This window comes from Drosophila ananassae (assembly GCF_017639315.1).
Source record: "Drosophila ananassae strain 14024-0371.13 chromosome 4 unlocalized genomic scaffold, ASM1763931v2 tig00000061, whole genome shotgun sequence".
NCBI lineage: Eukaryota > Metazoa > Arthropoda > Insecta > Diptera > Drosophilidae > Drosophila > Drosophila ananassae.
The window spans coordinates 2,900,212-2,972,300 of NW_025319038.1; the positions used below are offsets into that span (position 1 = coordinate 2,900,212).

General features: G+C 43.4%; 1 protein-coding gene and 1 long non-coding RNA gene across 3 annotated transcripts; both read right to left on the reverse strand.

Moving 5' to 3' along the window:
• Nucleotides 1-44,985: 44,985 nt before the first annotated feature.
• Nucleotides 44,986-46,005, reverse strand: LOC116656353. The gene is made up of 2 exons (XR_004311314.2): nucleotides 45,313-46,005; nucleotides 44,986-45,249 (listed from the first exon to the last, which is right to left on the reverse strand). It is a non-coding gene; the product is annotated as an uncharacterized LOC116656353 (long non-coding RNA).
• A 21,542-nt stretch (nucleotides 46,006-67,547) lies between these two features.
• On the reverse strand, nucleotides 67,548-68,996 carry LOC6506057 (adapter molecule Crk). Of its 2 annotated transcripts, XM_001966610.4 has the most exons (6): nucleotides 68,755-68,991; nucleotides 68,525-68,647; nucleotides 68,247-68,451; nucleotides 68,043-68,171; nucleotides 67,908-67,994; nucleotides 67,548-67,850 (listed from the first exon to the last, which is right to left on the reverse strand). In XM_001966610.4, the coding sequence occupies exons 1-6, from the start codon at nucleotides 68,784-68,786 to the stop codon at nucleotides 67,590-67,592; spliced, it is 837 nt and encodes a 278-aa protein (XP_001966646.2). In that variant the 5' UTR covers nucleotides 68,787-68,991; the 3' UTR covers nucleotides 67,548-67,589. The 2 variants fall into 2 exon arrangements, with proteins under 2 accessions (XP_001966646.2, XP_032311685.1); XM_032455794.2 differs by lacking the exons at nucleotides 67,548-67,850; nucleotides 67,908-67,994; nucleotides 68,043-68,171 and having other exon boundaries at nucleotides 68,407-68,446; nucleotides 68,755-68,996.
• Nucleotides 68,997-72,089: the final 3,093 nt, after the last annotated feature.

The following is a 72,089-nucleotide window of genomic DNA, read 5'->3' on the forward strand; positions in this document are numbered from 1 at the left end:
GCTATTGAGAGCTTAAAAACTCCGTTGGATAATTTACTACATCATCGGAATTGGTTATAGAATCAAAGGATCTATATGCCACCATATTGCTAGGAATTTTTGATTGAATGGTTAAATTCACTGCAGCAAGAATTGCTCATTGACTTAATTAAGCATAATTCTCATATTTCTCACTAATGTTAATAGACACCAGTATTATTGTCCACCGCTTGCATTAATGTCTCGTATCCTTGTTTTTGCGGTTTATTCAGAAACGGTAGGTTATTTCAATTCCTGCAATGTATCAGCTCTCGATTTAATTCTTGGTTGATTGCATCGGGCATTGATCAATTCGACGCAATTATTCCTACTTCAATCAGTAGCTTGTTTGCTATAGTCAAGTATTGATCCTCAATCAGAATCAATTCTTTATTGTAGATTTCATCGGTTATTTGGATGTCTGGATTTTTCGTTCGAATGCGCAAGCGATGCAAGATATCTTCACATGTCATATGTCGTCTTTGTATTTGTTCCATAATTGATTTGGTAGTGAAGGAAAACATGTGGTGATGATAATTGGGAACAGAGTTCGTATTTGATACGCATTTGATGAAACAACTGAATTCGCAAGTGTTGGATTTCAATGAGAATCGTTCTCCGGCTAACCCAATAGTGGCAATTTAAGCGCAGAATGTGCAGTACGATCGCCATCTAGAGGAGTCGCCGCAATTCTAGATGATGCTTACGCCAAAGCTATATCACATCTTGTGGCCAAAATCAATGAAATAACAAACGTTTTCCCGGTTCCTCCAGGTGCGTCCACGAAGAATCGACACCAGTATTATTGTCCACCGCTTGCATTATGTCTCGGTTGAAATTGAATAATAATTTCCACAGTACACGTAATTGATTTGATGGTTTCCAATTAAAATTTTTCCAACTTTTTTTTTACAATTTCACAGTGAACACAATATCGGTTTGTCACCAAAAATTAACTGACCACAGAATAATGATAGTTGTCAAACAATGTATCACGTAGTTATAGCGTCAGGAAGGAAACCTATTATAGACGTATATAGTATATATTGCAGCACCGTTGTTTTCTGACATCGTTATAGCACAGCGAGTTTTGGTTTCGCACACACGACAACCTAATTGCAACTGCCTGCGTCGTCCTTATTCCTCTCTATGCTTACCACCGAACCACACCCGGCGACAGCAACACTACGCTCTGCTGAAACGACGCTTTTTAAAGCGACAACACACACACACAACCATTCACAGCGCAATTAGTGACTTGTGCAATATTCCTATAATGATGAAATTAAGCATCTGGTGAATTTCCCACGACAGCATACCCATACACTCATACCAACTTCCACACACTCTTAGTGTGCGCCGACAGGGCTATCCTGACTATTACACGACATCGTGCAATTTTTCCAAAAGTGATTTGGTACCATTCAATCAACTTATAACAGTTTATTCAAATATAACTTCTCATTTCTCATCTAATGTTATAATATTTATTACAAATTACATCTTCATATTTCTGTGTCTTTTTTTTTAACTAATACGAATTCTTTTCTTTGACATAGCTCATTTTTACATAATCATTAACTATTCAGTTTTTACATTATATTATCCAATGCGCCACAAGCCATGATCAAAACAATTGTTTGCACTTGTGCTTACATTATTATTACAAATTTCATTATTAGCCCTTAAGGCACGTGTACTGTCTCTTGCAACAGTTTCTCTTTACATGATATCATTACTGTCTCTTTCAACAGTTTATCTTTACATGATATCACTACTGTCTCTTTCAACGGTGTCTTTTTCATTGCTGTTTCTTACAACAGTGTCTTTTTCATTACTGTTTTTTTCAATAGTTTCTGTTTCAATTTCACTATTTAAATCCTTGTCCATCTGGTATTTTTCTTATGTCATCATGAGCATATTTATATTTTCTATTATTTGTCAAAGACCTTAACATATATCTATCCTCCTCTAACAACTCAGTCATTTGAAAAAGCCCACTAATTTTTGGACTTAACTTTGTTTGATGCCTCTCTTAATTTTTTAACAAATCTCCAACCTTGCTATGCATTCAACAACTTTTGCCTTGTTTTTATCAAATTGCCCCTTGTTATATGCTGCTGCAGCTAAAATATTTTGACCTGCTCGTGCTCTCACTTCTGTCAAGTCGACCTCTTCCCCCATATCGCAGTGTGGAATCAATCCCAACGGGCGGGCAACTTTACCGATAAACAATTCTAAAGGGCTTGCCTTTGTCACTCGACTAACCGTACCGTTCAAACCTAATTGAACTTCTTCTAAGGCATCTTGCCAAATGCATGATGGACTCATGGATCTGATTTATTACGATCGCGGAACAATTGGTAAAGATCGAGTTCAACCATTTCGCTGAATTTTTCGATATAATATTCCTACACTCAACTCGTAAGTTTTAGCAATATCCGCAGCAAGAGAATTTTCTTTCAATTTATTTACAATATTAACAATTTCAGAATCTTGTCGCTGTTGGGCCAAAAGCCAATTGTCCAATATTTCTGCCAAATTAACTCGTTTTTCTGGATTCATAGGAATGATACCGCGATTCAGCAGGAGAACCAGCCTTACTAAAATATTCAATGACATGAGGCTTGTTGTTGATTTTGTGTAACAAGATGACACCGTATCCCTTAGAACTTGCATCGGTATGCAACTCAATAGGATGGTGAGGTTTACTAAGACTGGCTTTTGTGTAAACTCATAAATAACTTTCTGTCTAATTTCTATTTTCTAGCGGACTGCGGCTCAACTGCAAGGGTATATCAACTTCGGCTAGTTTTTTTTATAGCTTTTAATCCATGATTTGGCCCAAAAACAGTGGTGGCTGTAATTTAAGTAAAGCAGAGTTTTATTTATGTGCATTATATGCTCAATGGGGGCATATGCATAAAAAGATTTCTACTCGTAAAATTGTGCATTTGTAAGTCTTCTCATTAAGACATGAGACACTGAAACACAAAGCAGAATACAAATCAAAATTTGCCCTAAAGCAACAAAGTTCGAGGTTGGCCGAGTGGAGAGCGTCGTGGTTCCTAACACGGGGGTCCTGGGTTCGAGTCCTAGTGGATTCAATGTTTATGTGTTACTTTTTAAGCCCTTTTTTATTTGGATTTTATTTTTAAATAAATAAACTAAAATCTGAAAAGACATACTCCATATTTTTTAGGGTATTGACCAAATATATGCAGACTCCAAAAAGCAAAGTTGCCAATCAAATACACACACATGTATAAGTAAATGCAACCTTCACAGGAGGCTGCACAAAATGGGTAGCTGCACTTACAGGACTATATCTTGAGTTAATGGATTTTTCCAGATATGAGCGATATATTAAAAGTTGCGTCATCTCAAAAGCTATCTCCACGTGCAATATAAAAAGGATCAAACGAGCAAATTTTAAAAAATAATTTTTTTCCTTAAAAAAAAAGTTTATTTTCAGTGTATTTTTTTTTGTGTACTATATAGACGTTTGGTCTCAAATAAAGTAAAATATATATTTAAAAAACCCTTTCAACGGTGTAAAGCTCTTTTTAATATATTTTTTAATTATAAAGTTATGAATTTTTTAATTAACAAAGTTTTTTTTATTTTTTTGACGTAAGCTTGAGGTATTTCAAATTGTAGAACAATAGTATGCTCATATTTTTTTCAGGATTGTTAAGAAAAAAATAGTGCAAACAGACAAACCGACAAACCGACGCAAACTGGCATCATTTTGAAGAAGAAGAAAAAATCGAATTTTTCGAATAACTTCTGAATAAAATGTCGGATCGGGTCGATTGAGGTACCAATACCAGTATTTAGCTCTAGAATGCGAATATATAAAAATATTCGATCTGGGGACTAAAAGGTGTCCAGCAGCCCCACTTTAGTGATTAAAATTTATTTTGCTTTCACCCTAATTTCTCCCAAACCAAATAACTTATGGAATATGTTTCGACAAAAATTATCTAATTGAAACAATATTGGTTTCAATTAGGTTGGTATACAATTTTTCGATTGGTATATAATTCATTTATATCGGTTGCCTACAGAAAATTTTTAATTTTTCGGCTATATATAGAGTTTCCTCGCGCACGCCAAGGCATGCAGGTCGTCGCCTCGTGGACTTCCTTCCACAGTGAAGGGTATATAAACTTCGGCTCCGCCCGAAATTAGCTTTCCTTTCTTGTTTTTGTTAAATTGTTTAAGTTTTAAGGGATGGGCAATGATAAGAATAAATTTTTTTGTTTATATATTGAGACTATGGGCCTTTTGGTTCTTTAATTTTGTCGAAACGATTCTACAATTAAATTTCAATCACATTTTTATGTTTTCATTCGAGGGCTTAGCTATAGAGACTCAAAACAATGCATTTGTTTATCATTTCGCTGGCAAGAGACGAGGCGGGGGAACGCATACATATGCAAGATGTGCTAGTGTGCAGCAGCTCTACAATAAGCTCCCCAAAGCGCATGCGCTACAAATACTAGTAAAGCGCATGCGAACGGGGGAGAAATAAACAAAAACAGAACTGCTGATAAACCCACCACTGCTTCTCAGATTTGGAATATAAATTATTTTACATAGCTTCGCCTTTGGCTGCTTAGCTCAACATCCTCCCCCTGTTGAAGGCTGGATCTTCAACAGAATCTTTGAGAGGCAACAGACACAACCTTGACACCGCAAGCTTAGTCGTTCCAACCGCTGTCTTAAGTATGGCTACACGTTTCACTCCGTCACGCTCAGGAACCAGCCCCAGTATCCTGGCCAAAGACCACCTAATTGGGGTAGATTCTCACCCTTTACCAGGACTATGTCACCAACAGAAATTACAGGGTCAGGGGTGCGCCATTTGGAACGCTGCTGCAACAGCGTGAGATACTCCTCCGTCCAACGCGCCCAGAAAACATGCTGCAAGAAAAAGACTCTCTGCCACCCATCCAGACGATTGAAGTCGTCTAGACTCTGGCACAAGAGGTCTAGAATTAATGATTAAGGCTTTGCGGCACAACAAAGTCCTCAATTCCTCAAATCCAAGAATTGCGGGACCAACTGCCTGATATAGGTGGTGTTTCGCCGTCTTTAGTGCTGCTTCCCACAGACCGCCAAAATGGAAAAAAATCGAGCAGAGAAGCCTGACGATCCTGGCTGAAGAATCTTCGCTTTAATTTCATTAGCTCATTCTTGGCACCCAAAAAATTTGGTGGCATTATCCGACCATATATGTCTGGGATAACGTCGCGTACAAATAAACCGAAGTGACGGGAGCCTCTGGAAAGAATGATCGGTTGACGTCCATCAAAATCTAGCGCAGAGTTCCGCAATCGCCCGTCACACTAAGCAAACCAGCATCATCCACAAAAGGAACGTCGGAAAAAATTGTAAATGTAGGCGAACACTCTCTGTAGGCCGGGAAACCAGTTGACAAATTTTGACATTGGGGGAATATCCCTGGGTGGAGCCGTAGCCAATAAGGTTACGCCAATAAGGTAAGGCAAAGTTTGATGGTTGCCTTTTCGGCCACAATAAATTTTCTCGGTACCGCTTCTGTAATAGGATCTTTGCCCTGGTGACGACAGGACCTACCAAGCCCATCGAGTCATAAAACCGAGCGACGGAAGATACTAAAGATCTCCTGGTTGGTTTGGCGATGGGGTAAAGAGCTACAAAGGAAAATCGCTTCAGTCTTTGTTGAGGCACCAGATATGAGGTCGTCCACATAAAAGTCCTGAAGGACAACACGAGGGCCAACGGGAAAACCGGCACCTTCGCCCTTAGCCAGCTGGTGTATTGAGCGAACACATAGAAAAAACGCTGGCTTTGTGCTATAAGTCACGGTGTCGAGCTTAAAAACCTTCACGTCATCATGGATAGAATCTCTTCAGAGGATGCACTGCAGCAAACTATCATCAGGAAAGACCCTTACGCAGCACCTTGCAAATGTCTCTAGTCAAACCTACAAGGTGATACCGAAACCGAAGCATGGTATGAAAAAGCTTAGGTTGAATCACGGGGCCGGACATCAGGACATCATTGAGGGAATAACCAGAGGATGTAGCAGCCGAACCATCGAACACAACTCTCAGCTTAGTAGTGGAACTGTCTTCCTTCAGGACGCAGTAATGGGGAAGGAAATACTTTATAAGCAAACTTAATAAGCACCTGATTCAAGACGGACGTGGTGCATGACGAAGTGGGCCTCGCAATCTAGCTCCTCCCTAGTAGCTTGAACGATAGGCGCAGTGCAGGCATCCAATTCCCAGAATTGGTGGAAAAGATAATCGATGCGATCGTCAAAAGGGTTTGCGGACTCAGCAAAAATTATCTTACATGAGGCGGCCAAAGGAGCTTTTCCTGGGATGCCACCTCCTCCAGAAACTACCCATCCAAAACGTTTCTTCTGCACCAGAGGCAGACCGTCTCCTAGCTGGATTTGACCGACTGAGAGCAGATCAAAACAGAGGCTTGCTCCAATCAGAAGATCCACACGCTGAGCTCTGTGGAAGTTCGGAACATCTAGAACCACATTGGCGGGAACCTTCCAGTTGGACACATCTATGTTCAGGCCAGGTTGACGCGTTATGATGTGAGACGCCACAACTGCCTCAATTTACACAGAATACGTGGGATAGGCGTGACTTCAGGCACACGTTAACCGATGCTCCATCCGTAGTAAATTCAGTGTCTCCAAGGCCAGTCACTGCTACAGAGCATTTGGACCGATGAAGCTGAAGTTGGCTGGCCAGCCGTGATGTGATAAGATGAGCTTGTGAGCCGGAGTTAAGTAGAGCTCGACAAGGAAAAAAAGCTCCTGATCTGCCACGGACGAGCACTTCTTCAGCGCATTGATCCTGGGTAAAAAGAGTATCAGTAGGAGGAACCTGAGAGGTCGCAACGACAACTTCATTGCTCGGATTCAAACCGGAAGCGGGAACGGAAGTGGCGCTAGATGATTGGTCGCATGGATGCAAAGCGCATGATGTCGGCGATTGCAAGTTGGGCAGCGGGAGGATGAGCATCCGCGGGCTAAGTGCTCAGACTTGAGGCACACAAAGCAGAGGGCAAGGTGAAGAACCTTGGGCAAGAAGGCACAGCGTGTGTCAGGATGCCGCACAGGGCACACGAAGCATGAAAGTCTGATATGTTTAACGTGAGCGCCCCCTTGGGCGTGGGATATGAAACTATGCGATCGGGCACACGAAGCAGGCGGAGCATTTAGGAGCATTCAGGATCAGTTGTTAAATGGCCTACGTCGCCCCGCCTGATTCGCTGACAAATGCGGAGCTAAGTCCACCGTCTCCAGGGTACGGTGGCCTTAGCTCCGCCTTTGTTCCAGAAACCGAGCCATAGATTCCCAAGTTGGCAGGCTATCCATCAGTGTTTCCTGCCAGCGAGTCTTCCCACTTGGCTTTGTGGCAGGGTCCAGTTTTTGGAAAATTATCTGGATGAGGCGGCACCCTTGAATTTCGGCCGACGTCCTGCAACCGTCGGTTGCTGAAATGGTTGCGCAAAAGATCAAGGGCAACATCATAGTTAGCGTCGGTAATCTCAAGCGCCCTCACACTTTCAGGGCTGAGTCCCGCAAACGGGAAATGATCCACCTGAGCTTCTCCATCTTGGTCACGTTCGGGTGATTGTCAATGGTTGTCTAAATAAGACGCAAAAATCAGGCCACTCGGCATAGCCGCCGCTAAATGTTGGCATTGGGAACGGGGGCAATGAGGGAGCAGGCCTGTATGGAGCGGTTGAATTCCCAGCAGACCCTTTTGAAGCAGAGCGGTTGAATTCCCAGCAGACGTTTCTCCATACTCGAGGGTCACAATAGTAGAATCGTTGGTCGCAGCCTTGACTTTCCGATGCAGGACCTCCATTTCCTGGCATGTTACCTCTGCGCGTCTCCGCAGCATCCTTTCACGGCTTGACGCAGCAGATGCATTAGTTTCAGCTCCCGATTTCATTGTGCAATTAAAATAAAATACAACTTTGTGACAACAAAAACAACGGTGCTTTAGTGGCACTTTTAATGCTGATCATGATAATTAACCGGGATGAAATCGCGTCGGGGTCACCAAAATGTTGAGCTATTAATATTTTTTAATAGCGGCCAAAAAAAATAAACGATTCCATAATTCAATTTCAATGTTTTTATTCGAGGGTTCAATCTAGCCAAACTCACAACCGCTCAATCAAAGCTTAGCAATAGAGACTCCAAACAATGCATTTGTTTATCATTTCGCTGGCAAGATGCGAAGCGGGATTTGCTAATGCAAGATTTGCTAATGTGCAGCAGCTCTACAAAAATCTTCCCAAAGTGCATGCGCTACAAAAACCAGTAAAGCGCATGCGAACGGGGAGAAATAAACAAAAACAGAACTGCTGATAAACAATTTTTATTTACCTATCCAAAAATTACCAAAACTAAAAACTTTAATATTTTAAAAACGAAAAGTTTTTCAAAATTCTAAAAGATGACCATTGGTGGTCCATTGCGTTTATTCAAAAAGTCGTTTGTGCAATTTGTTTAACAATGTTCAACTTTAAATAATTTCCAAACGGTAGGTAGTCATTTGAAAATATTGATGGTCATTGTTTATCTATTAGAAAACGTTTAAAGCATTTTTTTTTTGAAATTTATTTTTACCTGTGCAAAAAATGACCAAAACTAAACACTTAACCAAACACTTAACTTTCAAAAACTAAAAGTTTTTCCGAAAATCTAAAAAATTTTAATTTTTGAATGTTTTCCAAATGGGAGGTGGTCATTTCAAAATGTTGATTATATATACGCGTCTAAAGTGTTAAAAGCAATTGAGAGTATATACATAGAAAGTAATTTGATAATCGGTATCTCAGCGAGTTTTAGTCCGATCGACATGAAACTTTCACAGGACTTTCCTGAGATAATGTTCTATAAAAAATTTTTTTGTGCGCATTGCGTTTTTTTTAATTTCCTATTGATGACTTTAAACCGATGTTTACTTATATTTATTTATATTCATAAAAAAATATATCATATCATATAATTCATATATTCGTATCGCTTCGCGTGTGCAGTGGTATATTTGGAGATAAAATAATATATTTAGTAATTTTTTTCCAAGCATAACTCTGCGCTGCTTTTTCATCTTTTTCTGTGTTGCCCCTATTGTCGCTCAATTTTTATCTGTCGCTCTCTATTATTTTCTTTTTTCGTTTCATTGTTAAAGTGGTTCAAGGTACTTAAATATTGAAATAAAAATAATTTAATAAATAAATAATAATAAATAATCATGGAATATAAACTTGTCTGTGCGATTAAGTTTTGTAATAAGACAATCTCAGCGTCCCAGCCTACCATCCACTGCTGGCTTTGTGACAACGTAGTACACAGTAAGTGTGACAGGTTCACGGCCTAAGTTTTGGATGCCATTTAACGTAGATCTGATCTCCACTTTTTCTGTGACTGTTGTCGTGCTATTCAGGATGAAATGAGATCGTTCATAAGGCATACTAGTTCTAGTAACTGCAACACCAAAACACCAAATTACAGGTGATCCCAACATCGAACACGTCTAACACCTCTGAGATTGATATCTCTGCTTACATCAAAGCCATAACAAAAGTCGAGAAAAGTGACGGATATTTCTAAATTTAAATATTTGTTCTGTCAGTTTTGGCCAGTTAACATTTTCGACAAAGAACATCAGCCAAGTTCGGTGAAGAAAAAAATGTCCAAACCTGTGGGCAAACAACTAACTTCTTAAGTACATCTTACCTATCAGAATACTAGAGGGTTTCGTAGAAAACTTCCCAAACTTTATTCTGGTAGTTCTTCCTTTGCATCCCACATTATAGTCTACACAGAAACTTGGTAAAAGCCGGAGATCTTAAGCTCCGAAGATTTTCAAGTAAGTAAATTACTTTAAGACGTGATGGAACACTGCGAAGGGGGGGAAGAGTGTTAATTTCTTTTGACTCCAAATTCTCTTTTGAAGAGGTAAAATCAAAGAAGTAATTCCAATCGAAACTAAAACTTCAATTGACCATTCCATTTCATAAAGTTCGATTCTTTCATATGGCTGACTTACGAAACTGAATAAATTAATTTTGATATGAAGATATAAAGATTGCCTTACATAAATTTTATTATCAAATATATGGTAACTGCTAGATCCTATTTTTTAATTTTAGTTGGTACACATACATTTCAAAAATGATATGTACTAGAAACAATGATGTCATCGCCATTACACGGCCTACATAATTCAATATATGGTAAAATTTGATCGATTTCTTCTCTTAGGTGTACCGCGGAAACTGTTGGTGATAGAACCTATGTTTGTTTTGGACTTTGATTCAGGGGAGCCTAAAGGTTATGGAGCAGGTAAAATTATGCGTGGAGGAAAAAAAAAGTTGGACATTGTCGGCCTGTGTAATTAGAATTCTCTAAATTTAATTTTTTCAAAGTCTTCCGTGTCGGGCGTTCCTGCCACTACTTTCAACGCGGTCCCTAGGAAGTCTAAGCTTCTTGCTACCCAATGATGGATGCTCAACGAGTCGAGCAGGTCGCGAAGATTGGCGACATCAACAACCAAGAGTTTCTACATGTGAGACTGAGGAAAAATGTCGGTCATCCCATTAGTTTCTTCTATGACGCGACTAAATTCCGAGAGATTCGCTGAGTGTTTTACAAACGCGAATTCCTCCCATACTAGAATTCGGCCATCAACGATGGGAATGTATTTGGCTTTAGAATAGTCCGTGACGCGTGCCGATGTTGCAGCCAAAAGGAATGTCAGGGATATGGTTGTGAACCTGTAATTTGGATGTTATGTTGAAAATTTTGTTGAAATTGGGTAGCCCACCACTAAAGCGTGATTAAAATAGTAATGGAAGCAAAAAACTTATGCCAAGTGGCTAGGAAAAAAGGACAATAAAAAATAAAAAAATTATCAGGCGAGCGATAATACAGTCACGCTCGGCCTACCTAAGGTTGCCTTTGTGAACCACCGTCCGCTTTATGAGGACTGTGGTCCCCATGTCCGCTTCAACGGTTTTTTCTTCACATAACGGTGTGAGTTTGTTTCCTAGGCGTTTGTTGGACTTCACTAGGACTTTTTCGCTAACCTCGAAAACTCTATTTTGTCGGGACACGTTTTCCCTGTTCAGGAGCTTGTCCTGGGTGAGTTTTATCTTATCTTGTTTTTCGTATTGTGGCTCATTTTATTGAGTCTGAACCACGTCGGTTGGCTCTTTATCGAATGGATAGATTTGTTGTATCTGGTTGTAGCCAGTAGGATCAGCTCTACGGTATTGCTAATGCCTTTGTCGATTTTAAGGCATCTAGCAAGCTCTACCAGAGTGCTATGGAAGCGTTCCACTTGTCCGTTTGAGACACTGTGGAGGGGCGGAGCATTTGTAATGCTACCGCTGAAATGGTTTTCCAGCTTGGCCACGATGGTGTGCGAGTTTAACGATGGTTTGTTTCGCAATATATAACCTTTGCCTTAGGGAAAATGCTTATCAACTGTAGTGGCGCTGGTTTGAGGTCCTCTATAGCTCTAAAAGGAAACCGGTTGGACGACGGCAAATTTCGAGAATTTGTCGATGCCCGTAAGGAAATACTTTTTATCCATGGAGAAGATGTCTATGTGCAGCATTTCTCCTACATGAGATGGAATGGCGTTTCGCCAAGCTTCTGTTTCTTTGGATGTCTGTATTTAGCCTTGGCGCAAGTCCTGCAATAATCGACTATTTCGTTCGCCATTTTGGTAATTTTCGGGAAGTAGTACTCGGAGAGTACCTGTTTCACATTTTCTTGGGCAGATCTGGCAGCTCCGTTACTCGGTTTTGCAGTGCCAAAATTTGATGGCAGGAAATTGCCGAATCAATTTGACCTGTACCATTGCTAGCGTGTGCAAATCGCAATGAATGGCGTTTACGCCTTTAGGAACTGTTATGTTCGCGAACTCCTTCAGCAATGACTCATGGCAAGTGAAATCAATGTTATGCCGTCTCTTGTTCCCAAAGAGAACGAAGCTGCGTTTTGACGAAAAGTGTGGGTGTGGGTTAGCGACAGCTCACTGTGAATTGTGGCCGCGCTTGAAAATTCCTCTTCCTCTTCTGCAACGTTGAGTGGTTTTCTTTGTCAGGCATGTAACAGACTTTGGCACCACACTCGTCGTTGCTTTCTTTCCATCTTTTAATTATTGTCTTCGGATTAGAATCCGACACCGCGTAGGTCAGCGGTTGGTGGTCAGTGTAGACATTTATATCTTTGACCCCATATAAGTAGTGACGCAGCTTTTCTAGTACCCAAACTATGGCTAACAGCTCCCTTTCGTTGGTAGCGTAGTTAACCTCTCTGTCCTTTAAGGTGCTAGAGATCATAGTAATGGGTCGTCCCTTTTGGGAAAGCACTGCGCCAATGCCGTATGTTGAGGCATCTGTCGTTAGATCAAATGCCTTTTTATAATCGGGGTATCTGAGGATGACATTCTCAGAGGCCAGAATGTTACGGAGCTTTTCGAAGGCTACTCGTTGTGGCTCGGTAAACTGTACCTGGATGCTTCTTTATCTGTACCTGCTGACATTTCCATGTTCCCCTCTAAGATGCTCCCCTCGGATACGGGTAGGGTCTGGCATAAATATCATAAATCAACTGTCCTGATTGTGGCCACCACTGACATGTTGTAAGGTAATGTCTTATGTAGCTTTCAGTCGCTTAGCATTTTTGAAAATGCTTTTCTGACTGAAGGAGCAGTCCACTTCAGTAAAATCAATGATGACGTCAAAAGAGGACAAATCTGGTAAGATAAAGAACGTAGCCTTAAAGTTGAATAGGGATACGAAGCATTTTTTCGTGATTGTGGTAACACCATGGATAGAATGTACCGAAAATGGCGAATCTACTGGGCGGACGCCTTTCAACCCTTCATATGGACGGATGAAATTTTTTGACGCGCCCGTGTCTATTAAGAGCTTCATTTCTAGCCCCGCTACTCTTCGTCTGATAACGGGTAGCAGCGTCTTTCCCCTAAAAAATTAATGACGTCCGAATCATATTCTTTAATGGCCTCGTCGTCGATTTCTTAAGTCGCGTCTGAAGCTGCAGCGGTATATTTCACCCCGGATTCGCCTGCGCCCTGCACGACGTGGTTAATCCTCTGCCTTTTGTATGGCCCCGATCGATCGGACTCGGCCGGTTTCCTGTTTTGGTATGTCGGGGCTTAAGCATTTTGGACAGTGATGAGTCAATGTCTATGGGTTCGGGGGTACCTCCACTGTGTGGGGCAGAGTGCACATGCGCGTTGTGTTGCTTGGTGTAGTATGGATTTTTGCCATTGCTTGTCTGGGCATTTGCCAGCTCAGGTGCCTGTCGGTGTTCTTGCGCCTTTGGATATTGTTTTTTATCCTTGTACTCCTGGCTTCTGGCAAACGGAGCCGCGAAGGAGTACCTCTCGTGGTTAAATTCTACCCCTTGTGCCAAAGCGAGGGCTGAAGGCATATCTTTCGGCTTGCCGAAAAGAGGACATCCGTAAGGCTACGATTAAGTCCCGAGATAAATATTCGAAGTGCGTCGTCACGGAATTTGTCACACAAAACCTTTGCCCCCGAGGCTTCGTACGACATGGTGGCTTTGTTGGTGAGCAAGGTCAGTTTTTTCTCGACCTCGTCATAGAATTGAAGGAGGGTCATATTTCCCTGCCTGAGGGTACCCATATCCTGCTCGATTACGTGAATCTGACGCTTATCACTGTACGGAAAGTCGAGTCGATTTATATTCATCACAGTGCCAAACGAGGATTGCACGGCATCGGCAGGGCCCCTTATTTTACTCTTAATAATGATAATTGCCTGATAATGTCGCGAGCTATTTACGTAGTTCCTAAAAATATAATATGCGGCTACTGCCAGGAAACGTATGCGTCCTGCGCTCCCGTAAATTCGGGCTGGCACTTGACGGCATCTAGGGGCTCGTCACATTTGACGTTTTCCCTAATTTCTATAGGTTCATAGGCTTCGATTTTGGGAGCTTCCGCTTGCGGGAGCGATTTGTACTGCGTTGACCTGTTCGGTCAGATGTTGTATAGCCAGGCGAAGTTCGTTTTCCCTACGTTGGCTCTCGATACTGGCTTCTTGAACGGCATGTTGAACGGCCGCCTGTATAGTGGCTGTCATTTGTTCCATGCTGAAAGCCATTTTCGCGTGTATGAGTGCTCTAGCGTTTGCGCTTTTTGGGGTGGAAAATCTGGCCGGTCTTTCGGTCTCGGACTCAGAATCACTGGAGAATTGTCTTGCGCTTTTATATCGTTATCGACATTGCAGCTGAATTAAATGCATCCAATTATATGAATTATTTTTGATTGGAAATTGGAAGGGATTGCGAATGTGAAGCTGTAGCTATGTATAAAACCGCCCAAAAATAAAAAAATGCATACCCGAATTGCATGCCCACAGAGGCAATTGGGAGGGTGAGGGGGTCGCGGGGGCTGAGCCGTCGTTTTAGTTATGTCTGCGGGCTCGTCGAACTGCACAATTGCTTTGCCAAGTAGAGGCAAGGTGAGGGGTACGCGGGGACTGAGCCTCCGCTATGACACAAAGAGAAAAATAAAAATAACAAAGTGACACACACTGCATGCGCGGCCGTATCGTATTCCCAAAAATGGAGTCGGGAAACAAAACGGAAAAAGAAAATAAATGACCAAGACTGCGCAGCTAATACCAAGAATTCTTGTGTAACAAAAGAGACATTGCAGCTGAATTAAATGCATCCAATTATATGACTTATTTTTGATTGGAAATTAAATTTTGAGTTAGTGATTCTTTTGACTTGGTTAAGAATTTTTTATTCTGCAACTTTTGTGGTGTTATTGTCTAAAAATGTTTATTTATTTATTCATACAGAAAAAAGAAATGCAAACAATATTGGGACGTAAATATCCCAAAAATGGTTTATAAAAAATTACATAAAAATACAATTTGCTAATGCTTAACCGCCAGCCAATTAATGGAAATTAATTAATGTGAAAAAGTTAGAGGGTCTGCAGGTTTTTAGTTGTCAGTGTAAGGAACAAAATTTCACTACTTTTTGTCTTTTTTTTTTTTGTTTTTTTTTTTTTTACTCTAATGCAGCCGTAATGACCATACGTTGGACGCCAGCTTATTAGGTTAATTTATAGTAGTAGTTGTTTGTCCCTCGCTGATGACGATGTCTTCAGATGCGGGAGGTAAATGTTGTCCCTGGCGGTTGCCTAGGGGGTTCTTCCTTCTGGCGGGAAGTTACAGTGTGAGTTACTAACTCCGCTGCTGCTGCCCTTAAGGCCTGGTAATCAATTTGACAAATGAATTGAATTTAACGGCTGTGCCGGAGTATTAATGAAAAACTTCTTTATTAGATGAAGCTTAGATATAAACTGAAACTTAAAGCTAACAAAAAATATTTCATAGCGGCCATGCAAACATGCAGTGTTGGTCGGCTATGTATGGGCATGCGGCCAGACGCTGTGTCAGCAGGTCGGACATTGGTGCTGCGCGGTTAAATTAACTTGTATTCTTGACCTTGTCCACTTTAAGCTTACTGCAATGTGTTGAAATATGACCAAGTTCACTACACTTCATGCAGGTTACATTCGCTTTTTGGTGGTGGCCAGATACACTCCTGCTATTACTGTTTGTAGCATGAGACGAAGGATGATTTTGCTGCTTTTTAGCTCGACATTCCCTCATCTTGTGGCCTACTTTTCCACAGAAATGACACTTTATTGGTGAAAGTTTCGAACGCTTTATGTCAGGTGACAATGTTTCCTCTTGTAGATTTTTCTTTCTCTTGTTGAACGCAAATGCTTTAAGCTCGGTTTGCAATTCACTTCTGGTGCGCAAAGTAAAGGTTAAACACTGCAATCTGATATCAACATGAGCCATGTTCGCAAGCGTCATAGAAAAGCTAACATTAACAGAAACATGGCCACTGGCGATTCTACAATGCCAAAACGCTGCATAAAAAGTTCTTTAAATTCGTCCCAAGTTATCTCAGGGTAACATATTTGCGGAAGCCACTGCGACGCACTACCTAATTGCAACTGCCTGCGTCGTACCTTCTTTTTTCTAAGCTTACCACCGAACCACACTCGGCGACAGCGACGGCGAATTTTGACACTGGTTTAGACAAGACTAATAAATTGGCTTTCAAAAATATCTTACAATGTTATTCTGATTGGATCATCAGCGGGATTCTAAAACCTCTAGTCTCGGCAGAGATAATGGAAATTAAGTTAATAGACTCGCAAAAGTCGGTATAACGACGTCCTATAGGATTGGTGTTCAAGCATTGAACACTATACGAATTCCAAGCATAGAATGTAAGAGATCGGACCCATGGGAATAAGTGATTAACACCATGGTTTGAAAACGATCTCCTGCAGTCTAAACAAATATTTATGTGGTGCACTTAAAGCACTTAAGAAGGGTCACATAGCATGTCAGCGTGCAGTCCTTTTATAGAATTAAGATTTTCATGTATCTTTCTTGAAAGAGAAGTGTATGAAATAAAAACAGTTTTGACACGGAACTCATTGGAGTAACACTATTATTACAAGGGGCTCCTCTTAACATTTGGTCCTTCGAGCCGGATCACATGGTAAGAGGAGCCCCTATACTAATAAGGTTTTATTTGAAAACTCATTGGAGTAACACCTTATTATAAGGGGCTCCTCTTATCATGTGGTAATTCGGGACACCCTGACGTTTTCCTCCCTGTGGTAAGAGACTCAGGTTAGGCTGCGATCTGGGCAAAAAAGAGCCCAGTTTAAAATCGCGTAGACAGAAAAAAAAAAAAAATGTTTCCCCCAAGAGGTAAGGAACACAGAAAGTAAAATTGTGTAAATGTCAATGGGCATAAAACAGACTGCGATCTGGGAAAAGAAGATCCCAGTTTAAAATCGTTGTCAGGAAAAGAAACTGTCGTTTCCCCCCCAGAGGTAAAGAACACAGAAAATTAAATTAGAACAAGAAAGGAAAGCTAACTTCGGGCGGAGCCGAAGTTGATATACCCTTGCAGTTGAGTCGCAGTCCGCTAGGTGGCGCCACGCATCTTATATTATTAGATATATAGCGGATTGTATATAGTCGGCCGATCCTTATTTGGCATATTGAAATATTTTGCCCAAAGAGTAATCTGTACCAAGTCCCATCTTTCTAACTTAAAAAACACCAAAGTTATGCCAATTTCGATCGTTCTATGACAGCTATAAGATATAGTCGGCCGATCCTTATGAAATTTTGTACACAAGATATTTTGGTCAAATATAACATGTGTGGAAAGTCTCAACCCTCTAACATAAAAAACACAAAAAAAAAGTTATGGCATTTCCGATCAATCAGTTATATGGCAGCTATAGGATATAGTCGACCGATCTCGGCCGTTCCGACTTATATACTACCTACAAGGAAAAAAACGATGTGTGCAAAGTTTCAACTCGATAGCTCCAAAACTGAGAGACTAGTTTGCGTAGAAACCGACAGACAGACAGACAGACGGATAGACAGACAGACGGACATGCTCATATCGACTCAGGAGGTGGTCCTGATCAAGAATATATATACTTTATAGGGTCGGAGATGTCTCCTTCACTGCGTTGCGCACTTTTGACCAAAATTTAATACCCTCTGCAAGGGTATAAAAATGCCAATGAGCATAAAATAAGGCTTCGATTTGGGCAAAAACGAGACCAGTTTAAAATCGTAGTCAGGAAAAACTGTTTTTTTCCCGTTAATAGGTAAGGAACACTGTTGAGCCAAGCAGAAAAGGGCGAAGTTGCGTAAAATAAGCTAAATATATTATAAATCTGTGTAGCGGCGGCGGGTTATCGGCAGTTCTGGTTTTGTTTACTTCTCCCCCGTTCGCATGCGCTTTGCTGGTATTTGTAGCGCATGCGCTTTGGGGAGCTTTTTTGTAGAGCTGCTGCACACTATCAAATCTTGCATTTATGTGCGTTCATATTGCTAATTCATATTGCTAAGCTTTGTCACTTGTAATTTTGTTATTGATTTGAGCGTCTGCAAGTTGGGGTTAGAGTTGAACCCTCGAGAATAAATATTGAAATTGGATTCAAAATTCAACTCCGGAATTTTAATTCATTTTGCCGCTATTAAAAACCATTAATAGCTCAACATTTTGGTGACCCCGACGTGATTATCATCACGTTCAATTATCGTGATCAGCATTAAAAGTGCCACTAAAACACCGTTGTTGGTTTTGTTGTCGCAAAGTTGCATTTTAATTTAATTGGCATCTTAATTGGAATAATTCAATGAAATCTGGAGCTGAAGCTACTGCATCTGCTGCGTCAAGCCGTGAAAGGATGCTGCGGAGACGCGCAGAGGTAACATGTCAGGAAATGGAGGTACTGCATCGGAAGGTCAAGGCTGCGATGCAAACTGACGATTCAACCATTCTGACCCTCGAGTCTATGGAGAAGCGTCTGCGCGACCGTTCCACCACGCTGCAGGAGGAATTGGAGGAGCTAAAGTACAGCGAGATCGGGAGTGATTTATATTGGCGATTCTCTCAGCTGGCTACGGACGTGCACGTTGACATCCAGGTGGAGGTGGCCAAGCGTTCTATGCGGGTTGCTGCTCACTCTACGCTGTTAGATGCTACCAATGGTGCTGGGATTTCAAACGCTCCATATAGGCCTGCTCCCTCATTGCCCCCGTTGCCCATGCCAACATTTAGCGGCGGCTATGCCGAGTGGCCGGATTTCTGCGCCCTATTTAGGACAACCATTGACAGCCACCCGCACTTGACCAAGATGGAGAAGCTCAGGTGGCTCATTTCCTGCGTGCGGGACTCAGCCCTGGAGACTGTGAGGGCGCTTGAGATTACCGACGCTAACTATGATGTTGCTATCGACCTTTTGCACAACCGTTTCAGCAACCGTCGCTTAATCTTCCAGGCTCACATCAACGAGATCCTGCAGTTAAGGGTAGTTGAGCCGGGATCCGTTGCTACTCTTCGAGAATTATCCGAACAATTCAATGGACATATGCGGGCCCTTATGAGTTCCGGGACGTCGGCCGAAATTCAAGGATGCCTCCTCATCCAGATCATCTTTCAAAATCTATACCCTGCCACAAAGGCCAAATGGGAAGACTCTCTGGCAGGAAGCACTGATGATAGCCTGCCAACTTGGGAATCTATGGCTCGGTTTCTGGAACAAAGCTGCCGTACTCTGGAGACGGTGGATTTGGCCTTAGCTCCGCATTTGTCAGCGAATCAAGCGGGCCGACGTAGGCCATTTAACAACCGATCCTGCATGCTCCATCGAATCTGGCCAATGTAGCTGGGGTTGCGACCTCTCAGGCTCCTCCTGCTAATGCTCTTGTTGCACAGGATCGCAGCGCTGAAATAGTGTTCTTGCCCACCGCCCACATTCTCGTCCGTGGCAGATCAGGAGCCTTTCTTCCTTGTCGAGCGCTACTTGACTCCGGCTCCCAAGTTCATCCCATCACATCACGGCTGGCCAGCCAACTTCAGCTTCATCGGTCCAAATGTTCTGTAGCAGTGACTGGCCTTGGAGACGCTGAGTTTACTACGGATGGAGCATCTGTTAACGTTTCGCCTGAAGTCTCGCCTATCCACGTATTCCGTTTACATTGAGGCAATTGTGGCGTCTCACATCATAGAGCGTCAACCTGGCCTGAACTTAGATGTGTCCAATTGGAAGGTTCCCGCCAATGTGGTTCTAGCCAACCCGGACTTCCACCGAGCTCAGCGTGTGGATCTGCTGATTGGAGCAAGCCTGTTTTTTTATCTGCTTTCAGTCGGGCAAATCCAGCTAGGAGACGGTCTGCCTCTGCTGCAGAAGACACGTTTTGGATGGGTAGTTTCTGGAGGAGGTTGCACCCCGGGAAACCCTCGCTTGGCCGCCTTATGTAGGATGATTCCTGCTGACCCAGCAAACTCTGTTGACGATCGGCTCGATTATCTTCTCCGCCAATTCTGGGAAGTGGATGCCTGCACTGCGCCTATCGTTCAGGCTACTAAGGAGGAGCTCGAATGCGAGGCCCACTTCGTCATGCACCACGTCCGTCTTGAATCTGGTGCCTATTCAGTTCGCCTTCCAATCAAGCACAGTGTGGATCTGTTAGGTGAATCCTACGCACAGGCTTTGCGGCGGTTCCATTCACTTGAGCGCAAGCTGGATCGTCATCCGAATTTAAGGACCCAATATTCGTCTTTCATCAAGGAATACTTGGATCTGGGTCACATGTCTCTGGTGCCGCAGGAATTGCGAGGTAAGTGCCAGTATTTCCTTCCCCACCACTGCGTCTTGAAGGAAGAAAGTTCCACTACTAAGCTGAGAGTTGTGTTCGGCTGCTACGACCTCTGGCTATTCCCTCAATGATGTCCTGATGTCCGGCCCCGTGATTCAGCCTTAACTTTTTCACACATTGCTTCGGTTTCGGTCTCACCTTGTAGCTTTGACTGGGGACATTTGCAAGATGTACCGCTGCGTAAGGGTCTTTCCGGATGATAGTTTGCTTCAGTGCATCCTCTGGAGAGATTCTATCCATGATGACGTGAAGGTTTTTAAGCTCGACACCGTGACGTATGGCACAAAGCAAGCGTCTTTTCTATTTGTTCGCAATGCACCATCTGGATAAAGATGAAGGTGCCGGTTTTCCCGTTGACTCTCGTGTTGTCCTATAGGACTTTTATGTGGACGACCTTGAATCTGGTGCCCCAACGAAGACTGAAGCGATTGAGATAATAGCTCAGATATCGAGCCTGTTGAACAAGGGTCAGTTTCAATTAAGGAAATGGTGCTCCAACATCCCAGAGGTTTTGGAAGGCGTACCCGAAAGTGATAGAGAGTCATACTTGAAATTTGACGATGACAGTCCGTTCACAAAGACTCTTGGATTAGCATGGGATCCTTCTGCTGACCTGCTGCTGTTTTCCTTTGAAGCTCTTCAGCCCACCGCCAAACCAACCAGGAGATCGATACTATCTTCCGTCGCTCGGTTTTATGACCCAATGGGCGTGGTAGGTCCTGTCGTCACTAGGACAAAGATCCTGTTGCAGAAGCTGTGCCGAGAAAATTTGTCATGGGATGAAAGCCTTCCTCAGTCTCTTCTCTCCGAGTGGTTACAGTTCTGTTCCAGTTTTGACCAAATTCAGCGAATCAAGTTTCCTCGGTTAGTCATTCCCTGCCAAGAAAGGCTGGAGGTCCACGGATTCTGCTAGCTTAGATGCGTATGGAGCTTGCGTGTACGTATTGTCAGGTTCTGATTGTCGGCTGTTATGTTCAAAGAGTCGAGTGGCACCCATTAAAACTCAGACAATACCGAAGCTAGAGCTATGTGGAGATGAGTTACTAGCAAGACTGATGGCTGAAGTTGCTGATCTTGGGACATATAAAGGAGATTATTATTGTTGGTGTGACTCCTTGGTTGCCCTATCCTGGATTCAAAATGAACCTGCTCGGTTTAACGTGTTTGTTTCTAATCGCGTTTCTTCCATTCAGGAGCTCACCAAGGCAATGAAATGGCTTTATGTTCCTACTGCCGTCAACCCAGCCGATCTACTGTCAAGAGGTTCTCTTTCCACTGAGCTATTAAACTCCCAGCTTTGGTCCCAAGGCCCTCCATTTCTTCGTGGTTCCAAGGATGATTGGCCCATCGCTATTGTGGCCGAAAAGGCAACCATCGAACTTCGCGCCAGGACTCTATTGGCTACGGCTCCACCCAGGGATATCGCCGCATTGCCAAGGTTTGCCAACTCGTTTCCCTCCCTACAGAGAGTGTTCGCCTACGTTTACAAATTTTGCCACCGCATCCGTCACGAAGGGATTTCTGTTCAGGATCTCAAAGGAGGAACCCATCTGCTGTTGCGCGTCGTCCAGCTTACCGAGTTTAAGGAAGAGATAAATTTACTAAAGTCACGCAGATTGGTTCCGCCCTCAAACCCTCTGGCCTCGCTTGCTCCCTTTGTGGATGATGATGGTTTGCTTTCTTTCTTGTTGACGGGCGATTGCGGAACTCTGCGTTGGATTTTGACGGACGTCATCCGGTCATTCTTCCCAGAGGCCATCCCGTCACTTCGGCTATAGTGACTCACTTTCACGAGAAGAACCTGCATTCTGACCCTCGGGCACTAGTGGCGAAAATCCGTTCTCAATACTGGCCCATTGGGGGGAGGAAGACCGTTTCAAGGGTTGTGAATAAATGCGTACGCTGTTTTCGCGCAAAGCCTCGTCTACTGCAGCATGTCATGGCCGATCTTCCTACCGAGAGGGTTGAAGGATTCCAATGTTTTGATGTCACCGGTCTGGATTTTTGCGGACCGTTTTTCTACAAGGCAGAATCTCGGAATAAGGGCCCTATTAAGTGTTATGTAAACGTATTCATCTGCTTCAGCACGAAGGCAATCCACTTGGAGTTGGTTAAGGACCTTTCCACCGCTTCGTTTCTGAGCGCCCTCCAACGGTTTATTTGTACGCGACGTAAACCCAGGCAGATATGGTCGGATAATGCCACCAATTTTGTGGGAGCCAAGAATGAGCTAATTGAGTTGAAGCGAAGATTCCTCAGCCAGGATCATCAGGCTTCTCTGCACGAGTTTTGCCTGTCTGAGTCTATCGAGTGGCGATTTATTCCTCCACGCTCTCCCCATTTTGGTGGTCTGTGGGAAGCAGCAGTGAAGACGGCTAAGCACCATCTTTATCGCGCAGTTGGTCCCGCAGTTCTTGGCTTCGAGGAATTAAGGACTTTGTTGGGTCGCATCGCCTCAATTATTAATTCTCGGCCCCTTGTGTCGATTTCAGAGAATCCTGCGGATCTAGATGTCCTGACGCCAGCTCATTTTTTAAATGGCGGACCGCCTTCAACATTCATCGAGCCGGACCTTACTGCGCTAAACTTTAATCGGCTGGATGGGTGGCAGAGAGTCTCCTTCCTGCAGCAGGTTTTCTGGGCTCGTTGGAAGGAAGAGTACCTCACGCTGTTGCAGCAGCGTTCCAAATGGCGCACCCCTGGCCCTGTAATTGCTGTTGGAGACATAGTCCTGGTGAAGGATGAAAATCTACCCCCAATGAGGTGGCCTCTGGCCAGGATACTGGAGCTGGTTCCTGGGCGTGACGGAGTGAACCGTGTAGCCGTTCTCAAAACAGCGGTTGGAATGACTAAGCGTGCGGTGTCACGGTTGTGTCTGCTGCCTGTCAAGGATTCGGTTGAAGATCCAGCCTTCAACGGGGGGAAGATGTTGAGCCAAGCAGAAAAAGGCGAAGTTGCGTAAAATAAGCTAAATATATTATAAATCTGTGTAGCGGCGGCGGGTTATCGGCAGTTCTGGTTTTGTTTACTTCTCCCCCGTTCGCATGCGCTTTGCTGGTATTTGTAGCGCATGCGCTTTGGGGAGCTTTTTTGTAGAGCTGCTGCACACTAGCAAATCTTGCATTTGTGTGCGTTCATATTGCTAATTCATATTGCTAAGCTTTGTCACTTGTAATTTTGTTATTGATTTGAGCGTCTGCAAGTTGGGGTTAAAGTTGATTAATAGAGAACCATTAATAGTTCAACAAACACAGAAAGTAAAATTGTGTAAATGCCAATGAGCATAAAATTAGGCTGCGAACTGGACAAAAAAGAGCCCAATTTAAAATCGTTCCTTTCTATGCTGTTTTTTCCGGAACGGCACCGGAATAAATAACATACGAAACTATAAAAAATAAAATTAAAAAGGTGTTGGCGTATCCCAAGCCCTACATCGAAAAATTTAAAAAACATCAGCCAAAGCAGCAGTGAGCACCCCAGCAAAAGCAACATCAGCAGCAACATGCTGTGAGCAGTGAGAACCCCAAGCAGAAGCAACATCCGAGCGACAGCAACATCAGTAGCAACAGCAGCCAAAGCAACAACGGAAACAAAAGCATCGGCAGGAGCAGCGAAACAACATCAGCAATTATAGTCATCGGCAAGTTTTGTTTTCTTTTTGGTTTTATAACTTCAACTTAATTTTAAGTTAAAAAAAAATTTTCAAGATGTCCACTAAAAAAAAATTACAAAAAAAATATATTAAAGTCCAGTAAAAAATTGAATGAAAAAAAAAATTATAATAATTAATTTAAAAATGTAAACACAAGTCAAGCACTTTTGTGGCCCCTTGCAGGATGTTCAAACAGTAAGCTGAACATGGGAGCTAATTAAATAACTTAAACAATGTTAAAATATTTAAAAATATGAAATAGAATGATATAATTAACAACATATTGTTATCGAACAATTATAATAATATTGAATAAAAGAAATCTATAAAATCAAAATTACACATATACATATACAGTCCGCTATCAAGTGTTATCAAAGGGCAATGTAATGAATCTAAAAAAGCATTCGCAGAATGTTCAAGCATTGAACACGATACAAATTTCAAACATACAGTGTGAGAGATCGGACCCATGGGAATAAGTGATTAACACCATGGTTTGAAAACGATCTCCTGCAGTCTAAACAAATATTTATGTGGTTCACTTAAAGCACTTTAGAAGGGTCACATAGCATGTCAGCGTACAGTCCGTTGATAAGTAGTTTTAAATAGATTTAAGATTTTCATGTATCTTTCTTGTAAGAGAAGTGTATGAAATAAAAACTGTTTTGACACGGAACTCATTGGAGTAACACCATTATTTAAGGGACTCCTCTTAACAATTGGCAAGAAAGAAAAGAAGCTTGTGCGATGTAAAATTCAGGAATTGTTGAAAGTAATCATGATTCGTCAAAGTGGTTCACCTTTCGCCAGCCCTATGATGTTGATAAAAAAATAAGAAAGGAAAGCTAACTTCGGGCGGAGCCGAAGTTTATATACCCTTGCAGTTGAGTCGCAGTCCGATAGGTGGCGCCACGCATCTTATATTATTAGATTAGATATGTAGCGGATCGCATATAGTCGGGCGATCCTTATGAAATTTGTCATATCGAATTATTTTGCCCAAAGTGGAACCTCCCATCCTTCTAACTTGAAAAACAACCAGGTTATGGCATTTCCGATCAATCAGTTATATGGCAGCTATAGGATATAGACGGCCGATCTTTACGAAATTTGGCAGATCGTATAAGTTGCACAGAATTAAAATGCACAGAAAGTCCCATCCTTCTGACTTGAAAAACACCAAAGTATTTCCGATATTGGCATTTCCGATCAATCAGTTATATGGCAGCTATAGGATGTAGTCGACCGATCCATTCCGACTTATATACTTCCTGCAAAGGAAAGAAGGGTGTGTGCAAAGTTTCAACTTGATAGCTGTAAAACTGAGAGACTAGTTTGCGTAGAAACAGACAGGCGGATCAAGAATAATATATTCTCAAGAATCGTGATGAAGAATATTTATTCTTTATAGGGTCGGAGATGTTTCCTTCACTGCGTTGTACACTTTTGACCAAAGCAAGGGTATTATAATGAAAGTAAAAAACTTGTTAAATGAACTACTCAAAATGAAAAAAATGGTGTTAAAGGAATTACACTAAATGAAAATGTAAACAAAAATTATATCAATGTTACATTTTATGTTATGTATTGCTGATGTTGCTGGAGAGTACCCTATTTATTTACGTTAAAGGAAATAAATTTAATACAAATTAAAGATGATTTAAGCTAGTTACTTAAGCAATTCATACTTTGTACGAATTGAGTGATGTGGTATTGGTAAAAAAGAGGAGAACTGGAGGAGATGCACGGTAAATCCGTATTCACGAGCATATAATCAGATTCCGATGGCAAACGAGGACATATCGCTTTATGGTCACGATTTTTAAAGGCATTGATTTTGTATACTGCTATATCCACGACATACGAATCATGTCTGCGAACCCTGACGAGCACGAGCAACATCTGCGTTCAGTACTAACCATACTTCGAGAGAACGGCTTAAGCAGCAACACTATTAAGTCACAGATCGCAAAGCAACAATTGGAATTCCTAAGCAATGTCATTGACTCGAAAAGGCCTCCAGAAAATCGAATAAAGGCCATTACCACCTACAACAACCGGATATAGTCTGCGAACTAAGTCGATTCCTTGGAAAAGTAAACTACTACCGTCGGTGCATCGGCAATGCGTCTGCAATTCGAGCATCTTTAAGTGAAATCTGTTAAAGGATGAAACAAATATGACAATAGAAAAAAAGAATAGTCGTCGAATGTCATTAATGCCTTTGAATTATGCAAACGTTCTTTGGTACAAGCAGCGACTATAGCGCACCCGAACGAAAACGGGAATCTTGGTTTATTTTGCGATCTTTGAACATAGCACTTGAAGCAGTCTTACAACAAGAGGCCGGTGAGATGTGGCAGCCATTTGAATTCTTTTCACGGAAACTTACACCGACCGAAAGAAACTACAGCACTAACGATCGCGAGCTGTTCATAAAATTAAAGCACCTGTTGGATGCACCCGTTGTTATCATTAAAACGGCCCATAAGCCGATTACGGACAGCGATCTGCAACATCTTTTAGAAAAAATCACAAGCTTCAAGCTACGACTCATAAAATTCAGCAACAATTTAACTTAATATACAACAGTATATTAAGACATGTCTACTGAAGCAGCTCGTCCTTACTTACCACTATTCTTACGCTTTGGTGTCATTGTGGGCACTCATATTTTTCTATCCGAGCAATCGATCCACTCACCAGCAAATACGATGTAAGTACGTTTGACACGTGACATTGCCGTCATGGAAGGATACTGTGATGGAAGGAAAGTTAAGGCGCATTAAAAGTGTCATTAAAGCCAAGGGTCTTTGGACAAAGTACTAATATTTGGGAAAATCAAAAAAAGCACAAACGTGCAAAAGCGGATACATTGACTTTTTTTAAATAAAATATAATATAAAATATTATTATTTGAATTTTTGTTTTTGTTTATGTTTAGTAGAAATTAATAGAGATTATTAGCAAAAAAAGAAAAAAAAAACGTATCTTGAAGGAATGTAGCAAATGTGGTAATGCTCGACAAAAGAGGAAAGACACAGAGCAACGTGAGTAGCTCTCTCCCAAACACCCTGTTTTCGGAGCGCAGAATTCGATCCCAACTCACCAATTCGACATCGGAAGAGATCACGGCATCCCTGAACAGCAGCACCGTGTCGGAAAGTTCATCCTTGTGGATTTCAGTGCAAGTATTACGTAGTGGCCGCATACCTGGATATCCAGCAGGCTTTTGACACGGTGTGGCACCAGGGTCTCCTTTAAAAGGTTAAAAGGCTCCTTTACCCGCAGCTGTTTCAGCCTTTTCATCTCTATGTGCTTTGCCATATACGCAGATGACACGGCCATTCTCTCCAGGTGCGCTTGCGCCTATGACGCTACTTATAATTTCCAGCGGCTCCTTAAAAAGGGGAAAATCGCGATGGTAACAGACATCCGGGCATGTGAGAGTAGCATTTGTGGGTTGATATCCTTAATGCGGTTGCAAGCGCCCATAAAAGCCTCATCCATAAAACGTAGATTAAGGCGCTGGGCATTCCTGCAACAGCAGTGTATAAAATTTTCATCAGCATGTAACTTAGTATGAGGTCAACATTTACAATCAAGCACAAATTACACAGGCCAACAGCAAAAAATCTCCAATCATAATTACATCTGATCCCTAACCTTTAGGCTCCCCTGAACGAAAGTCCAGAACAAACATAGGTTCTACCACAGTTTCCTCGGTAAACCTAAGAAAAGAAATTGATCAAATTTTACCATATATGTCGGCCGTTTAATGCAGATGACCATCATTGTTTCTAGTACATATCATTTATGAAATGTATGTGTACCAACTAAAATTAAAAAATGTGTAACGAACTGTTTTTTGCTATTGTTTGTTCGCAACAAATGCCGCAACTAGCTCCCAGAGTTTGGGGTACGTTATAGATTCGACGTGATTTGCCCGAGCCCAGAAATAACACGGTATGCTTCGTTTAAAATAAATCCCCTTTATTATGCTAAGTTTACAAAAAGGGGGAATCTCACCGGCCGCTTGGCTCAGCCGACCGACCGCTCGTCCTCCCGTCGATCCCCGATCCCCGCTCCGGGTTGGTGGCAATACACACGCCCTCCCAAAGCTTGCGCCCGGCAGGTCGTGTGGTCTTGGTGCCTGGCGCCGAAACGGCTCACGATTCCCTTCGTTTGGACTCACCGGCTCTGGGTTGTGGGGCCTGTGTTATTGCTGTTGTCTTCTTCGCTGCTCTTATGCTGCCGCTGCCCGCTCGTCGTCGCTGCTGCTCCCTCGTCGTCGCCGCTTCTGATGCTGCTCTTCAGTTGCGGGTGCCGTGGACCTTCGGTACCTTCGGCTCACTGGGAATGCCCTTTCGCCGTGGCCGGCACCTTATCCGTGTTAACAGTCCGATCGGCTCACCTCCCAGGCATACGCCGGGCAGGATATGCTTTTCGCTGCTTAGCGGTCAGATCAGGGCACGAAGGGCCTACCTTCCCCGCAGGACACACCCCTGGTCGCGTTCGTCACTCGCCTCCAAACACCTTCATGCATACGCCCCGCAGGATCTATGGCAGGCCAGAGGTTTTGGTGATACTCCAGGTGATACGCTGTGCATACGCCCCAGCGCCTGAATCAGGATTCTAATGACTCTCCCGGGGTGTCCCTGCTTGGTTTCACTGTTGGACTTGAGTTCCCGAGCTGGCTATCCCTTGCTTCACAGGATCACACCTGGACTTATTGATCAGGAACCGACAAGGCGTACGCCAGACCGATCCGTCGCTATCGCCAGGATACCTGTCGTGTCCGGGAATAATCTAACACGACTCGATTTACCCTTGGGCTTCGGTTCCGCCGCGGATCCTTGATCCTGTTCCCACTCGCTGCTGACTTCTATTGCTTGACTGACTCGCGTACCGCGCCGGACTTACCCACCGGGGTCCTTTAGCTACTGACTCGCAGATCCTTCGCACTCGCTCTAAATACCGCACTTGAGACTGTCGGACTTACCCACGGGGGGTCCTTCAGCCTATACTCCTAATTCCTCCAAGGAAACTTTCCCGCTTGAATGTCAGACTTACCCACAGGGGGTCTTCCACTCAACTCTTCCAGCTTCCCTAGAAGACTCGGTCTCGATTTGCTCCAGGGGCCCTCCTTATATAGTGCCAGAGGAGCCCGTTAATCCTTGCAAATCTACTTCCTGCCGTTAATCCTTTGCTCATCTACTTTCTCCGTTAGCTTTCTCTCCTGATCCACCGCCCCCCTTCTTCGGGTGTCGTTAGGGTCGTTCCCTTTCCATTTCTGTTTCTGCCGTCGTATATACCTTTTTTCTATTATTTTTTTTGCATATTATTGCATATTGCATATTTCTATTATTTTTATTTGCATTTTCTCTGCATATTAAAGGAATATGCCTCTCTTATTTTTCCAATTGTTTTATATATTTCTATTTATTTTATATTTTTTGTATATTAATTTTTTCTCTCCTTTTTCTTTTTTTTTCCACATTATGCATTTTTTTCCCCCTTTTTTCTACAATATATTTTTCATTTTTATATTTTTTTTGATATATTTTTTTTCTCATTTTTCTAATATATAATATTTTATATTTTTTTTTTCATATTTTTAATATATATATATATTTTTTTTTTTTGATATTTTTTTATAATATCGATTTTTTTTTTTTTAAATATTTTTTTTAGTGTCTTTCGTGTTGTGTTCTTTTTTGATTGCCTCCCCATCCCCCTTTTTTTTCTTTTTTTTTCCCTACGCCCGCGGCGCCGATTTCTCCACCTGGGCTTTTAGCTCACTTACGTGGGCTCTCTTCTCTTCCTTCGTGCTCCCGTGACGTAGCACGGCGATCACCGGCGAAATGAAATTCGTCACTATGTCGGCGCTAGTTTCGCCGCGAAACCTTCGCCCGCTTTGGACAACTGGTGCTCTTTTGCCCACACCGTGTCGCCGATTTTCGGGCTCCACTCCCGCCTCCTCAGATTGTAGTGTCGAGCTTGCTCCTGCGCCGCGCGCTCCATGTTTCTCTGCACCAGCTCGAACACTTCCTGTAAATTTGCCGCATTTTCTGAGTTGGTGGCTTGTGTATCTCCTGTACCCAATGCCCCTTTGTCGAATATCGCTTTCGGAATTCTTGGCTCTCTGCCTTGGGTGATGAAGCACGGTGAGTATCCCGTGGAATCTGACACGCTCGAGTTCACCGCCAGCATTAATTCTGGCCAGTGCTCGTCCCATGTTCTTTGGTTCTTGCCTGCAAACTGGCCGATCATCGTCTTCACCCTTCTGTTTGTCCTTTCCGTAGGTTTTTCCTGCGGCGTGTATGGTGCGGTAAACTGATGACGCACTCCGAGCTCCTCGAGGAATTTCTTGAAGCTCCTACTGGTGAACTGGACACCATTGTCTGTCACCATCACCTTTGGCACCCCGTATCTAGCGATGATCCTTCCATTTTGAAAACCGATCGATCATCACTAGTAGCATGGTGTTACCATGCTTGGACCTCGGCAACGGTCCCACGAAGTCCGCACATACCGTCGCCCACGGCTCCTCTGGGATTTGTGTCAGCACTTTCCCTGCGGTCTGCATCTGGCTCGGTTTATACCGCATGCATGTCTCGCACTTCCTGACATATTTCCTTACGTCCCTTTGCATCCCTGGCCAGAAGTATCTGGCTGCTACTTTCGCGATTGTTTTCCTTCCGCCTAGATGTCCCGCTGTCGGTGCGTCGTGGTTCTCCTTCAGCACCTGTTGCCTCATGTCCATCGGTACACACAGCTTCCGTGATGCTACTTCCTCGCTTCCGGCTCTATGTGGAACATGTCGGTAAATCAGGCCTGCCTCCTCAACGTATTCCGGATATTTCTGTGGGTTTTCCTTTATCTTCTTCTTCAGTGAGCCTATCCAAATGCATTCCGTGTCTTCGATTGCTGTGACACTTCTCAGCTTCTCCACTATCGGCTGGCGGGAAAGTGCATCCGCGACTACGTTCAGCTTGCCTTTTCTGTAGCTGATAACGTAATCGTACTGTTGCAACTCGAAGACCCATCTCGCGATCCTTCCAAGTGGGCTCTTTATATTGTTCAACCATTTCCGCGCCACGTGATCACGGATCACATGACAATATATTTGCCCATATTATTACTCTTTCTTCGTTGCCGAGTAATTCTTCTCCGCGCCTATTAGCGTTCGGGTGGCGTAAGCGACCACTCGCTCGCCCTCATCCGTGTCCTGCGTCAGCACTGCACCCACGCCGTAGTCGATGGCATCTGTTTGCAGCACAAACTTCTTCGTGAAATCGGGGCATGCCTGCACTGGATCCTCTGCTAAACGCGACTTTAACTTCTCAAACGCCTCTTGGTGTCTTGCCGTCCACTCCCACTTTGTTCCCTTTCGTAGGAGATCGTTCAAAGGCCTTGCGATCCCAGCGAAATCAGGAACGAATCGCCGATACCACGACGCCATCCCGATGAACTGCCGTACCCCTTTCACGTTTGTCGGGGGTTCCGATTCCGTAGTCGCTGCGACTTTTCCCGGATCCATACCAATCCCTTCACTTGTTATCCGGTGACCCAGGTGCAACAGCTCTTCCCTGAAGAAATGGCACTTGTCTGGGTTTATTCTTAAGTTTGCCGCCTTCAGTCTTCGAAACACTTACTTCAAATTTGCCATATGTTCCTCCTTCGTGCGTCCGATCACGATAATGTCATCTTGATACGCAAATGCGTGCGGAGCCATGTCCGGGCCTATGACCTGGTCTAAAGCCCTTTGAAATGTTGCCGAGGCCGAGTGTAATCCGAATGGCATCACCTTCCACTGGTACATACCTTTCCCTGGTACCGTAAAGGCCGTATACTTCTTGCTCTCTTCCTCTAGTGGGATTTGCCAATAGCCATCCTTAAGATCGAACCTGCTGAAAAATTTTGCCTTTCTCAATTGTTCCAATATGAAGTTTATCCGTGGCATAGGGTACGCATCTTTTACTGATTTTGCGTTGATCTGCCGAAACTCCACGCACATTCTCCACTGACCCGCCTTTTTCCTCACCATGGCAATGTGAGCTGTAGGCGCTATTGGACGGCTCGATGCATCCCTTCTCCAGCAGCTCTTCCTCTTTTTCATTGATTTACCCCTGTCTTTTGGGGTTTTTTGGGTAAATTGGGATGTTTGTTTTATTGGGATGTCGTTCTTCATCGTAATTCTATGCTGGGTATGTTTGAACAACCCTTCGGGTTTGTGAACGCCGCCAGCTCTTCTTCGATGAACTTTTTGTCCCGCTCGCTCTCCCATTCTTCAGAGGGTCCAGTTATGGCTATGGACAGCATATCCTCCAAGCATCCACTCCATCTTTCTCTTCTCGAGATCGTGACTTGGTGGCCTGCGCAGTTTATTGTTGTGCCGAATTCTGCGAGGAAATCTATTCAAATTATTTTCCTTGTTGACAAAGCTTACTGTTTTTATAAGTACCATTTGAGTCTCAGTGTGGCTCCCGTTGGCCAACTTTACTCGTCTCCTTGTTGCTTTCCGTTCTCCGGCGATTCCCGGGTTCTCTGCTAGCTCTTTTGAAATGAAGCTAGCCGTTGCCCCGGTGTCTATCATGGCCCTCACTTCTGCACCTCCGACCTTGATGACTGCCGCCAACTGCTGATCTTCTCCTGTTAATCCTCCAACTAATTCTGAGAGGCAGCACCTCGCGATCTCTGCCTTCCTGCCTACGGCTGAGATCGCTGCACGTTTCCCGCTCTTTGGCAGCACTCTGTGCTTCTCACCCCTACTGCGCCGCACATCCTGCAGAACAAAATTCCGGGGTTCCTGCACCCACTGGCCCAATGGCCCATGCCTCCGCACCTGTTGCACGCATGCGCTGGGTTTTCTATCTGTCCCTGTCTAGGCGTCGCTGCCCACTGCAAGTTCGGCTGCCTTTTGCTTTGGCTTGCAGCCCATCGTTGACTCTGCTGCTGTTGCCTTGGGCTTGTCCATTGCTGGCTCGGCTGCTGTTGCAGTGGCATTTGGCGTTGCTCCTCCGGCTGCCATCTCTGCCCCCACCCCTGTTCTGGGGGGCTCTGTTGCTCCGGTGGCTTCTGGTGCCGTTCTTCTTTTGGCCACCCTCTGTCTGCCGTGGCGGCTTGCCTGTTAAAATCCTCTTCTTCCAAGGCCAGCTCCTCGAATTCCTTGGCCAGACCAATCACCTCCTCGAGCGAAGCGCATGCGTATGGCCTCATGAACATTTTCATGCGCGGTATGCAGTTCTCCACTAGCCTTTCAATGACCTCCTTCGTGGATTTTCCTAAAGGCTTCATTAGCGTCTGAAGGTCCACCATGTATTCTTTAAACGGCTCTCCTTGTTGCTGTTTCCGCTGCCGAACCTGGTCTGCCAGTTTCTTAAAGTACACTTTTGGCAGGAAAAAGGCCTCGAAGCTTCTTCTGAACTCCTTACATGTGGGCCACTCCTTATCGTTCATTAAGAACCACCTTTGCGCTCTGCCCTGGAGTAGTTCTGGCATCGCCTGCGGGATTGTGTATCCATCCCGTACGTTTTGGTAAACCATGCTACTCGGTAGACGAACTCGAGAGGGTCTCCTGTTCCGTCGAATCGGAACGACCACTCTCGGACTTGTTTCGCGCATCCGCTGGGAGACCGAGCTCTCAGCGAGTAAATCCAATTTTTCTTCCCCATCTTGAAGCTGTGTTACTCCTAGACTCTAAAACAATCACGTAGTTTGGGCGCCAGGTGTAACGAACTGTTTTTTGCTATTGTTTGTTCGCAACAAATGCCGCGACTAGCTCACAGAGTTTGGGGTACGTTCCACCGAATTTATAGATTCGACATGATTTGCCCGAGCCCAGAAATAACACGGTATGCTTCGTTTAAAATAAATCCCCTTTATTATGATAAGTTTACAAAAAGGGGGAATCTCACCGGCCGCTTGGCTCAGCCAACCGACCGCTCGTCCTCCCGTCGATCCCCGATCCCCGCTCCGGGTTGGTGGCAATACACACGCCCTCCCAAAGCTTGCGCCCGGCAGGTCGTGTGGTCTTGGTGCCTGGCGCCGAAACGGCTCACGGTTCCCTTCGTTTGGACTCACGGGCTCTGGGTTGTGAGGCTGTTGTCCCGTGTTGTTGCTGTTGTCTTCTTCACTGCTGTTATGCTGCCATTGCCGTCGTCGCTGCTGCTCCCTCGTCGTCGTGCCTGCTCCCTCGTCGTTGCTGCTCTTCAGTTGCGGGTCCCGTGGACCTTCGGTACCTTCTTTCGCCCTTTCGCCGTGGCCGGCACCTAATCCGGTGTTAACAGTCCGATCGGCTCACCTCCCAGGCATACGCCGGGCAGGATATGCTTTTCGCTGCTTAGCGGTCGGATCAGGGCACGAAGGGCCTACCTTCCCCGCAGGACACACCCCTGGTCGCGTTCGTCACTCGCCTCCAAACACCTGCATGCATACGCCCCGCAGGATCTATGGTAGACCAGAGGTTTTGGCGTCGCGTCTCCTTTAACTCCAGGTGATACGCTGTGCATACGCCCCAGCGCCTGAATCAGGATTCTAATGACTCTCCCGGGGTGTCCCTGCTTGGTTTCACTGTTGCGCTTGAGTTCCCGAGCTGGCTTGCCCTTGCTTCACAGGATCACACCTGGACTTATTGTCCGGGAATAATCTAACACGACTCGATTTACCCTTGGGCTTCGGTTCCGCCGCGGATCCTTGATCCTGTTCCCACTCGCTGCTGACTTCTATTGCTTGACTGACTCGCGTACCGCGCCTGACTGTCGGACTTACCCTCGGGGGGTCCTTCAGCCTATACTCCTAATTCCTCCAAGGAAACTTTCCCGCTTGAATGTCAGACTTACCCACGGGGGGTCTTCCACTCAACTCTTCCAGCTGGGCCTCCAATCCGTATTGTTATTGTGCAGGTCCATCGTCCAGATATCCCCGCGCTCCCCCCCTTTGGGCATTCCCAAAATGCATTTCTGTGTTTTCCGCATTCTTCTAAACACAGCTGCCCAGTCGCGGCCGCTTTGTTCCCCGCCTTCCTCGCTCTCTCCTATCACCTTTGAGCGCGGCCGCGGAGGCCCACCCGGGATACCGTTACGTTCCACGGTGATTCCTCTTCCTCATTCTTCCGTGCGCGACGCCGTGCTGGTTCCTCTTGCCCCCGCTGCTGCCTCCGCATGCCGTCCGTGCTCGACGCATTTCTCCTTTTCCGTTCTTTCTAAACACAGCAGCGCTGGCCTGTCTGACGCCGCCGTGCTGACTTGCTTGTTATAAATATACCAAACATCTGACTCTGGTCACTTCAAATCATAGCTTGCAAATAACTGTTACCCGTTTTTTTGCTTACGCTCTGTTTGCGAGAGCAACCGATACAAAGCATGCCGTTTCGGTTCCTCTCTGAGCAGGAGGCTTTGATTTGTTTTGTTTCGGTTTTCTGTTGAACGAATTACAATGAGCAAATCATGAAACTCTCATCTACCGAACATCGCTCAATGAGAGATTTGAGTGACACTCGCACAGGGAGACTCAGTAAAAGACCGTCCGATCACGATAATGTCATCTTGATACGCAAATGCGTGCGGAGCCATGTCCGGGCCTATGACCTGGTCTAAAGCCCTTTGAAATGTTGCCGAGGCCGAGTGTAATCCGAATGGCATCACCTTCCACTGGTACATACCTTTCCCTGGTACCGTAAAGGCCGTATACTTCTTGCTCTCTTCCTCTAGTGGGATTTGCCAATAGCCATCCTTAAGGTCGAACCTGCTGAAAAATTTTGCCTTTCTCAATTGTTCCAATATGAAGTTTATCCGTGGCATAGGGTACGCATCTTTTACTGATTTTGCGTTGATCTGCCGAAACTCCACGCACATTCTCCACTGACCCGCCTTTTTCCTCACCATGGCAATGTGAGCTGTAGGCGCTATTGGACGGCTCGATGCATCCCTTCTCCAGCAGCTCTTCCTCTTTTTCATTGATTTACCCCTGTCTTTTGGGGTTTTTTGGGTAAATTGGGATGTTTGTTTTATTGGGATGTCGTTCTTCATCGTAATTCTATGCTGGGTATGTTTGAACAACCCTTCGGGTTTGTGAACGCCGCCAGCTCTTCTTCGATGAACTTTTTGTCCCGCTCGCTCTCCCATTCTTCAGAGGGTCCAGTTATGGCTATGGACAGCATATCCTCCAAGCATCCACTCCATCTTTCTCTTCTCGAGATCGTGACTTGGTGGCCTGCTCAGTTTATTGTTGTGCCGAATTCTGCGAGGAAATCTATTCAAATTATTTTCCTTGTTGACAAAGCTTACTGTTTTTATAAGTACCATTTGAGTCTCAGTGTGGCTCCCGTTGGCCAACTTTACTCGTCTCCTTGTTGCTTTCCGTTCTCCGGCGATTCCCGGGTTCTCTGCTAGCTCTTTTGAAATGAAGCTAGCCGTTGCCCCGGTGTCTATCATGGCCCTCACTTCTGCACCTCCGACCTTGATGACTGCCGCCAACTGCTGATCTTCTCCTGTTAATCCTCCAACTAATTCTGAGAGGCAGCACCTCGCGATCTCTGCCTTCCTGCCTACGGCTGAGATCGCTGCACGTTTCCCGCTCTTTGGCAGCACTCTGTGCTTCTCACCCCTACTGCGCCGCACATCCTGCAGAACAAAATTCCGGGGTTCCTGCACCCACTGGCCCAATGGCCCATGCCTCCGCACCTGTTGCACGCATGCGCTGGGTTTTCTATCTGTCCCTGTCTAGGCGTCGCTGCCCACTGCAAGTTCGGCTGCCTTTTGCTTTGGCTTGCAGCCCATCGCTGGCTCGGCTGCTGTTGCAGTGGCATTTGGCGTTGCTCCTCCGGCTGCCATCTCTGCCCCCACCCCTGTTCTGGGGGGCTCTGTTGCTCCGGTGGCTTCTGGTGCCGTTCTTCTTTTGGCCACCCTCTGTCTGCCGTGGCGGCTTGCCTGTTAAAATCCTCTTCTTCCAAGGCCAGCTCCTCGAATTCCTTGGCCAGACCAATCACCTCCTCGAGCGAAGCGCATGCGTATGGCCTCATGAACATTTTCATGCGCGGTATGCAGTTCTCCACTAGCCTTTCAATGACCTCCTTCGTGGATTTTCCTAAAGGCTTCATTAGCGTCTGAAGGTCCACCATGTATTCTTTAAACGGCTCTCCTTGTTGCTGTTTCCGCTGCCGAACCTGGTCTGCCAGTTTCTTAAAGTACACTTTTGGCAGGAAAAAGGCCTCGAAGCTTCTTCTGAACTCCTTACATGTGGGCCACTCCTTATCGTTCATTAAGAACCACCTTTGCGCTCTGCCCTGGAGTAGTTCTGGCATCGCCTGCGGGATTGTGTATCCATCCCGTACGTTTTGGTAAACCATGCTACTCGGTAGACGAACTCGAGAGGGTCTCCTGTTCCGTCGAATCGGAACGACCACTCTCGGACTTGTTTCGCGCATCCGCTGGGAGACCGAGCTCTCAGCGAGTAAATCCAATTTTTCTTCCCCATCTTGAAGCTGTGTTACTCCTAGACTCTAAAACAATCACGTAGTTTGGGCGCCAGGTGTAACGAACTGTTTTTTGCTATTGTTTGTTCGCAACAAATGCCGCGACTAGCTCACAGAGTTTGGGGTACGTTCCACCGAATTTATAGATTCGACATGATTTGCCCGAGCCCAGAAATAACACGGTATGCTTCGTTTAAAATAAATCCCCTTTATTATGATAAGTTTACAAAAAGGGGGAATCTCACCGGCCGCTTGGCTCAGCCAACCGACCGCTCGTCCTCCCGTCGATCCCCGATCCCCGCTCCGGGTTGGTGGCAATACACACGCCCTCCCAAAGCTTGCGCCCGGCAGGTCGTGTGGTCTTGGTGCCTGGCGCCGAAACGGCTCACGGTTCCCTTCGTTTGGACTCACGGGCTCTGGGTTGTGAGGCTGTTGTCCCGTGTTGTTGCTGTTGTCTTCTTCACTGCTGTTATGCTGCCATTGCCGTCGTCGCTGCTGCTCCCTCGTCGTCGTGCCTGCTCCCTCGTCGTTGCTGCTCTTCAGTTGCGGGTCCCGTGGACCTTCGGTACCTTCTTTCGCCCTTTCGCCGTGGCCGGCACCTAATCCGGTGTTAACAGTCCGATCGGCTCACCTCCCAGGCATACGCCGGGCAGGATATGCTTTTCGCTGCTTAGCGGTCGGATCAGGGCACGAAGGGCCTACCTTCCCCGCAGGACACACCCCTGGTCGCGTTCGTCACTCGCCTCCAAACACCTGCATGCATACGCCCCGCAGGATCTATGGTAGACCAGAGGTTTTGGCGTCGCGTCTCCTTTAACTCCAGGTGATACGCTGTGCATACGCCCCAGCGCCTGAATCAGGATTCTAATGACTCTCCCGGGGTGTCCCTGCTTGGTTTCACTGTTGCGCTTGAGTTCCCGAGCTGGCTTGCCCTTGCTTCACAGGATCACACCTGGACTTATTGTCCGGGAATAATCTAACACGACTCGATTTACCCTTGGGCTTCGGTTCCGCCGCGGATCCTTGATCCTGTTCCCACTCGCTGCTGACTTCTATTGCTTGACTGACTCGCGTACCGCGCCTGACTGTCGGACTTACCCTCGGGGGGTCCTTCAGCCTATACTCCTAATTCCTCCAAGGAAACTTTCCCGCTTGAATGTCAGACTTACCCACGGGGGGTCTTCCACTCAACTCTTCCAGCTGGGCCTCCAATCCGTATTGTTATTGTGCAGGTCCATCGTCCAGATATCCCCGCGCTCCCCCCCTTTGGGCATTCCCAAAATGCATTTCTGTGTTTTCCGCATTCTTCTAAACACAGCTGCCCAGTCGCGGCCGCTTTGTTCCCCGCCTTCCTCGCTCTCTCCTATCACCTTTGAGCGCGGCCGCGGAGGCCCGCCCGGGATACCGTTACGTTCCACGGTGATTCCTCTTCCTCATTCTTCCGTGCGCGACGCCGTGCTGCTTCCTCTTGCCCCCGCTGCTGCCTCCGCATGCCGTCCGTGCTCGACGCATTTCTCCTTTTCCGTTCTTTCTAAACACAGCAGCGCTGGCCTGTCTGACGCCGCCGTGCTGACTTGCTTGTTACCCCACCCCCCCCCCCCCCCCCCCCCCCACCCGCAAAGTTGAATTCTCAGATTTTCTACATTAATTTTTGGTCTTCTTTGATTTTTCCCCAAAAAATTTTTTTTTTTGGAAGAATTTTATTTACCTATTGAAATCAGTCGATTATACCATGGATTTTTTTTGTATTTAAGCAAAAACTCGAAATAATTTTATTGAATTTCGTCACTTAAATTGGAGTTTTTAACCTCATATTTTCAAAAAGTCATATATATCATATACAAGTCGGATTCGGGCTAGGGAGCGAAACCGCCCCCAACTCAGGAGGTACTTGCCTCAGAGTTAGAGGCCCCAGATATGAAGGACGGCTACAGCAGTCGATGAAAACATCTCCGACAACGAGGAGGCGGAGATTGCAATGCTAGAGAAAAACTCTTTCTCCGACCAAGGCACATAGAAACATCCCTTAATTTCAAAATCACAAAACCAGCGGTTTTTTAAAACCTTTAAAAAACCAACTGGTCCAAGTATTTCCAAATCCTGTCAAACAATCCAAATCCCCTCAAACCGTAGATAGTCTTAACACTCTGGCGCAAGAATTCACTCATGCCTGCAACCATTCCCTCAAAAAAACATGTGCATGAACAAAACCAAAAAAGCGAAATAGCCCACCTTGGTGTTCTACAGAGCTAACGACCCTCCAGACAACAAGCAGAGACCTTTAATAGGGCAAAAGCCGGTAAGGATGAGCACTTTGGACCGAATACAAGGTCTCTTTGGCCTAATATAAAAAGTCCATCCGTAAAGAGAAGCGCTCATGGAACTCCTTCTGCTCTGACATCAAAAATACAGCACACGATGCAAGGCTTAGGAAAATTCTATCCCAACCATCAAAATACCTAAATATACCAAACATCTGACTCTGGTCACTTCAAATCATAGCTTGCAAATAACTGTTACCCGTTTTTTTGCTTACGCTCTGTTTGCGAGAGCAACCGATACAAAGCATGCCGTTTCGGTTCCTCTCTGAGCAGGAGGCTTTGATTTGTTTTGTTTCGGTTTTCTGTTGAACGAATTACAATGAGCAAATCATGAAACTCTCATCTACCGAACATCGCTCAATGAGAGATTTGAGTGACACTCGCACAGGGAGACTCAGTAGAAGACCGATTGACATGAAATTTGACGAAAAATCTTATTAAAATTTTAAACGTGAATTTTCCAATTTCAAACTAATATATTGATTATTTTAATTAAAAAATGAATAGTTTCCTTTTAAATTCATTTTGAGTTAAGCTTAACAATTAAACTTTGGATAACTTTGTTGTCCATTTTGTTAAATATAAAAAATTCATGCACTTTTTTATTAAGTTCTCGTCCCACTTTCAATAAATTTGATGAATCACTGTTTACACGAGAGATTTACAAAGCAAATTGACAAGTTGAGCCCACTAAACTTCACATACACACATACATGCACAAAAGACTTTTTGAATCGTCGAACGCAAGCAAACGGTCCTAGAATGAGCAGACCAAACGAAAACAGAAAAAAGTGTGCTTTGACTGAGCGCGAGCAAAATTACGAGCAATACGAGCAACTCAATCGGTTGCTCTCAGACTTTTTGCTCAAAGTCTGAGTGACAAACACTTATTTTGAGACCGCTCGAATCTGTTAACAGTTATTTGCAAGCTATGCTTCAAATAGATCTAGCGAGCAACGCGTGAACTTAACAGAAACGTTACAAAGAAATTTGAGAATGCCAAAAGGCATATAAACAGAAAGTTCGGGATGCGTGGCTCAAAAGCAAAGAGTTCAAGGCTTGGGCTCGTAGAAACGTCACCGACGAAAGGCGAGTTTTGTGCAGTTTCTGCAAGTGCACAATTACACCGAAACTTTTCGATTTGCGCGCCCTTGCCGTGACAAAAAAACACAAAAGAAAAAACTGACTTTTTTATGGCTATTTGTTTAGCAGCTCCAATGCGACGTCATAATTTTTGTCCGTGAGCTCCAACGATCGAACAGTCTCCAAGGCAGATTCACGAAAGCAGGACCATAACCGTTGAAGGACCATAACCGTTGACCCGACATATGAATGGGTTTGTGTCCACCATGGTCGAGAATAGCGACCGAAATTCAAGCCACTCCGCATAACCTCCACTAAAAGTGGGAAGTGGCAGTGGCGGCAAAGCCTGGAAAGATCTGCTGAACGACGCATCAAAATTGGAAGTACCGTTGATCAGCATCGAACTCGCCGGCAACAAACTGGAGCGCCGCATAATCTCCTGGTCCAGGATGAGTCGTGCCTCCCTCGCCGCATCATTAAAGTTGACGCGCAGATCGCTCCTGAGTTCTGAAAAATTCAGCTCGGACAGCTCCATGTGTGTGCTCTTGAAATCCGCGTCGATGCCTTCCAATTCGCTAAGCCGCACATTTATCATCGCCTCCGGAAATTTCTCCACTTCTTTCAATGAGGACAGCGATCCTTAAAGGTCCTCAAAAAGGACAACTGCACTTTGGATCAGGAATTCTTTCCGTCCAGGAGAGGCACAATCGAAAAACGGATTCATTTTCGCAACAAAAATATTATTTTAGTTCGTTTATTTATTGTCAGCTCACGACCCACTGTGCAACTTTTCCATAACGGGGTAATATATGTATGAGCGATTGTAGCACTCTGCAACCAGCGTATGTATGTATGTCAACAGATTCTAATATTTTGCGCACAATTCATAAACCGAATAATGCTTTTTAATTTGTTTATTTGTTTATGTTTACACATTTTAAGCCGCGCAGCTCAAATTTTCAACGGAAAATAATTTGTTAAATTATTTTTTTAATCCTAAGCACAATCACGTCGGGGTCACCAAATGTTTAGGTACCAAGCGTTTTCGGTAGCTTTATTTTTGTGTTCTAAATATTGCCTTTAATAAAAACAAGCACAGTTCGATTTATAGGTATTGATACAATTTATTTAATTGTTTTGGCGTTTCCACAAATGATATATTTACATATGTGACTGAGTAGGGTTGACGACCGAATTAGAATAATGATGCGGGAGAGCGGCTCAATGCTTGATACTGCGGAGCGACCGAGAGATCCCGCGAGAGAGAGAGACAAACGCTAGCGCATGACGGCAGTTGCAGGTGGCCGATCGAATGCACGAGAGCGGGCGACGCGAATAGAGACATAGATAAAGAAAGGATAAATAAAATCAATAAATTATTGCCGGCCAAAACTTTCCGGCGGCTGCTTGACCCGACACGTAATTTCGTAAATATATATGTAAAGCATTTTACTGCTGCCACCCAATCGTATTCCTAAATATGTCGAAGCACGAAGAACCAATTGTCGAAGCACTTTGACAACTCCGATTGAGACACCAAAACATGGTTTTTGAACGCTTCAACAGCACCTTCTGGCGTCGAAAATCGTTGACTACGCATTTTTCTCTTGATGTGCGGAAATAAAAAGAAGTCATTGGGTGCTAAGTCAGGTCTGCATGGCGGATGATCCATCAATTCGATATTTTGGATGGTCAAAAAAGCGCTGGTTTGAGCTAATGTGTGGGAGATCGCATTGTCATGGTGCATGATCCATCTTCTCTTGTTCGTTTTTTGAATTTTTCCAATGATTTCATTCAAACAAATTGTGGTGTACCACTCAGAATTGACCGTCCTACGTGGCTCAAGCGGAACAGTCGCCACATGACCTGTTTTACCGAAGAAACAGACCACCATTTGCTTCGAAGTGCTTCCTCCACAAGCAACTTTCGTTGGATCTGACTCGTCTTCGAAGACCCACACGGTCGATTGCTGTTTTGTCTCGGGATCATAAGCATAGATCCATAATTCGTCACCTGTGACGATCTTATTAACGTCTTTTGAAACAACGCGATTGTATTTTTTCGAATTTTTTTTGCACCAATCCACACGAGCCTTTTTTTGAGCGATTGTCAAAATGTGTGGGATCCAACGAGCACAAATTTTGTTTACGGCCAAGTGTACATGCAATATCGAATGTATGCTGGTGGAAGAAATGCCCAAGAATGCCTCTAACTCACGGTATGTCACATGACAATGTGTCTCTGGAACAACAATTGTTTTTGGACGACCTTCTTGACCTTCGTCTTCGAGCGAGCGTCGGCCCCGATAAGATGGTGCTTCATCGCCATGCAAAGATTTAAGTTCATCGATGCACTGTTGTCGTGTTAATTCACGTCGAAAGTCGTGAAAAATGATTGCGCGAAAATTTTCATGAGTTAATTCCAGTTTCTGATTGATTCCAAATTGATTTTTTAAGTCACTGTAAACAACACAAATTATGGCCGTACGTCAAAACGTTTTTTTTTTTTTTTTTGGGCACTGCATAGTATGCACTGCATACGTACAGCCCACCTCCCGAGCAAAGTGACAAGATGTGGTAGAGACCATTGTTGTCCGAACATAATACCCTGAATGGATCGTGTTGGGCATATGTCGAACTACAATGGCTGAGGAGTAAAGGACGAAAGTTTCCAGTCCTTCTACTAGGAACGTTAAAATTAACGCGTGTTAGTAAATGCTGGCTGTCCACATTTCCATTATATAGAAACATGACACCCAGCATTGTTCTACGGTTTGTTAATGATGGTAAGTTGATAAGTAAAAGTCTACTACGATAAGAAGGAAGGTAAAGATTTGCATCCCAATTAAGTCCCCTAAGAGAAAGAGTCAGGAAGTTTTTTTGTACAGATTCTATGTGTTCTGAGCACGTTTCTGCCTAAAAATGTCAAACTTCGTAACGAAAATGGCGCCTGGCAACACTTAGTATGGCCTAGGCCAGAAATATATGTAGCAACCCTCGTAGTGAATACTCCCATTTTCTTAGGGTAGCATGCCTGAAAAGTTACAAAATTAAAGAATTTTAGCTGGCTTCAAAAAGAAGTCAAACGCACACACATGAAACCGTGTATGTCAATGTGTGAGCAGGCATAAATATAAAGATCAGTTTAACCGCGGAAGAACTTTCTTGATGATGCGCTTCTCTGCGACTGAGCAAAAAAAAAGTTCAATGAGATTCACTCTAGGGCCCCCGGGGCCTGTCGCAAGAAATTTTTGCGTCCATTTTCGTATGAAATAAGAAGTCTCTATGTTTTATGATTAGTGGCAATATACAGTTTCAAGCTCTATAAATTAGCAGGTCCCGACGAGTTAATACCTGCACAAATCCAACAAGCAGGAAACCACAAGCTCCTAAATATCTTGTAACGGTTTGGCACATGTCCTGAAGGTACTTCGATCTACTAACAGGCTCCAGCCGTGCTCAGGGAAAGTGGGAGTGGTTCTTGTACCTTCAGTATGGACATGGTCGTCACGCGAATCGTCGTAGATCGAATAGGAAGGGTCCTGGGAGAAGGATTCCTAAATAGCATTGTTTTGGGGGTAAAAAAAATAAAATTCCTTGGCTAAGATGTTTGAGGTGGCTAACTGTTATTTAACTGCATGGGTGGCGAGATTACTTCCGGTGCCCAAACAAAAGGTCTAATATAAATTCATTTTAGTTAACGTTATAATTCAGGAAAATCTCTTATAAAATAAATTAACATTAGGTGGGTTTTCATTAACCATAAAAGATATTTTCGATGATAATTAATATTAATGTTGCGGTATTTTAGAACAATTCAATAGTAAATAATAATAATAATTAAAGATACTTAAAGATAATTAAAGATAATTAAAGATAATAATTCAGGTTTGGGGCTTAACAAGTAATTTTTTTTCAAATGGGATTGCTTAGAAATACTAATTCAAGACTTTTCAGAAAATGATATAAAAATTGATAATTATGGATTTTTAGGTTTTCCTTTTTTTTTCTTCTTTTTCATTTGGTAAATTATAGGATTTGAAAATTGCAATTTTTAATTTGAATTTTGAAGTTTAAAGGGTATTCGAAATTACTGGATTTTTGTCCTCTCTCGCGGGGATATTTAATAGTTGTAGTTACGTGATATTTGTAATTTTTTTTATACAAAAAAAATACATAAAAAAAGATCCAAGACTCCACAGGCAGAGGGGTTGATGTTGCCGGCGGAATTTCGGCGACGGGTCGTAAAAATAATCCCTGAAGCTTGGTGGTGATGCTGGTGCTTATGATGGATGCCGAGGTTGGGCCAGGTGGTGCCTCCAAATCCACGGGCATCGAGGGTCATCCAGCAACAAAAATCCGCTAAACGGGAAAATAAACACTAAGCCAATGCAGGGAATGGCAAGGAGCTCAATATTTTCTCACCTCTATTCTTATAAAAAAAATCACACACTAATTTTCTCCTCCACGAGGTTGGGTCACTGGTTTACAAAATTTTTTTTTTAGCACAGATGCACAGGTCTGCCCGCAGCGAGATTCAGAATGAAAGTGAAATCAGGTGGCAGACAGGAAATGCATCTTTTGGGATTGTCACTTTTTGACAGGTGCTTACGTGGGTGGGTGAATTCCCAAAAAGGGGAGCAGCTGTGGTGGGGGGTGAATGTCAATTGGGGTCAGCTGAGCTGCATTGGGTTCAAGAGGTAAATAAGACCATATGTTTTTTGTTTACTATTTTTGTTTTCTTTTTTTTTTTTCTAAAAAATTTTTAAATTACTTTTTTTTTGTTTTGTTTTGGCTTTGAACCAGCGAGCGACCCCCACAATCTTCAACAGATCCCTTGCCCTAGACAGAATCCCACAACAGTGGCTTAAATCGCAAATCATTCTCATACCCGAAGCGAGCAAATAATCACACACGACCCCAATAGCTTTTAGACCTATCAGTCTCTCATCCTTCCTGCTTAAGACGCTAGAAAGAGTCATAGGCCTATAACTAAAATCAACTCTTAAGCCAACCCAAATCTCGGATGCACAGCATGCTAATAAAAAGGGTAAATCCACCGAGACTGCCCTCCACGCGCTCAATTCTAAAATAGAGAAAGCATTTTCTTAAAAATAATCTGCCCTGGTAGCCTTTCTGGACATAGAATGTGCCGTCAACAACTTTCTCCCGAACACCATACCCAGTACCCTGAGGACCCTTGAAGTAGATAATTACCTGGTGGGACTTATTGACCAGCTGCTAACCTGCCTTAACAAGGACCGTCAGTAGAGTCACACCTCAAGCCGGAGTCCTCTCCCCTCTCCTATGGAACATAACGTTTCACTTGATTCTATGCAAGGGTGACATACGCGGACAACGTGGAGATCCTGTTCACAGGCGAATACCCACAGACTACTCACAGATTAGTTTTGTTCAGCAGGAAATTTCTACCTTTGAATTTGTTAATTTCATTTGTTCCAATTATTCTCTGTCTTTATTAAAAATGAAGTTGGTTCACCGGTTCACCGAGAAGTAGCTGACGGAGCCGATGACCTGGAGTCCTAGATAACTGACGATAGACGATAGGCAGTGGGCTAGAGACCTATTACGATACAAAATCCATTTACAGATTTTGTAGAGCCATGCGTTTTTGAAAATATGAGATTAAAAATTAATTTAAAAAAATTAGAAAGATTTGGTTTACATACAATTCAAGAATGCTATGTACTAAAAACAATGATGGTCAACGTAATTACACGGCCAATTACACATTACACATAATTCAATATATGGTTAAAATTTGATAAATTTCTTCTCTTAGGTGTAGTGCGGAACCTGTGGGTGATGGAACCTATGTTTGTTCTAATTTAGAAACCTAGGAGTCAATTTATATATATATCAACATATATTGGCTCCTAGGTCATAACACAATAAAACAAAATTTACCAGCCACCATGGCCCCTGGGCTTCCCAATTTAAGGGATAACCGCTTTGCAAGCCTTAGCGTTAGCCCTAAACTAAGAAAAAACGCCAAGCAAGCACATTCCGCATATACATCCTGTTATTAGTTCTAACATTCTCTATTTCGCCTTACAATTGAACCTTTATAACGTACCATTCCTCAGTAACTTTGGTAAAGTAACTACCATCCCACCCCAAGGGTTTTCAAACGGCCAATCAAGGATGTTCTCAAACAGGTACAAGAAATTTCGTACATAAGATATTTTGGCCAAACATAACATGTGAGGTATAACATTTATAACAAATTTATGGCGTTTCCGATCAATTAGTTATATTGCAGCTATTGGATATAGTCGACGTTCCGACTTATATACTGCCTGCAAACAAAAGAAGGATGTGTGCAAAGTTTCCAATCGATAGCTTTAAAACAGAGAGACTAGTTTGCTTTGATGCAGACGTACAGACGGACATGCTCATCGACTCAGGAGGTGATCCTGTTCAAGGACCTATATTATAATACCCTCTGCAAGGGTATAATGACAAGATAGTTCTTTTAGTTAATAAGCTCGCAGTAAAACTTAAAAGATCAATTGGGTTTCCCAGAAAATTGACATTTGTTTGTAAGCTATTCCAGAAACCATCTTAAATATTCCAGAAACCATTGATAAAGAAGTTAGCTCCAATAAATTCGTAGTGGTGGATCGACTCTTGAAGCAATCTTGAGTTAACGAGATTTTACCAGATATAAGATATATTTCAAAAATTATTTAAAGTAAGCTTAAGATATTTGAAAAACTTGTAGAACAAAAGTTCTCATATGTTAGTAACAAACATGTTCAATGTTTTTCAAGATTACCAACTAAAAAAATAGTGCAAGCAGACAACCAGACAAATAGAGGGACAAACTGCATTTATTTGGAAAGAGCTGTAAAAATCGAATTTCTTGAATAACTTTTAAACGATCTCGGATTGGGTCGGTTGATGTACCAATCGACACGTCTTTAGGAGTAGAATACGAATATATACCAAATTCACAGTACTGTAGGGACTAAAATGTCTTCACCAGCCCCAATTTAGTGATTCAAAAGTTGTTTACTTTCACACTAATTTCTCCCAAACCAAACGACTTTTAGAAAATTATCTAATTAAATCTAATCGAAGGCTAAACGAATAATCGAATAAGTATCGAAGGCTGCGTTAGGTGTTTCTGTTACTATCTGTTGCTATCATACTGTGTTATCATTTTAGTCATATGGGGCCAGAAGTAAAATTTTTGGATTTTTAACAGAGTACGCGTGTTCCCTATATGGACTCCTTCTATTGGTTCGTCATGGTATTATGACAGGATTGCATTTGTAAAACTTATGCCGTTTTTGGCCTATTTGGGTCACCTTTGTTAGTAGTGCTACTTTTAAAGTTTTGAAATATTTATTGCCCATATTTTAAAATTCTGTTGTTGATACAAATTTGAAAATTTGTTCAACTGGTGACATTTGAAAATTAACAAGCTTATATAATGCGGCTTCCCTACTAAGCCTTTAAAAGAATTGACCGAAATCAAATTTTTCATTAGAGTACAGATCATTAATCGAAAATTATGAAATTATTCTCTTACCTTTTTAAAAAAAAGCAATTGAATTTTATTGTTTTTAATTTCACAAATTTTTGTACGTCGTTATTGCTAACAACTTCATAGGCATTGGAGTCTATTATTTCTTTTTGTGTTTTATTTTTCATCTGCGCAGATGTTTTTCTGTCTTTTTGATGATCGTTTGGAACATCGGGATTGAACGATTGGGATTCTTATATATTGATTAATCGGTTCATAAGGAGACGCTGTCACCATTTTTAGTGCAGTCAAATTGGCAATTGTATGAGAGTCCAATCATATTTTCCACAATGTGAAAGTCGTGAGGAACAATAAAATTAAGAGTTCTCATCTCGAAGGGCACAAAACGTAATGATCTTAAGGATCCTTCTCCAATACCTGTAATTTTTATTCTATAATTTGTGTCGAAACTAGGAAATACGTCGTAATTTTCTTTTACTACGGATATATTCTGTGTCTATAAAAATTGTTAATTTTCTTCGAGCACTTTTGTTTATTACATTAATAAAAATATTTGAATTTAGATTGTTTTGATACACCAAATTTTCTATTGGTTCGGAGCACCTAAGGGTTCTTCGTGGTTTTCCGACGTACCATGAGTGTGTCGGACGTTATTGCTCGGGTTATAGGAAGGACTGTTTCGTTGGTTCTTATAGTTATAGTAATTACCGCCACGGGAATTACCTCTTCTGCTTTAGGTTCATATGTCCCTTTAGTGAGATTAACTAATTTAATCGCAGTAATAAATCTTTGAAGATTTATTTTTTTTCCGTCGATTCCGGAACAGCGTCTCAACTATTGTCAAAACAGATTCTTTCTTCTTCTTCTATTACTGCATCTGTGGTGTTACTATCTTTTTCTAAATCCTGTGGTACGTCATCGATTTCTATTGTAAGCGGTGTGTTTAATAGCGTTGGTATGTCAATATTTAAATCAAATTTTTTTTTTATTGTTATCAAATTGGATCTGAGTTTTATTAGAACATCTGATACATATGACCAATGTTCACGACTTAATCTTTCTTTATTTGCATACTGTTCAGTTACCGAGCGTTTTCGGGAGCTTTATTTTTGTGTTCTCAATATATCTCAAAAAACAAGCACAGTTCGATTAATAGATATTGATACAATTTATTTAATTGTTTTGGGGTTTCTACAAATAATAATATGTGACTGAGTAGGGTTGACGACCGAATTAGAATAATGACTTGGGAGCGTGGCTCAATGCTTGATGCTGCGGAGCGACCGAGAGATCCCGCGAGAGAACTAAACACACGCTACCGCTGACGGCAGATGCAGGTGGCCGATCGAATGCACGAGAGCGGGCGACAGGAATAGAGCAGGAGACGCGAACATAAATATAAAAGAAAGTGTCGTCACGAATTCAATAAATTATTGCCGGCCATACTTCTTTCCGGCAGCTGCTTGACCCGACATACTCCCCCCGTTGCACAATTTAGCTGTAGCTCCGGACACCGTCCTCAGCATCGAACCCGACACCCTCCGTCACCGTCGTCTTCATCCTCGCTGTTACTGCAGCTAGGCGATGGCACCTCGGTAGCCATTTCGCTGCCAAAGTCCAACAGCGGCTTCACATCCACAGTGGGTAACATATGACCCCCTACACTAGCCACCACTGTGCAGATCCCGGCCAGACGCTTCTTCATGCGCTGCTCGAAGTGACGACGGTGCCTGTCTTCCGCAGCTGCAACTGGTTCACAAGCCTTGAGGTGACTAGATGCACCTGCGAACCAGAATCGAGCAGCGCTCGGCAGGGCAGTAGAACTCCGGAGCGGTTCCTAACCAGAATATTGGCAGTGGCTAGCAACACCTTATCACCAAAACGATCCTTAGCGTCGAGAGAATTGACGGCGGTGGACGCTGAACCAGAAACAGCGTCGCTAAATGTGGAAGCCTCGGGAGACGGGTGTTGGCCTTGAGCTGGCGAATTGCCACGAAAATGCAGCAGATTATAATGTCTGCGTTTACACGCACGGCAGCTTGACGCATTGCAATGCCGAGATAGGTGCCCAGATCCAAGGCACTTACGGCATCATTCCAATCGTCTAACTGCGCCTAAACGATCCTCAGGCGACAAGCTTAAAAACCTTGGGCAGGAGTTTATCACGTGAGAATGGCCATCACAGATCATGCATGCGGAAGAGTTTGTGATCACAAATGCAGAGTTACCTGGATGAAAGGGTCTACGTCGTCCTACCGCAAAGTTTGGTGCACGTGATGTCGTCGGCAAATCCATGCTCTCCAAAGTCCGGCATCTTTGTTCAAGAAAACTGGCGGAATGAAATCCAAGGAATCCGAGTCAGCTTGCTTTTCCTTCCACGTAGGCTGCGGGGCATCATCAACCTTCTGCAACAGCACTTGGATTATGATGCAGCTAGCAATCTGCTTCGTTGTGCCCATGTTTGACAGGGCTCACATATGTGAATTAAATTTATCCGAAAGCTCGCGAAGCCTCATCGCCGATGCGGAATCTACGGCCCTCAGATGCATTATCTCATTAACAAATTTGAAAAATAAGCCTGCGATTACCAAACCTTTTGTTTAGCAGCTCCAATGCGACGTCATAATTTTTGCTCGTGAGCTCCAACGATCGAACAGTCTCCAAGACAGATTCACGAAGGCAGGACCATAACCGTTGAAGCTTCTCCACCCGACATATGAATGGGTTTGTGTCCACCATGGTCGAGAATAGCGACCGAAAAAGTGGGAAGTGGCAGTGGCGGCAAAGCCTGGAAAGATCTGCTGAACGACGCATCAAAATTGGAAGTACCGTTGATCAGCATCAAACTCGCCGGCAACAAACTGGAGCGCCGCATAATCTCCTGGTCCAGGATGAGTCGTGCCTCCCTCGCCGCATCATTAAAGTTGACGCGCAGATCGCTCCTGAGTTCTGAAAAATTCAGCTCGGACAGCTCCATGTGTGTGCTCTTGAAATCCGCGTCGATGCCTTCCAATTCGCTAAGCCGCACATTTATCATCGCCTCCGGAAATTTCTCCACTTCTTTCAATGAGGACAGCGATCCTTAAAGGTCCTCAAAAAGGACAACTGCACTTTGGATCAGGAATTCTTTCCGTCCAGGAGAGGCACAATCGAAAAACGGATTCATTTTCGCAACAAAAATATTATTTTAGTTCGTTTATTTATTGTCAGCTCACGACCCACTGTGCAACATTTATATATAACGGATTAATATATGTATGAGCGATTGTAGCACTCTGCAAACAGCGTATGTATGTATGTCAACAGATGCTCATATTTCGCGCACAAATCAAAAACCGAAGAATCTTTTTTTAATTGTTTATGTATATATATTTCATTTGGCGTCGCGTCTCCTTTAGCTCCAGGTGATACGCTGTGCGTACGCCCCAGCGCCTGGATCAGGATTCTCTTGACTTGACCGGGGTGTCCCTGTTTGGTTTCATTGTTGGGCTTGAGTTCCCGACCTGGCTACCCCTCGCTTTACAGGATCACACCTGGTCGTTACGGTCAGGAATCGACAAGGCGTACGCCAGGCGGATCCGTTGCTATCGCTATGACACCAGGATACCGGTCGTGTCCGGGAATAAACCAACCCGACTCGATTTACCCTTGTTCGACGTCTCGCGTAAAGCCGCTGAACTTACCCACAGGGGGTCCTTGAGCCAAGGATCAGAGATCCTTGCGCACTCGCTCTAAATCCCGCACTTGATATTACTCCTGCCTGTACTCCTAATTCGTCCACGGAAACTTTCTCGCTTGAATGTCAAACTTACCCTCGAGGGGTCTTTCACTAAACTCTTCCAGCTTCCCTAGAAGACTCGGCCTCGATTTGCTTCAGTGGCCCTCTTTATATAGGGCCTGAGGCGCACTGTAATCCTTTCTAATCTCGCTTCCTGCCGTTAATTCTTGGTGTCTCCGTTTTCGCCGTTTGTCCTCTCTGCGCTTCCCGTCGCATTTCCATCGGCGGGATCTATTTGTCCCCCCCCCCCCCCCTAGATTTAAATATAATTGAAAACGTCTGGTCCCTTACGAAACATAAAAGAATTATATAAAACCACAGAGGATAAAATTTCTGAGGTCACTTCCCTTTAAGAAGGGATATCTCTAGAGATCATCCAAAATTTAATCGATTCAGTACCAGGACGCCTGGAAAAAGTTATTGAAAAAAAAAAGGAAATTATATATTTTACTACATTTTTTTACCCTTGCAGAGGGTATTATAATATTGGTCAAAGGTGTGCAACGCAGTGAAGTCGGCCGATCCTTATGAAATATGCAAATAAGATAAATTGCCCAAATATAACATGTGTGGAAAGTCCCTACCCTCTAACTTAAAAAACATCAAAGTTATGGCATTTTCAACAATCAGCTATATATGGCAGCGTTCCGACTTATATACTGCCAGCAAACAAAATAAGGATGTGTGGAAAGTTTCAACTTAATAGCTTTAAAACTTCGAGACTAGTTTGCATAGAAACAGACAGACTATTTGTGGATATATGCTCATATCGACTCAAGAGGTGATCCTGATCAAGAATATATACACTTTATAGGATGTCTCCTTCACTGCGTTGCACACTTTTGACCAAAATTATAATACCCTCTGCAAGGCTATAGAAAAAGAAATATTGTTGGCACTTACTGCCAAGACCTAATAACCCAGCTCTAAAAGGCGGCTCCAGAAACAGAAATCAGCAATATCAGAGGTACAAATGACCGACTGACCGTTGCAAGAAAACCATCGAGCTGAGCAGAAACCAAACCATGCGATCTGAGTCAGCAGACCCAGAACAAGTACATAGAACGTACATCCGAAAACATTGACCTTACCATCTGACCTTAGTTAAGCCACAACTAATGCAATTATCGGATCTTATAAAAGATGACCTGGACCAAAATAAAGACAGTTGCGAATACAGAGTAAATCGGTTCGTTACTCAGTGTCAAGATACGGCACTTAAAACCAAGCTACTTTGAGTGTTGATCTCGTGAAACGGACCATAAGTAGGACCCTACTTAACCAACCTACTTTGAGTGTTGATCTCGTGAAACGGACCACAAGTAGGACCCTCCTTAACCAACCTACTTCGAATGTTGCTCCTGTGTAAACGGACCACAAGTAGGACTCTCTTTATCTAACCTACTTCGAGTGTTGCTCCCGTGAAATGGACCACAAGTAGGACCCTCCTTAACCAACCTACTTCGAGTGTTGCTCCTGTGTAAACGTACCACAAATAGGACTCTCTTTATCTAACCTACTTCGAGTGTTGCTCCCGTGAAATGGACCACAAGTTGGACTCTCGTTACCTTACCTATTTCGAGTATTGCTCCCGTGAAACGGACCAGTAGGACCTGCCAATACGGAATCAGCTGAAACCCCGTACCATCTGTACTTGAGGAGAACCAACCCAGGACTTGAAGTATCTCACATTAGTCTCTGCCTGATCACAGCAAGCGCCTGTTCAACCCGAGCAGACCCTTGAAGAACCCAGATAAATTTAGTCAGAACTTTTATACGTTCTTTGTCTACGAATCCGGACCTACCGTTATGCCCGCGAGTTCAAGTTCCAGGTAGTGGCTGCATAACGCCCTACTGACGAAAAATATATTATAAAGGTAATAGGCATCTCAAAAATTTCCACATTTGCAGCAATTTTGTAGCCCAATAATTTTACCATGCCAGCATGGTTTCTTAAAGCAGGCTTACAGCTTTTAAGCGTGGTCTTCAATAAAAATTATTTACTGGCGAAAGTGAACTTCAGACGGATTTAGATAATTATTAATTGTTTGATAGTGGCCGAATTAATAAGACGAGGTTCAATTTATAATTCAATTTATTCTTGATCAATTTAACCCCAAAAAACAAATGCAGCGGCCGTTCCAAACAAAGCCGAGCTTGCGCAGAAGCCCCCAAAGTTCATACGCTACAAATAACAATAAAGCGCATGCGAAACTGGGAGACAAAACAGAGAAGAATATATGCTGATAACAACAGCTGCAGCTAAGCATTTTATGATTATTTTTAAATACATTTTTTTGTGGCTGCTTGGCCCAACATTAATAATGGTAATTACAAATGGTAATTGTTGGGCCAAGCAGCCACCAAAGAATTCATCTAAAATAATTATAATATGCTAAGCTGCAGCTGTTGTTATCAGCATGTTTCGTCTCTGTTTTGTCCCCAGTTTCGCATGCGCTTTATTGGCATTTGTAGCGTATGCGCTTTGGGGAGCTTTAGTTGAGCTTCTGCGCAAGCTCTTGTTTTGGCGTTTGTTGTGATTTGGAGTTTATTGGAGCCGCTTGTATTAGGGTTAAATTGAGCCCAAAATAAATATATTGAAACTATAATTTGAAACGCATATAGTTATTCGGTTGCTATTAAAAACTATTAGTAGCTCAACATTTGGTGACCCCGACGTGATCTCATCCCGGTTGATTATTGTGATCAACATTAAAAGTGCCAAGAAAACGCCCTTGTTGTTGTTACAAGTTGCATTTTAATCAAATAATGGAGTCTGGAGCTGAGACTATTGGAGCTGCTGCCGCGAACCGGGAAAGTATGCTGCGGAGAAGAGCAGAGGTCACCTGCCAGGAGATGGAGGCGCTGCATCATAAAGTGAAGGCTGCGGCGCGGACTGAGGATTGTACTATTATGGCGCTGGAGTCAGTGGAGAAGCGTTTGCGTGAGCGGTTCACCGCGCTTCAAGAAGAATTGGAGGAGCTTAATTTTAGCGAGATCGGGAGTGATTTGTATTGGAGATTCTCGCAGCTGGCGACTGATGTGGAAGTGGAAATTCAGGTGGAGGTTGCCAAGCGCTCCATGAGAATCGCTGCCCACTCCACACTTCTCGACGGTGCCAGTGTATCGCCAATGCCATACAAACCAGCCCCCTCCTTGCCACCGTTGCCGATGCCAACATTCAGCGGCGGCTATGCCGAGTGGCCGGATTTCTGCGCCCTATTTAGGACAACCATCGACAGTCACCCGCACTTGACCAAGATGGAGAAGCTCAGGTGGCTCATTTCCTGCCTGCGGGACTCAGCCCTGGAGACTGTGAGGGCGCTAGAGATTACCGACGCTAACTATGATGTTGCCCTTGACCTTTTGCGCAACCGTTTCAGCAACCGTCGGTTAATCTTCCAGGCTCACATCAACGAGATCCTGCAGCTAAGGGTGGTTGAGCCGGGATCCGTTGCTACTCTTCGGGAGTTATCCGACCGATTCAATGGACATATGCGGGCCCTCATGAGTTCCGGGACGTCGGCCGAAATTCAAGGGTGCCTCCTCATCCAGATCCTCTTCCAAAAGCTGGACCCCGCTACAAAGGCCAAATGGGAAGACTCTCTGGCAGGAAGCACTGATGACAGCCTTCCATCTTGGGAGTCTATGGCACGATTCTTAGAGCAAAGGTGCCGGACTCTCGAAAGCGTTGACTTTTCTTTGGCGTATTCACCAGTTAACCAAGTAGGCCGAGGTAGATCGTCCAATAACCGATCCTCGTGCATGGTTATTAACGCCAGTCCTGTTCTATGCGCCCTGTGTGGTGTTTCGGCGCACGAGCTTCCAGCTTGTCCAAAGTTCAGTGCTTTGCCAATTGAGGAACGATACGACGAAGTGCGGCGTCTGGCTCGCTGTTTTGTTTGTCTGGAGGATGGCCATCTCGCTCGCGGATGCTCAGCTTCCCGCTGCTCGACGTGCAATCACCGTCATCATATTCTGTTGCACCCTCGCGGGCAGGTTTCACCCGCACGAGTCTCACGTCCCATCGGTGCAGTTGCTGGTGCGGACCCATCCCGCTCAATCAACCCTGTTATGAACCAGGATCGCAATGCTGAGCTAGTGCTCCTGCCAACAGCAAATGTACTCGTTCGTGGTCGATCTGGAGACTTCCTGCCTTGCCGAGCGTTACTGGATTCCGGTTCACAAGTACATCTCATCTCGTCGCGGCTGGCGAATGAACTTCAGCTTGGCCGCTCCAAATGCTCCACAACGGTGGCCGGTTTCGGCGGCGCTGGATTTGAAACAGATGGAGCATCGGTTAATGTGTGCTTGAAGTCCCGCCTTAGCACATATTCAGTGGAAATTGAGGCTGTTGTGGCTTCACATATAACGGACTATCAGCCCAGCCAGGACATAGATGCTTCGGGCTGGAAGATTCCTGGTAATATGGACCTAGCTGACCCCAACTTCCACAAAACGCAGCGAGTGGACCTGCTGATTGGAGCCGGCTTATTCTTTGACCTGTTGTCGGCTGGCCAAATCCAGTTAGGTCACGGGCTCCCAATTGCTCAGAACACTCGATTTGGCTGGGTGTTTTCTGGCCACGGTGGACTATCACGGGATGTGTCGGCGCTCTGTGGTAGGGAGGACAACCCATGGAACAACCTCTGCAATAATGTGACTGCTGCCCCTTCCGACATTGTTATTGAAGGCTAACCCTTCAATGGGGGGAGGATGTTGGGCCAAGCAGCCACCAAAGAATTCATCTAAAATAATTATAATATGCTAAGCTGCAGCTGTTGTTATCAGCATGTTTCGTCTCTGTTTTGTCCCCAGTTTCGCATGCGCTTTATTGGCATTTGTAGCGTATGCGCTTTGGGGAGCTTTAGTTGAGCTTCTGCGCAAGCTCTTGTTTTGGCGTTTGTTGTGATTTGGAGTTTATTGGAGCCGCTTGTATTAGGGTTAAATTGAGCCCAAAATAAATATATTGAAACTATAATTTGAAACGCATATAGTTATTCGGTTGCTATTAAAAACTATTAGTAGCTCAACATTTGGTGACCCCGACGTGATCTCATCCCGGTTGATTATTGTGATCAACATTAAAAGTGCCAAGAAAACGCCCTTGTTGTTGTTACAAGTTGCATTTTAATCAAATAATGGAGTCTGGAGCTGAGACTATTGGAGCTGCTGCCGCGAACCGGGAAAGGATGCTGCGGAGAAGAGCAGAGGTCACCTGCCAGGAGATGGAGGCGCTGCATCATAAAGTGAAGGCTGCGGCGCGGACTGAGGATTGTACTATTATGGCGCTGGAGTCAGTGGAGAAGCGTTTGCGTGAGCGGTTCACCGCGCTTCAAGAAGAATTGGAGGAGCTTAATTTTAGCGAGATCGGGAGTGATTTGTATTGGAGATTCTCGCAGCTGGCGACTGATGTGGAAGTGGAAATTCAGGTGGAGGTTGCCAAGCGCTCCATGAGAATCGCTGCCCACTCCACACTTCTCGACGGTGCCAGTGTATCGCCAATGCCATACAAACCAGCCCCCTCCTTGCCACCGTTGCCGATGCCAACATTCAGCGGCGGCTATGCCGAGTGGCCGGATTTCTGCGCCCTATTTAGGACAACCATCGACAGTCACCCGCACTTGACCAAGATGGAGAAGCTCAGGTGGCTCATTTCCTGCCTGCGGGACTCAGCCCTGGAGACTGTGAGGGCGCTAGAGATTACCGACGCTAACTATGATGTTGCCCTTGACCTTTTGCGCAACCGTTTCAGCAACCGTCGGTTAATCTTCCAGGCTCACATCAACGAGATCCTGCAGCTAAGGGTGGTTGAGCCGGGATCCGTTGCTACTCTTCGGGAGTTATCCGACCGATTCAATGGACATATGCGGGCCCTCATGAGTTCCGGGACGTCGGCCGAAATTCAAGGGTGCCTCCTCATCCAGATCCTCTTCCAAAAGCTGGACCCCGCTACAAAGGCCAAATGGGAAGACTCTCTGGCAGGAAGCACTGATGACAGCCTTCCATCTTGGGAGTCTATGGCACGATTCTTAGAGCAAAGGTGCCGGACTCTCGAAAGCGTTGACTTTTCTTTGGCGTATTCACCAGTTAACCAAGTAGGCCGAGGTAGATCGTCCAATAACCGATCCTCGTGCATGGTTATTAACGCCAGTCCTGTTCTATGCGCCCTGTGTGGTGTTTCGGCGCACGAGCTTCCAGCTTGTCCAAAGTTCAGTGCTTTGCCAATTGAGGAACGATACGACGAAGTGCGGCGTCTGGCTCGCTGTTTTGTTTGTCTGGAGGATGGCCATCTCGCTCGCGGATGCTCAGCTTCCCGCTGCTCGACGTGCAATCACCGTCATCATATTCTGTTGCACCCTCGCGGGCAGGTTTCACCCGCACGAGTCTCACGTCCCATCGGTGCAGTTGCTGGTGCGGACCCATCCCGCTCAATCAACCCTGTTATGAACCAGGATCGCAATGCTGAGCTAGTGCTCCTGCCAACAGCAAATGTACTCGTTCGTGGTCGATCTGGAGACTTCCTGCCTTGCCGAGCGTTACTGGATTCCGGTTCACAAGTACATCTCATCTCGTCGCGGCTGGCGAATGAACTTCAGCTTGGCCGCTCCAAATGCTCCACAACGGTGGCCGGTTTCGGCGGCGCTGGATTTGAAACAGATGGAGCATCGGTTAATGTGTGCTTGAAGTCCCGCCTTAGCACATATTCAGTGGAAATTGAGGCTGTTGTGGCTTCACATATAACGGACTATCAGCCCAGCCAGGACATAGATGCTTCGGGCTGGAAGATTCCTGGTAATATGGACCTAGCTGACCCCAACTTCCACAAAACGCAGCGAGTGGACCTGCTGATTGGAGCCGGCTTATTCTTTGACCTGTTGTCGGCTGGCCAAATCCAGTTAGGTCACGGGCTCCCAATTGCTCAGAACACTCGATTTGGCTGGGTGTTTTCTGGCCACGGTGGACTATCACGGGATGTGTCGGCGCTCTGTGGTAGGGAGGACAACCCATGGAACAACCTCTGCAATAATGTGACTGCTGCCCCTTCCGACATTGTTATTGAAGGCTAACCCTTCAATGGGGGGAGGATGTTGGGCCAAGCAGCCACCAAAGAATTCATCTAAAATAATTATAATATGCTAAGCTGCAGCTGTTGTTATCAGCATGTTTCGTCTCTGTTTTGTCCCCAGTTTCGCATGCGCTTTATTGGCATTTGTAGCGTATGCGCTTTGGGGAGCTTTAGTTGAGCTTCTGCGCAAGCTCTTGTTTTGGCGTTTGTTGTGATTTGGAGTTTATTGGAGCCGCTTGTATTAGGGTTAAATTGAGCCCAAAATAAATATATTGAAACTATAATTTGAAACGCATATAGTTATTCGGTTGCTATTAAAAACTATTAGTAGCTCAACAGTAATTTTCAAAGTACGTAGTCTGGAGAAGGCTGGAGTGATACCATTATATAAGTTGGCATTTTGATCCTTTAATATCACAGTCCCCTCAAACAAAGTCTAGAACATACATGGGTTCCATCACCCACAGTTTCCGCCGTACATCAAGAGAAGAAATTTATAAAATTGTACCATATTTTGAATTATGTAGGCCGTGAAATTTCTTTGACCATCATTGTTTTTAGTACATATTATTTTTTAAATGTATGTATACCAAATAAAATAAACAAATTTCATCAAGCAGTTACCATATCTTTGGAATACTCATCCAAAGTACAAATCTCCGATTTTCTAGATTTATTTTTGTGTTTCTTTAATTTTTCCCCAAACATTTTCCCATGGAAATAGATTTTACCATGTTTTAATTTTGGATTTAAGAGATAACTCCAAATAATTTTATTGGATTTATAAGAGTTAGTTAAACAATATTTTCTTCAATTAAATAGAAATTTTTATCTCATATTTTTAAAAAGTCATTGACATTTTAGAAGTATAATATGTTGTTCGAAACAATAGTCTCTCAGTTTTAATGCTATCGAGTTAAAACGTTTCACACATCCTTCTTTTGTTTATAGGTAGTTTATAAGTCGGAACGGCCGGGAACGATCGACAATAAGGATAAGGATATAACTGCCGTATAGCTGATTGATCAGGAATGCCATAACTATGGTCTATTTTATGTCAGAGGGTTGGGATCTTCCACACATGTTATATTTTGCAAATGTATCTTATCTACAAAATTTCATAAGGATCGATCGACTATATCCTATAGATGTCATCGAATGATCGGAATTGGCCTAACTTTGATGTTTGTAAAGTTAGAAAGATGGGATTTTCTAGTAATCACATTAGCCAAATTTCATAAGGATCAGTCGACTATATCCTACAGCTGCCATATAACTGAACGATCGGAAATGGCACAACCTTGCTATTTTTTAAGATGCTTGGGGCTATTTCCACCATTTTTTTAGAAAAATGATTTGATGGTATAATAAGGATCTTTCTTAAGGATCGTCCAACTATATACGATCCGATATATATATAATAATAAAAGCTGCTAACTAACTGCAAGGGTGTTTCAACTTCGGCTCGATTCTTGTTTAAGTTCATAACGCGCCATGTGTGTGTTAGGCCAACGCGGATAATTCAAACTTTCATAAAATTTCTCACAGGTGACATTTATCGGTTCATACCAGAAGATCGAACTACTTAAATATATTATATTAATTGAGCTTTTAGGATTGTAAGGAGATCAAAACTCCCCCAAGACAGGTGGCAAGAGGTAACAGCAGCGGGGGCAGACCAACCAGCACAGCAGCGCGCACGGGAAAAGGGGAAAGAGAAAACAGCGTGTTACGTAACGGATCCGGGCGGGCCAGCGCGGCTGCGCTCGGATGACGTAGGAAAGAGCGGGGACAACGGGGAACGCAGCGGCCCACGTCAGCGCAGCTGTGTTTAGAAAATGCAGAAAAGAAGAAATGAATTGGGAACAGCCAAAAGGGGGAGCGCGGGGGTATCTGGACAAACTCCGGTGACCTGCATAATAACAATATGAATCTGAGGCCCAAGCGGGGCAAACGGGGGCAACAAAGGGAACCCGCCAATGGAAATGCGACGGGAATTCGGGAGAGGATTAACGGCGAGAACAGAGGCATGAAGGATTAACGGCAGGAAGCGAGATTTACAAGGATTAACGGGCGCCTCAGGCGCTATATAAGGAGGGCCACTGGAGCGAATCGAGGCCGAGACTTCTAGGGAAGCTGAAAGTGTTAAGTGAACGACCCCCCATGGGTAAGTGTTAAGTGAACGACCCCCCATGGTAAGACATTCAAGCGGAAAAGTTTCCTTGGAGGAATTAGGAGTATAGGCTGAAGGACCCCCCGTGGGTAAGTCCGACCAAAGGTAAATCGATTCGGGTCGGTTTATTCCCGGACACGACCAGTATCCAGGTGTCATAGCAATAGCGACTGATCGATCTGTCCGATCCCTAACCGTTACGACCAGGGTCTGTAAAGCAAGGGGTGACCAGCTCGGGAACTCAAGCCCGCACATAAAACCAAACAGGGACACCCCGCTCAAGTAAGGAAACTCCTGTTCCAGGCTCGCTGGGGTGTACGCACAGCGAATTACCTGGAGTTTGGCGCAACGCCAACCTCTGGTCAGCCATAGATTCTAGCAAACGGACGTTTTTGTAAATAAAATACAAAATAAAACCGTATCGCTACGAGTTGTGCAGTTGTGCGGGAGGAAGCGGAAATAGGAGAAAGGTATTTCCTGTGATCTCGACAGTATAAGTTAATGAGGCCGTGGTCGCTGAGCTGGTGGAATAAGTGCATCTGACGTAAAGCTGGGCAGATGTATTGCCACAACCTTTGCCCACCACAATCAATAGTTCCGCGTTGTATGCATCGAGGACCGACCCTTACATTTTACACTGTTTATTAACGACTTGCCCCTTGCCTTAATTGATTTACTTGTACTTATGTACGCTGATGATATTAAGCTTTGTCTTCAGTAAAAATTCACTAGTACCCCCCAATCTTGACTTTAATCCGATTTGGATCAATTGTAAAATTGGTATTTAGCAAATGACCAAAAGCTTAATGAATTGAAATTTAAACTCATTTAATTTAATTGATCAAGGGTCCTATTAGATTTGGAACTTAAATTTACCGACCATATATTCACCATGGTTAATTGAGCAATGGGTATGCTTGGTTTTATTTAAAAATGGTGAAAGGAATATAATGACCCGTACATAACAAAAACGTTAATTAGCCCGTCCGATTTTTGAATATGGATCGTGTGCCTGGAGTCCTCAATACGGACTACACCAAAATCACAAATATTCTTTAAAAAAAAACTTCCCAATTTTCGCACTTAGAGAACTTAATTGGGATGAAAATATTCACCTTTCCTCTAACCATAGTAGACTTTTTTTAATCATTGACAAACCGTAAAACGATGCTGGGTGTCGTGTTTCTATAAAATCTCATTAATGAAAATGTAGACAGCCAGACTTTACTAACACGCATAAATTTTAACGTTCCTAGTAGAAGGACTAGAAACTTTCGTCCTTTTCTTTTTACCCATTGTAGTTCGACATATACCCAACATGATCCCTTTAAGCTATTATGTTCGGAAGAGTGTTGCACAGATAAGGCGTTCAAAATACAAAATGTAAGGTTGTATTCTGAACGCCTTATCTGTGCAACACTCTTCCGAACATAATAGGTTAAAGGGATCATGTTGGGTATATGTCGAACTACAATGGGTAAAAAGAAAAGGACGAAAGTTTCTAGTCCTGTTGCACAGATAAGGCGTTCAGAATACAACCTTACATTTTGTATTTTGAACGCCTTATCTGTGCAACACTCTTGTTATATCTTAATCTTTCTCACTGTACTCTTAATCAGCGCCCCTCGGTCGGTTAAGCAAGTGTGCTGTACGTACGAGCCGCGCGAAAAAATTTGTTTATTTTTTCGGGAGTAAATATATAATAAATTTTTTTATTCCGCGAACAATGCGATTAATTAGACAGCAACAAGAGAAAAGAATTTGCCCGCTGTGTGTTCTTAAGCTTGGACCGATAAGCTAGTGATCCAAAAATAGGTAATAATTGGGGGATATATAATGAACTTTAAGCTCCCTTATACCTCACGCTTTGCTTGGTAGGGCCTAATTTTCGGCAATTTCATTAAAGTTTCAACCAGCGGATTTCATACATATTTCTTTTTGGTACAGTGGTTGCTTTGTTTTAAAGTAGTTATCGTAGTGGTGTAATAGATGTCAGGATGTCCACAATAGATGGCATATGGGATCCTATATGCGACTGACCAAGGGTGCGTCTAAGGATTTGATAGTTTGTTTCCTAAAGCCTTCAGCGTTTAAATGAGTTACAGCCCGATCAGCAAAAAAGCTGGTTAAAACATATAAATTTCGCTCTTAACACACACTCAAGCCCTTCACCATGAAAAGGGGAAAGAGAAAACAGCGTGTTACGTAACGGATCCGGGCGGGCCAGCGCGGCTGCGCTCGGATGACGTAGGAAAGAGCGGGGACAACGGGGAACGCAGCGGCCCACGTCAGCGCAGCTGTGTTTAGAAAATGCAGAAAAGAAGAAATGAATTGGGAACAGCCAAAAGGGGGAGCGCGGGGGTATCTGGACAAACTCCGGTGACCTGCATAATAACAATATGAATCTGAGGCCCAAGCGGGGCAAACGGGGGCAACAAAGGGAACCCGCCAATGGAAATGCGACGGGAATTCGGGAGAGGATTAACGGCGAGAACAGAGGCATGAAGGATTAACGGCAGGAAGCGAGATTTACAAGGATTAACGGGCGCCTCAGGCGCTATATAAGGAGGGCCACTGGAGCGAATCGAGGCCGAGACTTCTAGGGAAGCTGAAAGTGTTAAGTGAACGACCCCCCATGGGTAAGTGTTAAGTGAACGACCCCCCATGGTAAGACATTCAAGCGGAAAAGTTTCCTTGGAGGAATTAGGAGTATAGGCTGAAGGACCCCCCGTGGGTAAGTCCGACCAAAGGTAAATCGATTCGGGTCGGTTTATTCCCGGACACGACCAGTATCCAGGTGTCATAGCAATAGCGACTGATCGATCTGTCCGATCCCTAACCGTTACGACCAGGGTCTGTAAAGCAAGGGGTGACCAGCTCGGGAACTCAAGCCCGCACATAAAACCAAACAGGGACACCCCGCTCAAGTAAGGAAACTCCTGTTCCAGGCTCGCTGGGGTGTACGCACAGCGAATTACCTGGAGTTTGGCGCAACGCCAACCTCTGGTCAGCCATAGATTCTAGCAAACGGACGTTTTTGTAAATAAAATAAAAAATAAAACCGTATCGCTACGAGTTGTGCAGTTGTGCGGGAGGAAGCGGAAATAGGAGAAAGGTATTTCCTGTGATCTCGACAGTATAAGTTAATGAGGCCGTGGTCGCTGAGCTGGTGGAATAAGTGCATCTGACGTAAAGCTGGGCAGATGTATTGCCACAACCTTTGCCCACCACAATCAATAGTTCCGCGTTGTATGCATCGAGGACCGACCCTTACATTTTACACTGTTTATTAACGACTTGCCCCTTGCCTTAATTGATTTACTTGTACTTATGTACGCTGATGATATTAAGCTTTGTCTTCAGTAAAAATTCACTAGTACCCCCCAATCTTGACTTTAATCCGATTTGGATCAATTGTAAAATTGGTATTTAGCAAATGACCAAAAGCTTAATGAATTGAAATTTAAACTCATTTAATTTAATTGATCAAGGGTCCTATTAGATTTGGAACTTAAATTTACCGACCATATATTCACCATGGTTAATTGAGCAATGGGTATGCTTGGTTTTATTTAAAAATGGTGAAAGGAATATAATGACCCGTACATAACAAAAACGTTAATTAGCCCGTCCGATTTTTGAATATGGATCGTGTGCCTGGAGTCCTCAATACGGACTACACCAAAATCACAAATATTCTTTAAAAAAAAACTTCCCAATTTTCGCACTTAGAGAACTTAATTGGGATGAAAATATTCACCTTTCCTCTAACCATAGTAGACTTTTTTTAATCATTGACAAACCGTAAAACGATGCTGGGTGTCGTGTTTCTATAAAATCTCATTAATGAAAATGTAGACAGCCAGACTTTACTAACACGCATAAATTTTAACGTTCCTAGTAGAAGGACTAGAAACTTTCGTCCTTTTCTTTTTACCCATTGTAGTTCGACATATACCCAACATGATCCCTTTAAGCTATTATGTTCGGAAGAGTGTTGCACAGATAAGGCGTTCAAAATACAAAATGTAAGGTTGTATTCTGAACGCCTTATCTGTGCAACACTCTTCCGAACATAATAGGTTAAAGGGATCATGTTGGGTATATGTCGAACTACAATGGGTAAAAAGAAAAGGACGAAAGTTTCTAGTCCTGTTGCACAGATAAGGCGTTCAGAATACAACCTTACATTTTGTATTTTGAACGCCTTATCTGTGCAACACTCTTGTTATATCTTAATCTTTCTCACTGTACTCTTAATCAGCGCCCCTCGGTCGGTTAAGCAAGTGTGCTGTACGTACGAGCCGCGCGAAAAAATTTGTTTATTTTTTCGGGAGTAAATATATAATAAATTTTTTTATTCCGCGAACAATGCGATTAATTAGACAGCAACAAGAGAAAAGAATTTGCCCGCTGTGTGTTCTTAAGCTTGGACCGATAAGCTAGTGATCCAAAAATAGGTAATAATTGGGGGATATATAATGAACTTTAAGCTCCCTTATACCTCACGCTTTGCTTGGTAGGGCCTAATTTTCGGCAATTTCATTAAAGTTTCAACCAGCGGATTTCATACATATTTCTTTTTGGTACAGTGGTTGCTTTGTTTTAAAGTAGTTATCGTAGTGGTGTAATAGATGCCAGGATGTCCACAATAGATGGCATATGGGATCCTATATGCGACTGACCAAGGGTGCGTCTAAGGATTTGATAGTTTGTTTCCTAAAGCCTTCAGCGTTTAAATGAGTTACAGCCCGATCAGCAAAAAAGCTGGTTAAAACATATAAATTTCGCTCTTAACACACACTCAAGCCCTTCACCATGAAAAACATCCAATAAGGTAACGATGTAAAATCTCAAACTGATAAAAGGTACGCAGTCCCTACTATAACTTGAATTCCCGATCTCCCCTGCGCTTGGACCACAAGATCCTTCTCGACAACACCAATATGGACACAAGGCTCTTAGCTGCGGGAACATGCGGTAACATGGTATAGTTAAAACGATAACATAAAAAAGATCTTGGCATCCCAGACGTATTAGTCGAAATTTCAAGGCTTAAATCGACCCACGGTAGCAGACTCACCATACACATAAGCTATCTCCCTCGAAATCGGTGTGGCTGGCATCTGTGCCAGCTGGCACCGATCGGTGTGGGCTGGCTTTCCCCATGTAAATTTTTGGTATTGTTATACCCTTGCAGAGGGTATTATAATGTTGGTTAAAAGTGTGCAACGCAGTGAAGGAGACATCTCCGACCCTATAAAGTATTCTTTCTATATTCTTGATCAGGATCACCTCCTGAGTCGATATGAGCATGTCCGTCTGTCCGTCTGTCTGTCGGTCAGTTTCTACGCAAAATAGTCTCTCAGTTTTAAAGCTATCAAGTTGAACACATCCTTTGCACACATCCTTATTTTGTTTGCTGGCAGTATATAAGTCGGAACGGACGGGATCGGTAGACTATATCCCATAGCTGTCATATAACTAATTGGTCGGAAATAACTTTAGTGTTTTATAAGTTAGATAGTTGGGACTTTCCTCACATGTTATATTTGGCCAAAATATCTTATGTACAAAATTTCATAAGGATCGGCCGACTATATCCGATAGCTTTGATAGAACTATCGGAATTGGCATAACTTTTGTGCTTTTTAAGTTAGAAAGATGGGACATGGTAAAGATTCCATTTTGGGCAAATTAATGTGATTTACCATATTTCAATTTCATAAGGATCGGCCGACTATACCCTATAGCTGCCATAAAACTAAACTATCGGAATTGGCATAACTTTGGTGTATTTTAAGCTAGAATGATGGGCCTTTCTACGGATTTAATTTTTGGAAATCTAATTCGATCTACCGCTTTTTCATAAGGATCGGCCGACTATATCCTATAGACGCCATATAATTGAACGACCGGAAATGGAACAATCTTAACTGCAAAGGTATATCAACTTCGGCTCGAAGTTAGCTTTCCTTTCTTTTTAAATATAAAATTTATATTATTAAAAGTTTATATTATATTAAAAGCTAGCATCGATCGACTCCCAAATAAAATACATCCATTTTTTTTTTGTTACATAGTATTTTAAATATATTAACAACTGGAACTCACCACTTAATGTTAATTCATTTTAAATTTAATATTAAATACAGTTGTGTGTTGTTATTCATTGTCCCATAGATTCTCTTTCTTCATGCAATGAAACATTAAAAAATTTAGAGTTATCGATTAAATCACAATCATCGACGAACTCGACATGCGTGAATGGGAAATGACCCTTGCGTCCATTCATTTCTCCTTCCCATTGGCCATTGATATTAGTTTTGGTAACTTTAATGATGTCGCCTATATCCAATTTTAAAGCAGTCTTATCGTACGCGTTTGGTACCCTTGACTGTTTTACTCGAGCGAATGCTGGAAGGGTTCGCTATAAAAAAATTCGAGTTAAATATATATTCTATACAATATTAGTTTTATTTCTTACATTTAAGTCTGTTTTTTTCAACACCCCATTAAAAGATTCGGAAGACTGGTCCTTCGATGACTCCACGATCTTGTTGCACTCATTCACCTATAAATAAATTTATAATTCGAAAACATATTTTTATATTCAACTTACTGTCTGTATATATGGAACAGGTATTTGTCCGACTTGTCCCAATGAATTACGAGCAGTCCACCAATGCTCTTCATCTTTTCTTACCACTGTAAGAACTTCCCCCTTTTGAAAAGGCAAGTCATCTTGGTCCTTAGCAAAAGAAATAATAGTAATAACAATTTGGCATTTTTTTTTTTTGAAGAAAATAAAGCACATTAAACTTACATTGCCGAGAAAGTCGAATATCCCCTTTACAAGCTCAACTTTTTTTGGTGCAGGGCGTCTTAAAGGGGTCGTGTCCAAATAATGAAGGGTATAAAATGTCAATAGTTTTGGCAGATTATCAAACGACTGATCACCGATGCGATATACTAAATGATCTTGCTGTTGCACCTTGTTGATTATATAGTTACTTACTTTTGTGTCTTCTCTAATATAAATTTGGAAGAAATCGATTGGATTATTTACATATTTTTATAACAAAAGGGAATGTATATGCCTACCTCACGCAAAGAACATAATCTCCTGCAATTGAGTTGCTGTCGCGGACCAAAAAGACTCCGCGTTCTCGTTCATTCATCAGTACTTCCGTTGCTTCTTGACGGGACATGGAACCAAAGTACCAGCTTATAAAAATAGTTCACGATGGACCGGATAATTTAATAAAATCTTATTATTGTAATACTACAAAGCATATTTCTAGATGTAATATTGTAATATTGAAAAAACTCACCAACTTCGATCTGTCACATCAAAAGTTTCCATTTCTGGTTCTAATACGAGGCGCTTACAAACAAATTATGTCAAGAAACTCATTGAAAATGAATTTCTATATTCGAGCACATGAATGTTACCCCAATAATACACCGCATTTATTAAGATATGCTGCAAAAAATAAGATTAAATTATGTCTTATTATGTATATTCTGCAGTGTGACCAAGGCCAGAAAAAGTCACGGCCAATTTAAAATATACTAGAAGTGTATATACCGTAGTTGTATATATGTACATATATATATATACCACATACCAAAACATAACAAAAACATTTATAAACATACCATAAACATTTATAAAAATATTAGTTGAAGAATAAATAACGTGAAAAAAGAATTGATGCAGATTCCATTTCATTATAAATATTTCAATAAAAAAAAATGTTGAAGAAAAAAATTGTGGGGTATTTTTTGTATTTTGAGGTGCTAATTCCGGGAAAAATAGTGAAAAACCAGCAAGCCATTTATTTTTTTATATGTATACTACCTGCAACCTATATAAGTCGGCCGTTCCGACTTATATACTACCTGCAAGGAAAAAAAGGATGTGTGCAAAGTTTCAACTCGATAGCTCCAAAACTGAGAGACTAGTTTGCGTAGAAACAGACAGACAGACAGACAGACATGCTTATATCGACTCAGGAGGTGATCCTGATCAAGAATATATATACTTTTTAGGGTCGGAGATGTCTCCTTCACTGCGTTGCACACTTTTGACCAAAATTATAATACCCTCTGTAAGGGTATAAAAGGGAAATGCAATTAATGCTTAGTTTACTATTTTAATCGAAAAAAACGAATTTCCAGAAGAATCAACGCTTTTATGATCATCAAATAATAATTAATTTTGTTTTTTATTTTTTACTCAAAAAGTTATTTAATATTTTAATGATGGACATACATAAATTATTAAGATATGCTGCTAAACATTAGGCCAGGTTTCCACTGCATACGAGCAGCCTACCTTCCGCTCAACTGACCGAGGGGCGCCTGTCGTATAACGTGATGCTCGAATCGATGGAATCAATTGGAGTTAGTAAATGTTTAGAATATGTAGCACGATTATAAAGATAACGATGAAAAATCGCTGTGCTCTTGTAGGTAATTTAAAATGAATGTTTTCATATTTAAAAAGGGATGAAATAATGCGATAGGTAGTGTTGGAATTATAAATTTATACATGAGTGTACAACGCACTATGTGGATGGTTATGTACTTAACTGTAAACTAATTGTCGCTTACTTATGTTTCTAAGTTCGTCTGCCTGCGTGCAGTCTATTATATTTTATTGAAGTCAGTCGCTAATGAAGCTCAGAAACGAATAAATCTAATAGGTTATGGGCCCAGAGTGCGTATAAACTGCGTGTAACCTAAAATTTCTGAACATTCCGAAAAGTGACTCGAATTTGCAAAAATGAGTGTATCGTGGCAAATTGAAAAATTAAATGAAAGTAACTATGATGTATGGTGCATGACCATGGAGAGTTTCCTGATAGCGTCAGACCTCTGGGATGTGGTCAGTGGTGATCTGGTTAAACCAGAAGACGGTGCCGATTTAGTCAAATGGATTAAAACTGATAAAAAGGCTCGAGCATACATAGTAATGAACATGACGGGGGCGCAAATGACACAAGTGAAAAAGTGTATGACCTCCCGCGAAATGTGGACTAAACTAAAAGAGTTGCATATGCCGGATGGCCCTGTCCAACAATTTCAACTTTATAGAAGATTGTTAGGGTTAAAATTGCAACAAGGCGGGAGTGTGTTGCAATTCGTCAACGAATTTGTTGAGATATGTAATAAACTGTGTGAATTGGATATTGTGCTATCTGATCCAGTGAAAGTAATAATGATTCTATCGAGTTTGCCCAAATCATTCGAACTTTTCGTTGTTGCTATGCAGACGCGTGATAAACTGCCTTCGTTTGAACAAGTGAAGTCGAAGCTTCTAGAAGAAGGTGAACGGCATAAAGGAATCGAGGTGTATGAAGAAGCCGTTGAAAAAACTGCATATTCAGCGGGCACCGTAAATGAGAAAACCAGAGATAACACAAAGAACAGAAAAAATTTCGGGCGCCAATCGAATGCGAGAAAGCCGTTAGAGTGTTGGTCGTGCGGGCAATACGGCCACAAAGCTGCAAACTGCAAAAAACGAAATGACTCTAAGAAAGAAACGGAGAATGGGAGAAGTGAGAAATCATACTCCTCCGTTTGTCTAAGTGAGCAGCCGAATGAAATTAGTCGAAAGATGTGGTGTTTGGACAGTGGGGCCACAGCTCATTTATGTTGTGAAAAATCGCGGTTTACTAACTTTAAAGAACATAAAGAGCGTATACTCTTAGCTGACAATAAATTTGTTGAGTCAGAAGGCCGTGGCAGTGTACGTGTAATCTGGAAAAATTTCGGTATTACATTAATGGATGTGCTGTACGTGAAACACCTGCAGTGTAATTTTATGTCGGTGTCAAAAGCGATTGACAATGGACTTAATGTTACATTTAAAAGAGATAACGCAAGTGTAATTGAGAACGACGGCACGGTTATATTGACTGCCAAGAGACAAAACGGTTTGTTTATATTTGAAAGCGAAAATAATAAGTGTTTTAATATTACGCGGGTGACGACACCACAATTATGGCACAGTAGATTTGGACATTTAAATTTCGGGAGCCTTAACAAAATGGTTAAGGAACATATGGTGAACGGCCTAAAGTTGAACTTTGAGAACCATGATGTGTGTGAAATATGTGCGAAATGCAAAATCAGCGGAAAGAAATTTCCAAAGGCCAGTGAGAGCCGCGCAAAAGACATTCTCGGTTTGGTGCACACAGACATATGTGGTCCGGTTAATCAAGCATCTATTGGAGGTGCACGATATTTTGCAACATTTATTGATGATAAATCTAGATATGTGTTTGTGTACTTCTTAAAATCACGGGATGAGATTTTAGAAAAATTTAAAGAATTTAAGACACTTGCTGAGAATCAAACCGGTAAAAGGTTGAAAGTCTTGAGAAGCGATAACGGCCGAGAGTACTTGAGTGGGGCATTCGAGCAGTTTTTGATTGACAATGGAATTGAGAGACAATTATCAGTGCCAAACACACCGCAACAGAATGGTGTAGCTGAGCGCGCAAACAGAACCTTGGTTGAAATGGCGCGTAGTATGGTGGTACAGGCTGGACTCAATGAAAGTTTCTGGGCAGAAGCTATCAAGACTGCATCCTACTTGAGAAATCGCGCAGAGACGTCAACTTTACATGGTATGACCCCTTTTGAAGTATGGACTGGC

Coding starts and splice junctions, on each gene's coding strand:
- LOC6506057 (XM_001966610.4), bottom strand. CDS start 68,786: ATGGAAACTTTTGATGTGACAGATCGAAGTTG. Junction 68,648..68,754: donor GATGTGACAGATCGAAGTTG/GTGAGTTTTTTC, acceptor TATTTTTATAAG/CTGGTACTTTGGTTCCATGT. Junction 67,851..67,907: donor TGAAAAAAACAGACTTAAAT/GTAAGAAATAAA, acceptor ATTTTTTTATAG/CGAACCCTTCCAGCATTCGC.